This window comes from Apodemus sylvaticus, chromosome 21 (assembly GCF_947179515.1).
Source record: "Apodemus sylvaticus chromosome 21, mApoSyl1.1, whole genome shotgun sequence".
Taxonomy (NCBI): Eukaryota; Metazoa; Chordata; class Mammalia; order Rodentia; family Muridae; genus Apodemus; species Apodemus sylvaticus.
The window spans coordinates 25,028,227-25,090,777 of record NC_067492.1 but is presented as its reverse complement, the minus strand read 5'-3'; the positions used below and the strand labels follow the sequence as shown (position 1 = coordinate 25,090,777).

Genomic DNA, 62,551 nt, shown 5'->3' with positions numbered 1-62,551 from the left:
GGCCTTTGGGTCTAGGAGAGCAAGTGCAAGCCAGGGAGTGTGTGCCTTGAGCAAGCAAGAGCAACCGGGAGACCTGGCTCTGCCTCTCTCTACTGATCCCATGGTCTTGCCCTGGTCTCTGACTCAGTCCCCTCATCTTGTGCGTGGGTCTGGCATCTCTGGCTTGGAGATGAGTCCAGAAGCCCTTAGGCACACAGTGGGGCTTGCTCTTCTGCCCAACACCTGTAAGAATCTATCTCAGAGGGAGAGAGGGAGGAAGGGTGGACCAGGCGAGGGATTTGAACAAAAATGGTCACGGCATTGGTGTTTGTAAGCAAGGAGCAGTGCTGACGTGACTTTACCCAGCACGGGACACAGACCCTGAAACAGCTGTTTCAGCAGGCTTTAAATGTGACCGTGAAAAGCAAACACGAAGACTGCTGAACTTCATGGAAGATATTATAAATAGGTAGCTCGGTGGGAGAACAACAGAATATTCAGTGGGACCCCAAGTTGAGATCCTCCAGTCCTTCCTGCTTTCTGCTTCTCCAGCTCCCTCGTGACTTACCCTATTGGCCAGGCTGGCAGTGGGGGAGGGGAGTGAGACTATCTTGGGAAGGGGATGAGATCATTCCAAGGCTGGCTGATTTAGAGCCTGGTCACTTTTTCCACCCATATGGCTCTCAGAGACTTCTGCACTGGCTCATAAACCTTGGCGCCAGCCTCAGGGATTGGCCATGAGGGCCCTCCTCACTGTGGAGATGGCGGCCAAAGATGGAAGGGGCTGGGGGGGGGCGGCTAAGTTAAAACGGAGTGGCAGAGGCAGGTGGAGGCCTGGTGCAGTGGGGAACCAGCAAGAACTTTACAGCTATTGGATCTAGATGTCTTGAAGCTCTCTAGGAGCCTATGCGGGTAGATAGTGCTTTTTGTGGGAGGAAAGTCACGTTGCAAGGAGCGAAGCTGTGGCCCTGGCAGCTCCTCTATCTCCTGTATTTGGGGATTCCACTTGACCAGCCTGGTTCTCCCCTAAAGGATCTCTGTTTCAACTCTAACCCTGCAAGGGGTAGATGTGGAGGGAAGAGGTCTGGGTTAGGGAAAGATCAAGGTTCAAGTCTGGGTCAGTCATAATTAGGTTCAGTTCACCCTCTCCTGAGCTTAGGCCTCTAGCCACACTATTAATCAGGCCTCCTAAGGCCCAAGTTCCAGCCTTGAGGAAATAGTAGTCTTAGTCCTTGAGCTTCTCTGAGACACCTCCTAACTTGCTTACCTACCTTCCCTCTCTAGTTACCTTTCTCAATACCCTAATCCTGAGCTAAGTCGAGTACCAGCTGTCCCCAACACCCAGCATGGTAAACCCAAGTTTATCCATGCTTATCTGAAGCCAGGGCTTGCGTCTAGGAACAATTCTAGTACGTGTTGAATGAAGGAAAAGGGGGAAGGCTGTGATGTTCTAGGGCTCAGGAGAAGACCAGCTGTGTGTGCTCAGTGCTGTTCTGAGTCATGCTTAGTACTAATCTGTGCTAGGTCCTCCAGGGGCTGCCAGCAGCTTTGAGCCTCTCAGGGCCCCATCGTGCAAAGCTAGAGAATATGGCATAAGGCATCTTAGCCTGGGTTTAGTAGTCAAGGAGCCGAAGCCGGGCAGAACCAGAATGGGCCGGAGGGTTTCCTTAGCCTGGGTTTTGGCCAGCAGGGTTGGGAACAGAATTCTCCGGTTGGATGGAGTTGTTCCTGGAAAATCCCCACAAGCATTTTTAGCAGGATGCTTTGTGCCTGGCTCCCACTCCTTCAGAAGTGAAGGGGGGGGAGCTTTCTGTTGCAGGGCCACTCAGGCAAGACCCTTGCCCTCCCTGTCTCTGAGCGCTGGACTCTGGACTGATACATCTATAGAGTGCTGTCTATTGGCTTCACCAGTTCTTCCAGCCATTCTAAAAGCAGGGGTAGGGGCTTCATATTGTTTGAGAAGGCAGTAGGGACTCTAAGATGCCATATGGCTTGGCTGAAGCCATGTAACTGCACCAGGGTTAGAGCCTCTGCCTACTGAGGGCGCATGGTGCCACTCTCACATTCCGACTTAGACGTCCCCAAAGGGCAGTGTGCCTACAAGCTGAGGATGCCACCTCCAGCCCAGTGCCTCTTGACCAAGGTCCAACCTGGCCTGGTGACAACCACCAAAATAACCCTGGTGGTTCTGGGCATGGACTGGAGGCCATCACCTGGGACCTATTTTTATCCTTCGGGTAACAAGGAAGTCTCACCTTGTGCAGTAGCCACTTGGGACATACTGGATCATGTGACCTTAGCCCCAAGTGATCTTGCTGCCCTACTGGGAAATGACCCCGACTGGAAGGGGAAGGCCTGGCTCAGCCACACTCCTTCTCTTTCCCTGCCCTAGCCCCTTCCCAAAATCCTTACAACTTATTATCCCAACATATTCTATACTTCTTTGTCCATGCACACCGTGGCCAGAGATACCAGGGCATCATTACTTGTCCTTGATGTCCAATGTCTTATGTACTCAAACAGTTGGAAATTCCTCTGTGTAGCTTTCCTCCCCTTTAATCTAGTTAGAAGACTCTAATCCAGAGGCCATTTGGATATTGAGCACCTAGAACTTGACTTTCAGAGTTTAGGGTGTTGTGATGCTTTGGGGAGTGTCTGATGGTATTAGAGGAGATGACAGAGGTTGTGAGCACATTCAAATGAACCCCAAAAGGTCAAGTGCTTCATAACCAATGAGTTATGGATCCCAAAAGTATTTATAGAGGATGGACAGTTCATAGACATGAAGGGCACCTCACGGACCTCCTTACTACTAATAGATGTGGACAAGTCTACAGAGAAGGAAGTATGTCCTAAGCCCATCAAGGAAAGATGCTCAGACAGAAAGACCAGAAGGAAATTGGGCATGATGGTCAATGGCTGGAATGCTGGAATCACATTGCTCGGAGACTAAGGTAGACCAGTTAAGAGTTCAAAACCCCAGAGAAAGCAAGCCTCTCCGATCTCAAAAACAAAAGCAAACAAAATACTGGAAGAAAACTTGACTATTAGAAAGTTACCATAATAACAAAAACTAGAATGGTGGTAGCTATAGCAACAGTAGTACTAGTAGCTGCCCACCAACACCTCATTTAGAGCCAACGAGGTGTCTACCCCTTTGTACTATCTCAGCGAGCCTCACAGGTTTTCTCCTCTGGATAGAGGAGAATGGGCAATGCTCCTTAGGATAAACTTTGTGAACGTGCTTGGGTTCTGCAGTATCTGCAGCTCTCTGGAGAGGGATGCTGAACCCTCTGCCCTCAAACATCTTGTTGCAGGGCAGGGCATCAGCAGCAGGGCTGGCCCCTTGGGGATACTGTCAGAGAGCCAGGCTCACTGAGTGAGCCTCAGTCCACTTGGCCCCACTCCCCTAGGCGTTGGGGCTGGAAATAGCAGCTGCTCAAAAGCTGACAACCAAAGGGCGGCTAAAAAAAGACCCCTCAGTCTGGGCACTGTCGCCCTCAGCTTGCAGGGCCTATTTTTGGGGGAGAGGGTGCCGACGTGCCAATGGAAAATCCATGGGTGGGAGTCTCCAAAGGTGGGGGCCCATATGACTTCCCCTCTCTGTCCCAGTCCACACACATGAGCACACATGCATGTGCGCACGCTCACGTGCGTGCGCGCGCGCACACCCACACCCACCCACACACACACACCTATACAAGTTACACATTTAACTTTCCTTTCCAACTGTTTGATCCTGCCATCCATATAGCAACCTAGGAAAGGAAAGAGAAAGCTGAAACTCAGACTCAAAGAGATGTATCTCTGTTGGTGAGTGTTTGCCTACCATACAGGCAGTCCTGGGCTCCATCCCCAGCACTGAATAAATTGGGTGTGGTAACACAGACCTGTAATCCCAACTGTTAGAAGACAGAAAAGCAGGGAAATTAGAAATTCAAGGTCATCATTCTCTGCTTCATTGAGAATTCAAGCCTGGAATAAATGAGACCCTGTCTCAACAAATAAACAATGCCTGCCCTCACCCCAAACTCAAATGTCTTTCCTAAGGAAGGTCTCACAGCTAGGAAGCAGGCTGGACCATGGCACCCAGGCCAGAGCTGTTCTCTGGAGTAAATCCCCTCACTGAGCTAGCGAACCTGTCCTCTGAAGAGGCGAAGGCTCTGTGGTGGGGACGAAGGAGGCCTGCTCTGGAGTGGATGGGTGTGGGACAAAGATTACACAGAAATAAATCCCCTTGGAAAGTCCCAGGCAATTCTGAGGGGACGTCGCCTCGCTGTAGGAGAGGCAGCTCCTGCAGAGTATACAACCCCCACCCATCCTGTGACCACCTGCTCCCCCTCTGCTGGGCCTCCAGAGCCTAGCTGCCCCTGCCAAGTTTCCAGGGAATGTGTCAGATAAGGGGCTCATGACTGTCTCCCACTAGTCACTATCTCTGTCCCTACTGCCATCACCAAGTGCATGAGAATAGCATAGCTCGGTGAGGTACCCACGGGGCATCTCCTCAGTCCCCTGTGGGTGCCCCTCACCAGGCTATGCTGTTAACAGAAGTCTTCAGTCCCTTCATCACTAGCGCCAACCCCACCCAGCTGCCAGTTGCCCTGTGCCCAATGTTTCCACACGTGGCAAAGTGCCACTAGCTTCAGTCCCAGCTCCTGCGGCTCTAGAGGAGGATCAGACAGCTGAAGTAACCTTGCAGGCCGTGCCTCAGCCTCCACAGGGAGCTGTGTGCCCCAGAGCTGGATGCTGTCTCTCTCAGGACAAAGTGGCACAGCATTCTCTAAGGTCTGAGTGACCGATTGGGGCTGGGTCATCTCCTTGGGCTAGGGGTCTCTTTTAATGAAAGCCTTGCCTAGCTTCTGAATGTGTTTGACAATGCTGACTCTAGCCAGTGGGGATCCAGTCTAGCATCCCTGTGTCCCACATGGAGGAATTCCTCATTTGTGATCCCTGGGTAAAGATGTATGTCATGTTATCACCTCTGCAGGAGTCTCCTGGGACACTCCTGCAAGAACATAAGGACCATGTGACTCAGGAAAGAGTCTGCTGTAGTCATGGAACCCAAGGTCACTATAGCTGGGACATGGAAATGGGGGAGATCCAGGAAGCCTTGTTCCCCCATTTCTGAGTCACTGTGACACCTGATCGTAATTAAGACATCCGAGTCCCCAAGTCTTCTCATCAGAAGTCTCTGTAACTCTCTCAGTCTGACTCACCACACAGACCAGCAACCTGTTCCACTGCACATCTCTTCCCCAGTCTCTTGCTGACTTCATCACCTCATCCTCAGATAACCTTTCCCCTCTGCTCCTCCAGCCTGCCTTCTGTCCTTCGAGTTGTCCACCAACCCCCAGGGTTCCAGGGAGGCACCTGGGGATGCTAAGGAAAGAGAAGGGTCAAGATATGGGTTCCTTGTATACTTATACACGTTCTCCGACCACACATAGAAGACCATGCCCACACTTACACACTCACAGGTTCACACGTGCCATCTGCCTGATAGAGTTGCAGGGCCACCAAAGGGTCCCAAGCTCAGTCTCCTAACACTAGCCCTGCAAGTGGCTCTCTACCACTCCTGTAGTCTTGGGGTCCCGCCACTCCTCTGAGGTTCCCACAGTACAAACTAGAAACACCATCCCACAGCAGCAGGATGGTTTAGAAGTGAGACTATGTAAAGAACCTTCTTCCCTGAGGCCCAAGCTAAGGCCCTGGGGTAAGTGCAGATGTGTATGGGTCTCTGGGGTCCCAAGATTGTTTCATTCTTTGGGGGTGAGGTCTGGATTGACCTTGGGGCCTCTAGCTTCAAGAGCTCTATCGCTGAGGCTGGAAAAAGTTTAAAAATATCTCCGTGTTTACATTCTTTTCAAGACCGCCTCCTGGGCCTCAGTGCTGGCTCCCTTTGATCTGGCCCTACACTTCTGAAAGGGGCCTGGGAGAGCTGGGAGTTTAGCCCCCTGCTGCATAGACCCTCCCCTCCCCAGGCCAGTCAGAACTCTGTGACACCCCTTACATCACAGAACCAGTGATAGCTCATTCCAGTGACCCCACAACACCAAAGGATGCGGGATCTGGTCCTCTCGCCATACTTCTCCAAAAGTTTGGGCCTCAAGTGCCTCTAGGGACATTGACTGTGGGGCTGCAAGACATTTGTGTTAATCTGGGGAAAGCCATAATTACTCCTACAGCATGCCTGGCTCTGCAAAATATATAATTTCAAATATAAAATATTTGAAATTATATAATATAGTTCTTTCTGAAAGTTCATTTTATAAACCGGTAAACTGAGGCTCAGAGAGAGGAAGTGATCTGTCTGGAGACAACAATAAGCCAGGCATGGTTGTGTGTCCTTTTATTCATACTGATCACACAGCACTCCCCCCCCCCCCCCACGCATGCACACCTTGTCTTACCAGGGTGCATTGTGGACTCTTTCTGCTGTGTGATGTCATTAGTGACATCCTTTCGGGCATTCACTGGCAGTCTCCCTATGTGTTTTTCTCACATGAGTCAGGCACGCAGTGACCCTACAGGATCCTCCCTTCCTGTCTAGAGTGAAGCTATGCATAAAAGTTTTGTGTCTACTGATGCTCGGAGAGTCTGAATCTTTTGAGACTATCATGGTCACCCTCTACCTGATCCTGGAAGTTCAATGAAGATGTCCAGCTGGGACAGACGCCTCCATTGGCTCTGAGTTCCCGTCATGTCATTCATCCTTTCCTTTGCTGGTTTCCCATCTATCTTCTCTCACACCCACCATCTATGTATCCACCAATCCATTCAACCACTCAGTCCCTGTCTGCCCATCTCTATGCTCGCCCACCCAGCTGCTCAGATCCATCCATAACAAGGAGCCGGTGAACAGGAAGAGTCCAGCCTGCAGACTGCATAAACCCTCCTTTTTTCAGTCAACCTTCCCAGTTATACCTGAAGGAGCTGGCTGGGTGATCGCTAAGGTATTGTGGGGGATCTTGAGGAAGCAGAGACCAGCTGAGGTATGAGCACACTTCCGTAGGGGTCACAGAGACCTCAGCCACAAAGGTGTGTCTGGTACTCTGGTTCTACCAGATGCTGGGTTTCTTCACCTCTCCGACCTTTGAGATCGTTTACCTGAATCGTTGGCCAAAAATCCAGAGGTAAGAGGAGGTGTTACCTCCGAAAGGGCCTTTTACATGCTGAAGACTTCTGAGTGGTGTAAATTAAGCAAAGATCAGAGTGGGCGAATAGGTGGGTGGGGAACTCCAGTGTCGGTGTGTGCGGTGTTGGTTCCTGAGTCCAGACTGACCTTAGAGTTCATCTGCAGGTTCCCCTCCGGGCTAGCCAGCATGCTCACCCTGTCTTCTTGGCCTGGGCTTGGCTCCTATCTCATGGCAACTGCCAACACCAGAGAAATTATCATCTAAAAATAGGGCTGGGACCCACTGGTGTTGTTTTCTCTCCTCTCCATGATTTATCACCACCAATCCTTGGTACCTGGGACAGCAAGTCTCTCCCAAGCTCCCCAGGGGATCGTGAGGAAGGGAGCATGTGGACTACCTTAGGTCAGTCTAGAAACAGGGATCATAGATCAGTCTGGAGGTGTTGGTCAGGCCACGGGGCACAGCTCTTAATCCTGGACAAGAAGCAGGGTTCACTTGGGGCTGGGGCAGCCTTGGGGTAAACCACTGCAGCCTCCTGCTTCACCCCAAAAAGTGTCTGTGTGAGTGACACCCTCCCTCAGACTTCCATACATGTGCCTATGTGCTCCTGTGGGTGAGACCCAGAGTGGTGTGGAGCCTGCACTAGGACAGAGGGAACCGTTCCCAGGTCTTCTGTCCCTACTCAAGGGGCCCTCAGCATTCTTCCTGAGAGACCTCTGCCCATCCTGAATGTTGGTGGCTCAAGCACAGAGATCTGAGTGCGCACGCACATGAATGGAGGTCTGAGCATGCGCACACATGAATGGAGGTCTGAGCATGCGCACACATGAATGGAGGTCTGAGCATGCGCACACATGAATGAAGGTCTGAGCATGCGCACACATGAATGGAGGTCTGACCGTGTGCACATATAAATGGAAGCTACACATTCACAAGACAGTGTGCTCCCGTAGCACAGAAATGTCCTGATCACATGGAATGCCTCCTGAAAAGACATTCCCTTGTCTTACCTTTATAGTTACCTTAGGGTTTGTGGCTGCTAGCCTCAGAGACCCACATTACATTGACCTCAAGTTCTTACCAGCACCCCAGATGATGTCCTGTGTCCTTCCTCACAAGGGAAGCCTACCCATCCCGCGGACCTAATTTGTATGGCAGGAGACGGGCCATGCGTGGAGCGGCAGATGTGCTCACATATGCGCACATGGATGTGCAGACACAGTACAGACATACTTTACAGGGTCCAGTCTAGCTCTCTGAGCCTTTATTATTGGACAAAGAGCTGCCATTTGGACCATTTCCCATGACCATCCCGTAAAGTGGGTGCTCAGGGTTTGGGGACATGCCTGGTCACTCCAACAAGGCGAAGGGCATTTACTCTCTCTCAGTCCCCTGTGTATCTTGGGTACTGGCCCCTCAGTGAGTTCAGATGGAGCCGGGGCCAACCTTCCAGCAGGGACTGCTGTGTAACTCACACCGCTGCCTTCAGGGGCACGCTGTCTGCTGGCTGATCCAGGTCCTTCCTTGCCAGGGCCAGGTGTGTGAAGACCAGGGTGAGAATAAAGCCTGCGGTGTGAGAAGAACAGGCAAGCCCTTAGAAAGGGTGATCTGAAGGGCACCTCGCTAAACCTCTCGACAGACAGTGTTGTTGGTTTTATATGACATTTTCTAGACAGTGTCCCCAAGCTGTGCTGAGTATGTATTTTAGTGTCTGATGGAATCTGTTCTGCTCTTACCTCAACAAGATCAAAGCTTATCCCAGCCTCCCAAGCCCTGTTAAGCCTCCTTTCTCAGGAGGCTGAGGCAGAAAGAGGCTAAATTCAAGGCCTGCCTAGGCTACAGTGAGTTCCAGACCAGCTGGGGGCAACTTAGTGATACACTGTTTAATATATATATATATATACACACACACACACATATATATATATACACACACACACACACATATACATATATATATACACATATATAATATACATATATATGTATATTATATATTTAAAGGTCTGGTCAAATAGGTAAAGGCCCAGTAGTCTCTCTCCTCCCTCTCACACACATTTTCTCTAGGGTCAGATCTGGGAGTTCATAGGAGAGCCAGTGAGCTGTTCACATGGATCTCCAAGAGAAAGATACTTCACAGCCTTGTACTAGAACCAGCAAAGAAAATAATCATCAAAGAGCAAATTCCTCAGGATGAAGACATAAAAGCTCATTACCTATCGCTGCCAGGGTACCCAAGAGGACACCCACCGCTGAGAGCTTCGTGGGCATTCCCTCCATGCGACCCACCTTGCGCATGCACTGACCCTCTACATTGCAGCGACACACGATGACTAGGTAGAGAAAGAAAACAAGGGTATTAGGGAAGGTTCGCAGCAGCTCGGAGCCTCCCGTCTGGAAAACTGACTGATATGTATTGTCCTGGCTGGGTTTGTGTCAACTTGACACAAGCTGGAGTTATCACAGAGAGAGGAGCCTTCCTTGAGGAAATGCCTCCATGAGATCCAGCTGTGGAGCATTTTCTCAATTAGGGATCAAAGGGGAGGGCCTAACCTAATGTGGGAAGGGCCACTCCTGGGCTGGCAGTCTTAGGTAGAAAGTAAGCTGAGCAAGCCAGGGGAAACAAGCCAGTAAGTAACATCCCTCCATGACCTCTGCAGCAGCTCCTGCTTCCTGACCTGTTTGAGTTCCAGTCCTGACTTCCTTTGGTGATGAACAGCAGTGTGGAAATGTAAGCTGAGTAAACCCTTTCCTCCCCAGCTTGCTTCTTGGTCATGGTGTTTGTGCAGGGATAGAAACCCTGACTAAGACTATGTAGGTGTGTGTGTGTGTGTGTGTGTGTGAAGGTGATCATTCCTCTGTGTGTGTGTCAGGATAGTTGTTCAGCCCAGGTCAGCAGGTCAGATGAGCATACATGCATAGGAGTGTGCTGGCTATTCGAGAGGACATTGTCTATACCCAGGCTCTGTCCCCCGTATCCTGATGGCTCCCGCATAAATTAAAGATGCCAACTTTGGCTGTACCCAAGCCCCAACCTTACCTTCGACCTGGAGTTGCCACATATGGGTATCATGGTGGACAACCACAGGTACCAGGTATTCACCAGGCTCTACCCAATGCAATGCCAAGGTGAGGTAGGCGTGGGAATCTGTTGGGTTGCAGAAAATGATTCGGGTCATTAGCCTGGATAGGCATCACCCAAGCTGCTCCCCTATTTCTAACCCTTCTCCATCTCACATCCAAGTGAACTCACCCTTTCACAGCCTCATTTCCATCCCCTGCCACGTACCATTGAGAGGCTGGAGGCGCCAATCTCGCTGCACAGTGGGATTGGGACCAAGAGCAAAGCTGTAGGGACCATTCCTGTTGGCCAGGTCAGGGTCTTCACTGACCCCACTCACAACCACACCATAGTCTTGGCGGGGTGTACAGAGGTGTCGGCTGGGTCCAGAGGCCAGAGTCAATGCTGGGACAGGAGAGGCCTTCAGGAAGTGGACCACAACGGTGGCAGAAGTGCTCAGCCCTGGCTCAGCTGCATTATGGGAGGTGAGGGTAAGCTCCTGAGATCCTGGGCTGGTCTCCACACACCCCACACAGCCCATCCGTCTCACTCTGCTTCCCCTCATACTCCGGCACCCCAACTCTCCTTTCCACCCAGTCTCTTCTGCATCAGTTCTTTCATCCCTGAATCATTTGAACAACTACCAGAGTCACCTGTATCTTTCTGGATGTGAAATCTGTCTCATTGTTTATGCTACCACCCAGACACTCCCTGGCTACTGACTTCCATGAATCTCCTGAAGTACCCTTTCCCACTTGCCTTCCCAAGGCCAGCTGTTGATCTTATTAAGGTGCCATCTGAGGTCTCCCTCACCTGATTACCAGTGTTCCACTTGGCCCATCTCTTAGCGTTCCTGCCTCAGACACAGCTCCTGGCCCTCCTTCTACCTTCCTAATCTAGTGTTCATTGCCACGTCTGTCCCCGCAGTTGGTAGCCGAGAAACCCAGGGGACAGTGTTGGGGAATTATAAGTGTCAACTTGAAGGATGGTTTTCATGTAAAGGTTTCCAGTGGAGTTGCAGTCCCCTGAGAAGACTCCATTGCTGCATGATCATACCTGTGTCTTGGGCCTTCACAAGCACTGTGTATGTGTCTCCAGGCTGGGCACCCTGCAGGGACTGGGCTGTGTGTACCTCCCCAGATACCTCCTTAATGCAGAGCCAGCCCTCTGAGTCATTGACCAGGGAGAACCTGAGGCCCAAAGAAGAAGGTGTGTTTGGGGAAACACTGAACATTATACAGGGTGCTGCCCAGAAACCCCCAGGATGTTGCGCTGCATACTCAACTCCTGCATTGTTTCTGTGATTCAGAGACAACACCAGTGCTGATGAGCCCAGCTGCCCAGATTTAGAATTTGTTGGTGATAGGGTGTTTGAACTGACTATAGGTGGGGGGAGGGATTATCAGAACATGTGGTTGGGGGTGGGGCGGGACAGCATCTGGACCAACTTCACTAGTTCCAGAGCATCCTGCCAAGAAGTCTGGAGGGCAAAGACCCAGATATGGTTTCAGTCTGGGTGGTGGTGCTCCTGTAAGAAGGACTAAGTGGAGCTCCCCTGGGCTCTAAACATACCTCCTCCATGCCTGCCTACTCCATCCAGCGCTGACCCTCCAGGAGTCAGAGCCTTGGCACTGGCTCTGTTGAGGAATGCTTTAGGCTGTATACAAAATGAGTTTCTCTGGGAGTGTTGAAGTCATCCTTGGGAAGCATGGAAAGCCCAGGCTAGGCAAGTGGCAGGGTGTTTGGCTCACCTGAGAGTTCTGCTCATAGTGTCTGAGGGTTGGATGGTCAGCAGGAGGGAGCCAGCTGGAGTGCTGACTGGGATGCTGGTCTCATAGCTCTCTTGGTCCAATGTGAGGGGGGGTATCACCCTCTCCACCAGTATAGTCACCGTGGCTGTGGCTGCAGGGCCTGGGCCTGGGCCCACCAGTTCCTCTACGCTCCGCACCACCACCACCACCTTGTGATCAGGAGCTGCTTCGTAGCTGAGGCTCTGAAACCAGCAAGTTCTGGGTCACTGTGTGTGTCGGGGTGGCACACTTGTGACCCTTCCCCACCTGTCCACATCCTAACCTTCTGGAGTCTGAGCTGGACACGGTCAGAGTCCGGCTCCCAGGACAGGTCAAAGATTCCTTCTGGGTCTCCTTCTTCGATGGCAAAGTCCATAAGGCAGAAGGCAGGCTCCAGGTCAGCATCAGTGGCCATGAGTGTGGCCACCAGAGCCCCAGGCTCTGTGTCCTCCGGAAGACTCACAGGCCCAATCTGGAAAGACAGAGATGCTTGAGAAACACTACCAGTCCCCTTCCAGCGATCTCCATACCTCAGAGGGTATCATCTTACCTGGGTACTGATGAACTCAGGGGCGTGGTTGTTGATGTCTGTGACCATGACTGCCACCTCGCAGGTGCTGCTGAGGCCTGTTGGAGGGGAGGGATTGTTGGTGAGGTCCCAGTAGGCAGAGGGGCAGGGGCCAAGGTCACCTGCCATCAGGGTACTTACCACCCTCTGATCCTGCTAAGTCAACAGCCAGCACCTGAAGCAGGATATTCTGGCCAGCGTGCAGTGGGGCCGTTCCCAGTGTGACACTGCCTGAGGTGGAATCTAACTCGAAGGCTTTGTTTTCAGCCCCCTCTTCGGGCTCAGGGCTCAACAACTGATACACAATGTGGGAATTGGGTGTTCCGGGGGCATCCAAATCCTCTGCCGAGAGCCTGGCCACTTCAGTTCCTGGAAGACAACATTCCCACCCACTTCCTGGTGTGTGTGTGTGTGTTTCTGTGTGTTTGGTGTGTGGTATGTCTGTATGTATGTGTATGTGCCTGTGTTTATGTGTGTGTTTGTGTGTGGTGTGTGTACATGTTGTCTGTGTGGTGTGTGTGCATGCATGTGCATATGTGTGTGGTGTTTGTGTGTATGTGGTATGTGTGCACATATGGTATGTATATGGTGTGTTTGTGTGTGTTTGGTGTGGTGTGTGTGTGTGGTGTTTTTGTGTATGTGGTGTATATGTGTATGCACATATGGTGTGTGTGTGGTGTGTTTGTGTGTGTTTGGTGTGTGGTATATATTTATGTCTATGTTTGTATGTGTTTGGTGTGTGGTGTGTGTGTATGTGTGTGTGTGTGGTGTGTGGTATGTGTGTGGTGTGTACATGTTGTGATGTGCATGTGCATATGTGTATGTGGTGTGTGTACATGTGTGTGTGGTGTGTGTGCATGCATGTGTGTGCATATGCATATGTGTGTGGTGTGTACATGTTGTATGTGTGTGCATGTACATGCATGTACGCATGAGTGAGTGTGTGTGTGTGGTATTTGGCTTTGATATAGAATTATGAAGCTAGACCTATCCCAAAGAATCCAGGTGGATGGTTTCTAGGAGTTCCACCTAGATTCTGAGCTCGGACTCGGAGCTGGTACTGCAGTGGGCAGTGGGGAGATTCAGATTGACTGCAGCCTGGCGTGGATTCAAGTCCCTTCTGGTGGCCAGCTCCATTCTTCTGGGGGTGTCTTCACTGTTTCTAGGAGTTCCACCCTTCCCGGCTCCTGACAAGGCCCATAACCCACCTGGGGGGCTGAGCTCAGGGATGCTGACTGTGGGGTCATGTGGGGAGCAGACAGGTGCGTTGTCATTTTCATCCGTCACCACCACCTGGACCTCCAGGGGTTCTGCGTAGTCCTCACCGCGGGAATTCTGAGCTCGGACTCGGAGCTGGTACTGCAGTGGGCAGTGGGGAGCTTCAGATTGGGCCAAGGCTGACTGCAGCCTGGTGTGGATTCAAGTCCCTTCTGGTGGCCAGCCCCATTCTTCTGGGGGTGTCTTCACTGTTTCTGCATGTGTGTGGGATGTGTCAGAGCACCCTGAAATCTGCCCTGGGCCTCACCTCACCTCAGCCTGGGCCTCGCGGTCCAGCTCCATGGTCACGTGAATGCTCCCCTCCGTATCCACATCGAAGGGTCCTGGAGGCTGGCTCTCCAGCTGATAATGCACATCCGTGCCACTCCAGTGCACCTGTGGAGGATGCAGGTTGAAAGTGCTCTAGGCTGAGAGGCAGGAAGGCTGTATGTCAGTCCTTATTACTGCTTCCCAGGCAAGAAGCCTGGACCCTAAGAGTGCGTGGTTTGCTCCTTATGACAGCCTTGCTCTGGTCCAAGCCTGGACCTTGCCAAAGTGCCTAAGTGACCAAGTTATTTTCTTTCCTGCTTTCTGGGCCTGACCTCAAGGCATTGCTAGAAAAGGCCAGGGACATTTCTGGCCTTGGGTGACAATCCCCACGGCAGTGAATATTGGCAGCTGTTTTCCCCGAGGAAGCCCTAGGCAAGCTGGGGATGTCAGAACAGACCCACGCTGCCAGAAGACAGCAGGTGATGGACTGCATGTTTGCTCCCCAGGGCCTGACTGCCCACTTGATAGTGGGACATGGATGAAGGAGTGGGGGGGGGTCACGTTGAGTCCTGGACATTTCTCCGAAAGGTCTGTTGTGCCTCAGGCCCAGCTGTGCTGGCCACGGGGTAACTTTAGTCATTTCTCACCTGGGCAATGCGGTGTGGGTATGCAACTCTGAGATTCTCTGCCAGGTGAACAGGCTCTAGGGGTGCCCAGCTGTTCTCTACGATGGAGATCTCCACAGTCGCGATAGCCTGGTGGCCTGAAGGCTGGTCACCCATGTCCTTGACCTGCACCAGTAGCTGATACGTCTCTTCACGGGCCTGGTCTAGGCTGGTGCTTCCTAGAAGTGATAGAAAGCAATCTGAGTGTGGACCCAGGGGGCAGGGCCCAAAGCATCTTCAGTCAGTGCCAGACAGAAAGCCAAGCGTATTACAGTGCTTAAAAGACTTTGAGGGGAGGGAACTGGAGAGATGGTTCAGAGGCTATGAGCATTGACTGCTTTTCCAGGGAACCCGTGCTATATTCCCAGCACCACATGGCAGCTGACAATTGTCGGTAACTAAAGTTCCAAGGGACCTGATGCCCTCTTCTGGCCTCTACTGGCATCAGGCATGCATATGACACACACACACACACACACACACACACACACATATACAGGCAAAATACCCACACATATAATATCTATCTATCTATCTATCTACCTATCTACTATCTATCTCTAACTATCCCTATCTATCTATCTATCTATCTAATCTAATCTAATCTAATCTATCGATCTACCTATCTTCCCCTTCTCTCTATCTCTCTCTATAGATATATACACAATATTTTTTAAAGACTCACCCACAAAATACCTAAAGAAAAAAAAAAGACTCAAAAAGAAAACAGGCAGTGGTGGCGTATGCCTTTGATTCCAGCACTTGGGAGGCAGTGGCCTCTATGAGTTTGAGGCCAGCCAGTCTGGTCTACAGAGCTAGTTCCAGGAAAGCCAGGATTACTCAAAGAAAACTTGTCTGGAAGAACAACAATAACAAAAAAAGAACCCTCAAAAAGATAAAAAGAAAGAAAATACTAAGGGATGAGATACAGTTGTTTTTTTTTTAAAGATATATTTTATTATTTATTTATGTGTATGTGTGTCTGCATAAGTCCAAGGACCAGCAAAGGCCAGCAGAGGGCATTCAATTCCCAGGAACTGGAGTTGCAGATGGATTATGAAATGGCACCTGGGTGTTGAGAACCAAACTCAGAGCCCCTGTAAGAGCAACCAGAGCTCTTAACCACAGAGCCGTCTCTCTCACCGCCATTCGAGCACCCAGCTAGTACTTGACTGCCATTTCCCTTCCATAGCAAAAGGCTGATGGACTGGTGAGGTGGCTGGATGACCAGGGTCGGGAGGAGGGCAGATAGGTAGGTGTTAGGCAGAGGGACTTGCTGATGGACCGGGTGGAGTGTCTGTAGGATAGGAGACCATATAGATGAGCAAGTGCTGGACACATGGGCTGTGCAGGTCGTTTAGGGGCTAGAGGAGTGCAAAGGGGGCTGGCTGGGTTGAGGTATAAGTTACTTTTTCTTTTATCCCTAGCTTGTACCTCTGACCAAACTCCCAGAAGAAGATCTAACTTGATACGGTGCCGGGGGCATCCTAACCCCAGCTCCCTTATGCATTCGCATCTGGTCCCTGTTGATCCCATCTTTAACCTTGCCGTGCATAACCCAGCCTTGGGTAACTCTGCCTACAATGCCCTTTTCTCTTTCATCTCGGCTCCAACCCGCCCATCCCTTATAGCTCAGAGGCCCCTTCTGCAGCATCCCATGACCCACCCTCCCTCCACCAAACCGAGTTCGTGCTTACCGCTGGGACTAAGGGTCAGCGTCCCTAGTTGAGGGTCCAGCTGGAACATATCTGGTAAAGGCTGAGCTGGGGACTGGCTCAGAATGTGGAAGCGAAGGTCCGAGTTAGCTGTGCCTGGTGCATCCCCATCAGAAGCCTCAAGCAAGAGAAAGGGGACACCTGGGGGTGGGGACACACTGTAAGGGACGGTAGGGACAGAGGGGTCTTCTGTATCTCCCTTTCTCTTCTCAGAGCTGCTTCTGTGTTCATTTCTGTATCAGAGTTCTGGAGGCGAGCCTGTTTTTCATCCCAGTGCACAAATGAGCAAATCGAGACCCAAACCAGATGGAACCATTAATGGAGTTGGAGGGTACAGAATGGGACAAACTTGGGGGACAGCTAGAATCCTGCAGATTTGTCACCGGCACCTTGTCTCTCTATTGCCTGATGTCTCATTGATGTTTACCTGTCTTCACCACATATCGGTAACCCATGTCACTCACCAGGCCTGGTGCCCTGGCTCAGCTGAGCTCTGTAGATGGCCTGAGAGAATTGGGGTACCTGGTCATTCTCATCTTTCACATGCACAATCACAAGCTGTGGACCCCACAAGACATGTCCATCCTCAGACTCCAAGGTGACCTGGAAGGAAAGGGAAGTTGGCCCCCTAGCTCTGTCTTGCCTGCTGGCCCCCACTCCTCACTCTGTCATACCTGTAGTTGGTACTCTGCCTTTTCCTCCCGGTCCAGGGCCCTCATTGTCATCAGAAAGCCTGAATCTGGATCCACAACAAAGGTGTTTTGAGCTCCTGTGCCTGAGTCTCCTGATAGGACAATCTGGCCTCCATCCTTCTCCACAGGTAGTGGCAACTGGTGGAAGAAAACCCATTGAGCAGGGTTAGACTCAATGGTTTCTCAGGGCTTATATGAACATCCTGCATGTCATGTATTTACCTTATGATCTGTAACAGTGGCAAAATTACAGTTATGAAGTAGCAAAATCATTTTTATGGCTGGGGGTCACCACAACATGAGGAACTGTATTAAATAGGGTTGCAGCACTAGGAACCACTGGACTAGGGGATGCTACAGGTTCCATATTAAATGTGGGGAAACTGAGTCTCAGAAGGAACTGGCACTTGCATGCAATCTCAAATCTGGCAAGTAACTCTTCAAAGGGGGAACTTTCCCCCCTAGTTCCTGACCCTCCCCCATGCTCCCTGACATCCTCTGTCCAAAACCAGAACCTCCCCAACAACATTACTTGTGCTTTTTAGGCAAGGTCTCACGATGCGGCCCAGGCTGGCGCCAAACTCTTCGTCCTCTCCAGTGCTAGGATCACAGGCACCTGCTGCCACACCAGGCGCCACCCTTTCTGTTCTTGAACTCAAAGCTCAGCTCTTCTCTGTGTCTAAAGGCTTGTTAGCTGCTTACACTAACCCATGCACGGTCTAGGAAGCAAGACTCAAAGGAGATCCAAAGCAGGAAAGAGAACTGGACAGAGAAGCCGGAGAAGCGTGATATTGGGGTAAAGGTGTGCTACCCCACACTCACCTTGAGTATGTAAAAAGGGAAATTTCCACGATAGTTTTCAGGGACTTCTGTATGCAGGCTTTCTGCAGGCTGGGTCTCAGTGGCAAAAGCCTGTGGGGGGAATTCTCATCTTGTTCCTCAGACACTGGCAGGAAGAGGGAGTTACTGCTCCTTCCCCCTGATCTTGGTCCATCCTGCCCCTGGTCTTAGGCTCCCCGCTTCCACAGCAGGCCCATAGCTATGACTTTGAACTCACAACTCCCATACTACTTTTGCGGCGTTGTCATGAGTCTAGTGTGATTGGGGACAAGGGTGCTAACCCCCAGGTTTGAGATCTGAGGGGAGAGACAGGGCCCAGCTTACCTGAATAACAGAGAGGCAAAGTAGCCACAGCCAGGCAGAAATCATGGTCAAGGCAGGCCTGAGGGACATGGGAATGAGAATCTAGCCAGAGGGCAGGAAGGAGGGTTCGATCCTGTATATACAGCCAGAGGGACCGCACCATGGACTAGTCGCCTCTTCTCCCTGCAATGGCCTGTGGTTCTCTGCTGCAAATGTTCAGCATCTCAGTCAGACCAAGTGAGGCCCCACTATCCTGCTTCTTCCATCTTGCTCTTATAAACAGCGCCATAGAAGTTTTCACTTCCAAACCCCTTTCTTCTTTCTACCATATCCCCCCACCCCACCCCCAATGAGCTCCCAGACTCGCAAAGTCCATCAGTCACAGGAATTAGAAGCTGGACAGACAGCTATCACTTCCTGCAGTTGTTCCGGGCTTCAGGTAAGGCCTGAATGGTGGGGCCTGACCAAGGTCACAGAGGACTTAAACACAAGAGGATTGCTTCAGCAACAGAGGACTTGTGGCTCAGGCCTTGGGGCCTATCCTGTTTCCCAGTGCCACCCTCCAGATACCAGACTGCCCCAAGGCAGGTGGAACTCTCTCCTTGGTTTATGCTTTGAGGACCTTGCAGGGAGTTAAAAATGTGTAATGTTAACACAAACACACATACACACACACACACATACACACACACACACACACACACACACACACACACACACACACACAAACAAGATGGATCCCTAAATATTCTAATCTTACCCAGATATCTGAAGGATAGGGCAGAGCCCCAACTCCCAACCTCAGCCCTACCCACCCAAGAGTTCTCAGGCACTCACCTACTGAAGCCCAAAGCCTCTCCCTTGGTCCAGTTTCCAAGAGAAAGGGATCCTTCCTTCAGGGAGCTCTGGCAAACTGCAAATTGGGCTTTGGTGGAGCAAGGCAAGGTGGACACTGGAGCAGGGAGAAGGTCTGGCCCTGCTCGCTCAGGAGTGGAAAATGCCACCGCTCCCAGCAGCGGGCCTAGTCCCCCCAAGTTACTTATTGACTTTGGAAAGCTAGGACTGCTCAGCGTCCGTGACTGCCAGCCCTAGGAGGTGGGCAGATCTTAATTTTTTTTTTCTTTCTTTCTTTCTTTTTTTTTTTTTTTTGTGGCTTCAGACTTGACCCCCACTTCTCCTCTGTGCAATGGCATCTGTAGCCAACTCTCTCCAGAAATTGTTCCTTGTGCCTGGAATGCTCTTCCCACCCTTCAACGGGTCAGTAAGTACATGCTTATGCTTTTTTTTTTTTTAAAGATCTATTTTTTTTTTTTTTTTTTTACTTGTATGAGTACACTGAAGCTGTCTCCATACACACACTAGAAGAGGGCATCAGATCCCATTACAGATGATTGTGAGCCACTGTGTGGGAACTGAACTCAGGACCTCTGGCAGAGCAGTCAGTGCTCTTAACCACTGAGCCATCTCTCTGGGCCCCACCTGTTTACGCTTTAGCCACAAGCACTAATAACCCCTTCTTCAGGAAAGCCCTTACACTCACAGGCTGGATTAGACTCCCGCATTCCATACCATAAACTGCCTCTACTGGTGCCCAGAAGACACCAGCTTGTCTCCCATTTATTAGCTTCAGAGTCCCTCTGGGTAGGACATGAACTTGTCCTGCCCCAAGTGTTCCCAAGCGGTTCATGGAGCTAAGGGAAGGACTGCGAGTGTAACCCAAAGGGCAAATGACCCCGAGTGTGTGTTAGGAGCTCTAGAACACTCACCAGTGAGATCAGTGGGTGGGAACAGAAGCCCAGAGGTACCTCGAAGCTCCCCTAGCCTCGCACTGTCTCCTGAACACAGACAAGGGTGAGGCTCTGACCTGTCTCATGTCTCTAAGCAGAAAAGAGAAGACAGAGCCTGTTCCCGTGACTTTGAGGGAGTCATAGGGCTGACCAGGGCCTCCTCCCCTCCCCCCATAAGGCCCGAAAAGCAAACCCAGCAGAAGGCTTGTTTGCTGGGAATCTCAGAGGAGGGTAGAGAGCATGAAGAGCCTGGTCTTCCTCCTCTCACTTTCCTCCCATGGTTTGGGGTCTCCCCTGACGACCTTGAGGACTTCTTGTGGTGTAACTGGTCAGCATTCAGATGGAAGCAGGCCAGGACAAGCTGAGTGCCTGTTTTAGGATCACTGAGGCACAACGTCTCCATTAGTGTTATATGGGGGCTGTTGAAGGAGGTCTCACACATACTGAGCGCCCACTAACCAGCTCCCAGAACTTCTCTGAGCAGGTACCGTTGTTATCCCACTCACACATTCTGAAAGGGGAACTGTCCCTTGTCCCACCCTGGAGTACAGAGAGGCTAAGCCGTTTGCCTAAGGCCTGGGTTCCTCTTCAGGTTTGGGGACCTTCCCATGCAGAGCAAGCTTTCCACATGCCTCAGTGTGTGTGTGTGTGTGTGTGTGTGTGTGTGTGTGTGTGTGTGCGTGCGCGCGCACGCGCGCGCACACACGCACACACACACATTAACACTGGCCAGGGAAGGCTGTGGGGGAGCATCAGAGGTTCCCTTTAACACACACACTGAGGAGCCTTCTTCTAACATCTTTTTGATATTGAATGAGGTGCACCAGGGTTCTAACTAGGTCTCAAGGGCTCTGAAGAGTTTGTGGAATGAAGAAACACCTGGGCTCTTGCCCCGGGCTACCTCTTGGCTTTGAAAACGAACCCACCTAAAGATGAGTCCCCACTCAGACACTTTCTACCCATCAGCAAGCAGCTATGCTGGCTTCTGAAAACATGTTCAGGAGCCTTCCTTATCCATGGAGAATACACTCTAAGACCCTCCAGTGGAGGCCTGGACCAGGGATAATACTAAACCTTCAGTGTATGCTATTTCTTCCAATACATGCCTTTCCACTTAAGTGAAGCTCTTCCTAGCCTCTCTTTGGCATATATAAATTGCCAGGGTCACTACCCTGTAAAGGTTGTCAGATGACTAGCACTGCGATACTGCAGAGCTGATCTGATGACCAAGATGTCTCCTAGGGGACTAACATGTGGGTAGCATATACGTAGGGGACACTCTTGACAGGGGCTGATTCATATGCTGGGTGAGGCAGAACTGGATGGCTCAGGATTTAATCACGTCACTCAGATCATCATTCAGTTTAAAAGTTATGAGTTCTTGATTCCTGGCATTTTCCTTTTCATACTTTCAGACTGTGGTCAACCAAGGGTAACTAAAACTACACACACAACAGGTAAACTCCTCTGCTGTCACCTCCTGTCACCGGTGCCAAGAAGGATGAAGGGGAGCTAAGGAGACTTCTCAGTAAAGAACAAGGACCCGAGTTCAGATTCCCAGCACCTATTGTAAATACCAAGTAAAGTTCTTGTGATCCCAGCACTGGGGAAGTGGAGACAGGAGGGCCCAAGGGGAAGGCTGGTTGGCCAGTCTATTCAACTGCTAAGCTGCAGGCTCAATGAGAGGCCCTGTTTCAAAGGATAAGGTGGAAAGTGATTGGGAAAGACCCCTGGCATCTACATTTACGAATACATACCAGTCTGCGCACATGCAAATACAGCCAAAGCACGCATAGAGAAACAGACACAGAGGGAGGGAAGGAAGGAGGGAGAGAGAAAGAGTCTCAAAGGAGAGCCAGCCTGGTGGGAAGGCCTATAGTCTCAGCTATTCAGGAGGCCAAGACATGAGGATCGCAAGTTCTAGGCCAGCCTGGGCAGTTTAGAGAGACCCTATCTTAAAACAAATTGGCTGAGGATGTAGCTGAGTGTTAATTAACTTGTTTACAATGGGTGAGACTCCTGGTTCTGTTGTTCTTTTCTTTTCTTTCTTTCTTTTTTTTTTAAAGCAATATAGGGCGAGTCATATACTCAATTTCTAAGAAGGCCTGGATGGGTGGGGAGGCAGCAGTGGCTCACAGGGACACATTCTTACACGCATGTGAAATATCCATTCGGGACAGGGAAAGCTGTAGAGAGTTGTCCTTGCCAAAGACAAACTAATCGCTGTGTTAGCACAGGTACTCAGAGGCTGTAGCAGATTAGCACAGGTACTCACAAAGGCTGTAGCATAGTATCAGCCAGGAAGTGGAGAAGCCACCGGTGGCAGAGTGTGTCTCCCCCAGCACCTACTCCTAAGCACCAGCCACCTTAGCTCCAGAGTCATCCCCTCCACGCCCCTACGTTGGCTGATTTCCACCTGTTAGGAAGGGCAGGGCAGAAATACATGCTGCAGAACTTGAGCCCACAATCTTGTCAGGCTGTGAGATCCAAAGCAAAGTGTGCTTCCTTGGGCAGCCTCAGTTTCCCTCTATGTGTGGAGAGGCAATAGAATCTTCAGTGAGCCAGAGAATGCCAGGCCCCAGTGCAGAAGGAGCTAGGTCACGGCCTGGGGGTGTATTTTGTCTCCTGCTTCTTGAATACTCCTTTTACCTATCATAGGCTTCCTGTCTGTTCTGTCCATTGCCCTGGCTATGTCCAGGGCAACTGCTAGGACCATAGAGACCACACGCTAGGTCACACGGGCAGGAGGACCTTATCTCTCAATTTCAGAATCTTTTTTTTTTTTCTATTCTTGAAGCCACCATGAAAGAAAGATGCTCAACAGTCCTGGCTTGTCAGGAAATAGTCTTTATTACAAAAATTTGCATGTAAACAAACAACAACCTATTGAACAGCCTCCCTCCAGGGCACAGACACCCACATGGAGAAAGGTGGAGTTCTGTCCACAGCTGGGTTCAGGCCGCTTTGTATGCACGTGGGCCTGCACGTGCATCTCCACCGGCTCAGGTCTCACTGGCCATTTGGAGTTGCCTCCCTGGTCAGCTCTGTCTGTCCATGACCATGAGACAGGGTGTGTGCTACGTAGTTGACAGTTCTGAGAAACACAGAGGGTGGGCCAACTCTGAGACATCTAGAGCAGTTGGCTGGGCCAGCCCCTCCACCCGTCTACTACCTTGGGCCGTTGGGCCTTAGAGAACAGAGAGATCATGGCAGGACTTGGACTTGGCCCGGAAGGCCATCTTGCGGCTGTTGCGAGCCACTATGCGGCCCAGAAAGCGTTTGGCCTTCTTGCCAAGGCTCTCCCGTCGCCGAGTGCCAGCTTGCCGCCGGGCATTATCCTCTTTGCTGTCCCTGCGCAGGCGTATCTGGCGCACGACACCCTCAAACAGTGCCTGGACGTTGTGATGCAGTGCTGCTGATGTCTCGATGAACTTGCAGTCGAAGACCACTGCGCAGGCCCGGCCCTCTATGTGGTGGGGACAGACATGCGTCAGTAAATAATAGGAGAACGCAAACTCAAACCCTGGCCATATCTGGCAGCAACAACTCAAGGGTAACAGAAGAAGGAACCCTGGGTCCTTCCTAGAGACATGGAGACCCCACTTGCTGTACTGAGAACCCCAAACCTTGCTGGGGGTCACTTGATAGGCAGACTATGCCCCCAAAGTTTATGAGGGCCCACAAAAAGGTATTCATTTATTTAAAGCCCAGACTTTAAAATGTAGTCTGCAATTGTGGACCAAGGCGAATGAAAACTGCTTGACAGCTATGTATTTTATGACTTGCTGCTATAACAAACAGCCCAGTGGACTGGAGTGGGAGCAAGATCACTGAGTTTGAAGTACTCAGTACTGCCTGCCGCAGAGGAGGATGCTAGCCTGATGACGAAGGACCAGGCTCACTCTGAGACTGATCGGACCTGGGATCGGGTCCTGACCTCCTGATTCTCTGCATGTTCATCCATCTCTTCAGCCTCACTCTTGTCTCCTGTCAAGCATGGACCCAACGAGCAGCTGAGGAGGTGCGTGCCTGTCTTATTTCCCCTAGCAGATCTGGTCCTTCCTTCCCCTTTGTTTAGCCTCTGGGAGCCTGATGGACCAGTGACACCTCCCCCACCCTCCAACACCAGGTTTTCTTCCTGAACATTTTTAGCCACTGATGATCCCCAGGGACTCGAGCTGAGCCAAGATGAACTGGCCCACAGCCCAGCCAGGATCTCCCTCCCTTTCCTGACCCAATGCCTGCTTACCATCCACAGAGACCTCACGAGAGCGCACCAGGTCACTCTTGTTGCCCACGAGGATGATGGGCACGTTGTCTGTCTGCCGGGCCCGCCGCAGCTGGACCCGGAGCTCTGAAGCTTTCTCAAAGCTTCCCTTGTCCGTTATTGAGTACACGATGACGTATGCATCTCCCATGGCCATGCAGTGGCCGGGCAGCCAGCAGCCCCCATCCTGGAGGAGACACAGACGCACATGCAACCCTGTCATTCCCAGCAAGAATTCCCAGAAGGCTTTGCTTCTCTTTGTTCCCTGTGACCCGGCCTGCATCTTACCTGTTCCCAAATGTCATAGACCATTAGCGATGCCTCCTCTCCATCCACAGTGATAGAACGGTCATATGTGTGCCCTAGGAAGAAAGCCAGAGCCAAGTTATCAGTTGGCTGTCAGAGTTCCCCCTCTTCCCCCCCCCCATCCACCTTCTTCTCCTGACCACGCCTCCTGCTACTTCTCAGAGTCCTCTGATAATTCTCCTCCGCTAGCTGATGGTTGCTATGCTCAAACAACATGACAATCCTGGGAGCCAGGGACTGGAGGACATGACCTCCATCTCTTTGTCCCCAAACTAGTGAAGTACTCGATGTCTAGGGATCCCTTGTTGCCTGGGTCCAGGGTGGGTATGATCATATTGTCTGGAGTCAGCTTAGCGGCTGTCACAAACCCCTGGAGACTTTGGCCACCTAACTTTCCTGTCCTAGAAACTTCCTCAGATTTTGTTTCTGCCAGACCCGGGCAGGCAAGAGAATGTACTGCTTGCTCCAAGCCACAGAGAAATCATATCTAGTACTCTTCTATTCTGGACACTTCTTCCCTATCAAGGACTGGCACATGGGTAGGGGAGAGGTGGGGGGCGGGGCAGGGGACCGGTAAGTAGGGAGTAAGTAAGTAGCTCGTCCCTCAGTTTCTCCATCTTGGACGCAGAAATAACATGATTTCAAAAACGCCTTGAAATTTCATAGTATTTGCCACTTTTACTCCAGCTCCACTGCCTCCCAAGTATCTTTATCTTTTTTTAATTTTTTTTATTCGATATATTCTTTATTTACATTTCAAGTGAGTTTCCCTTTCCTGGATCCCCCCTCCCCGAAAGTCCCATAACAACCCAATTATCTCACCTGCTGCTTCTGCTTCAGGTCCGTCTTCTATACCACCAAAGATGCGCGCCAGAGCGCTCTTGCCCACACCAGGCGCCCCGAGCAGCAGCACCTTGTAAACGCTCTCCTCCGAGCCGCTGCCACCAGAACTGAGCGAGTCGGAGGAGCCTTCGGGCCAATCCAGCCTCTGTCCCTGTGTTCGAGTTCCAGTGGCAGTTGCTGCCAGGGAGCCCGGGGCTAGCGCCGCCTGAAGGTCTCGCTCGTCCACTGGCATGCTCCTGCGGTGCAGCGGGGGTGCCGGGCCCCATGGGGTGCTGCCTCGACGGCGGTCGCGCTCCCGGCCCGCGCCACGGCTCCCGCCCGCTCCGCTGCCGCCATTCAGAGTCATTGTGTCCGACGCCGTCCGGGAACTAAGAATTGGATGGCAGCTCTATCGCCGGAGCAGGCAGGATTCTGGAGTCAAGAAAGATGCTCAGGATGAAAGACCTGTTAGAATCTACTGCCAGCCAAGAGGTCTACACCTTAACCAGTAACCCAGATGGACCTGGGTCCCCATTCATCCCGTAACCCAGATGGTGTTGTCCACCCCGCTTCGTCAGGACACTCACCAACTCTCAAACAGATGCTATCAGGACTTGGTCAGCGCTGCAGCACTGGGGGGATCAGACAGAACCCACTCGCAGACCCCTGTTCAGGCTCGGACCCTTGTCGCTGTCACGACTGCAGCCTTTTTCTCCTCTGCCGCTTTCTCAGCTCCTCAGCTGGCGCTGGGTCGCGGTTCTAGGGCCTCCTATTTAAACCTCCACCAGCCAGGCTTCCGCCCTTACCCCTACTCCCCCCCCCCTCCCGCCCCCGCCCCCGCCCCCGCCCCCGCCTCCGCTCCCGCCTCCGCTCCCGCCCCTGTCCTCCCCGGCTGCTGCAGAGGCTGACGCATCCACTCGCCCCCGGGAATCCCCCACCTCCCTTCTAGGACCTCAAATCTGCCAGGGGCGGGGCAGGTAGCTGGGAAGAGGCTAGCAAGCTCGTGCGGGATGTGTGTGTGTGTGTGGGGGGGGGGGGGGGATGGGAATGGGGAGTGTGAGTTGTGGAGGGTGCACCCGGTGTGTGTATGCATGATGGAGAAGCTGCCAGTAGTGGGTAACTAGACCAGTGAAGTACAACTCCTCCATCTGGAGAAAAATTAGGTCTGTCTCTTTAAAGATGAATTTTCCCTTCTTCTTCCCAGTCCTGGCCTATTACCCAAGTCAGTAGACAGTATTCTGGACTGGACACACTCAGAACCTATGGAGCCCAGGCATGGACCTAACCGGAATTTAGAGGGTACTACACTGGCATTTCTAGCTTCAAAACTAAATCCTTCCTATTCCTGTCCTTGTTCTTGGACTTAGAGAGTCTCCCAATAAGACTTCCCTTCAGGTTGAAGATTGGCATCATCCACGAATTCTTGGGGTCCCTTAGGAAGTTCAGGGGGTGTAATGGACTCTTCTGATAGAGCCTACTAGGTGCTTGTCTCCTGGAGAGAAACTACAGGGCCAGAAAAAGGAAAACACGAACTCAAGTCCCCACCCTGACTCTAAGCACGCCAAGCAGCTGCCAGTAACTGCTAAAAATATCTAACCCTGGCCCTAGCCATTTTACTTCTGGGCATGAGGTTGCCCAGAGTCGGGGAGATCCAGGCTGACAGTGGGGGGCTCTAGAAAGAGCCAACCACTTTATAGTCCTCAAGTTCTTCCTGCTCCTGAGCCCCATGCTGGGCCTTTTGCTCACGAACATCCCACAGAGGGAGGAGGGGCCTAAATGCAGGGTATGGGTGAGGGGTAGCTTTCAGGAATGGGTCTCAGGGCCTCTGCTCTGTGTAAGACTCCCTTCTGATCCATACTCCTGTGCCAGACCCTTTAATTAATAGCAAAAATAGACGCAGTAGCACCAGTGCCTCGGAGCTCCCCTTTCTCAGACACTGGGTAAAAACAGGGATAGTCTTAGAGGGGAAGAGAGGTGATAGGGCAGACTGGGGACTAGATACCCAGTCTGCCTCTCGAGATCCCAGCATTCAGGTACCCAGTCCTGAATTGGATATCAAGACCTATTCCTTCCTTGCTCTGTAGGGTGAAGACTGGGCAAGTGCGTGTGTGTGTGTGTGTGTGTGTGTGTGTGTGTGCTGGCTGTGACGTACTTTGGGACAGGAACTTGCTCTTAGACGTTCGTTCGCAATGACTGTGGTGGGGGTGGAAGGGCACCCATTTGGGGCTCAGGTGACATCATACGTAGATGGACCTCAGTGGGCTGTAGCAGGTTGCCATGGAGACTTGAGCCAGACTTTCTGGTACTGCATTAGTCTCCTTGGCAACACCTAAAAAGGCCTTGAGTTGAGGAAACTGGCTAAGGGCTGAGGTTAGGAGGTTTATGATGCAGGGCTCGCTTATTCTTAGGCCCTCAAAGTAAGCAAAAGCGGAGCCAAGGTGCCTGCTTCTGTGTCCTTTCCATGAAGGAGGATCATGGAGGCCTGGGAAGACCCTGCTGGCTTTTGTTTCTTGGATAAGGCTCAGTGGGCAGAGGAAGTCAGGGGCTTCTGCCTCTCCTGGCCAGTTAGAAGCTTCTAGAGTCGGCACACCGCTTCCCAACAGGAACCCGAGTGAGCTGTTTATGACACATACACCCCCACGGCTACACATACAGTGTGGCTGGAAAGAACCTTGAGATGTCCAGGAGCGTGTCTGGCAGAGTACGGGTAGAGGATAGCTAGCTGTAGACCTTCCCAGAAGGGGCCATACAGGGAAACAGGGCAGACTTTCCCCTCTGGTAATTTGAGCGTTTGACTTCAACAGTGTATCGTCTTTGCCAAGGCAACGCCATCCACACAGAGCCACCCAGACCCCAGGCATTCCTTGGCTATGCCAACAGGCCAGAGACGATCATCACAAGCCTAGGTAGAGCCAGGCGCCTCATGAGCCAATATCAGGACACGACCTTAGGATCATTTCCTGCTATACTTCTGCTCCTCTCAGCTCTCCTAGCTGCCCAGAAGGAACAAACAGGCTGGAGCCAGCTCTGTACCTTGTTGCTTTGTCCCAGCTGAACCTCAGCTTCCTTCTCTGAAAGCCAAGGATAACATCTCCCTAGTTCTCTTTTATTTTCTATCTATCTATTTATCTATCCATCTATCTATTTATTTATTTATTTATCTATTTATTTTACATGCTGATCACAACCCCCTCCTTACCCTCCCACATCCTCTCTCCCCACCCCCTCCCCTTCTCTGAGTACCCCCTGCATACCAACCTACTCTGGCCCATCAAGTCACTTCAGGACTAGGTCCCTCCTCTTCCACTGAGGTCAGACAAGGCAGCCCATTTAGGGAAACAGGAGCCCAGGTAGGCAACAGAGCTGGGGACAAGCTCCCACTCCAGTTATTGGGGGACCCACATGAAGACCAAGCCGTACATCTGCTACATATGTGCAGATGTACATGGAGGGGGGGGCTAGGTCCAGCCCATGTATGATCTTTTGTGTGTGTGTGTGTTTGAGACAGGGTTTCTCTATATAGCCCTGGCTGTCCTGGAACTCACTCTGAAGACCAGGCTGGCCTTGAACTCAAAAATCTGTCTGCCTCTGCCTCCCAAATTCTGGGATTAAAGGCGTGCGCCACCACTGCCCGGCCCATGTATGATTTTTTGGTTGGTGGTTCAGTTTCCCGGAGCCCCCAAAGTTCCAGGTTAGTTGACTCTGTTGGTCTTCTTATGGAGTGCCTATCCCCTTGGGGGTCTCCCAATCCTCCCTGTCTCCCTAGTTCTGAGACACAAATAACATGTAACTCGGAGAGAAGGCCATTGGCTTAAGAGTGGTATGTATTGCTGTCTCAGCAGGCACATGTATTCTCGTCATCCTCGGTTGGATGGGGCAGGCTGAGAAAATCCCTGGACTCTCTCTTGCTTCCGCTTCAGTATCAGGATGAAGTTCTGTCACAAGGAAGGTCGAGAACCCAGGAACAATGCAGATAACTCTAATCCTACCTCTTCTCTGTGGGACCCTCCCCACTCCCTCAGGTGACTAAATGTTGAAGAGAGAACCTGGCATGCCTGAGGTTAATCTCCAGCCAATTTGACTGTATTTAGAATTGTCATAGAAACTTCTGGCTGTGTCTGCAGGCAGAAAGGTTTCACTGAAAAAGAAGACCTCCATCTTGAATGCGGGTAGAATCACTCATGGGCTCGGGTCTAAGATGATAAGAAGGAGAAAGTGAGGGGAGAACCAGCAGCTCTTTCCCTCTGCTTCCCAATCGTGGGTGCAATAGGATCAGCTGCCTCACTTGCCTGAGGCCACGCCTTTCTAACCATGACGTATCTCCTCAAACTGTACGCCAGAACACAGCCTTTCCCACAGTTGCTTCTTCTCATGTATTTTGTAACAGTAACAAGTAACGCATACAGCTGTTTTCAGCATCCTCCTACCCTCCTCACACCTCAGCCCTCTTCCTTCAGGGCCTCTGCCGTGCTGTGACTCAGTTCATTCATTTCCCTGAGCCGCACTAAGCACCCATGCGCCAGCCCACCCTTTTGTCGAGGGCAGGGATGATGGGGGAGCGTAACTGCAGCTGGGTGTGCTCCTGTGTGTCATCCAGTCTCTGAGGCGATCTCATTTAGCTGGGATTTGTTCTTCCCATTGTGGAGATACAGCAGCCGAGGCTTGAGGGACCACAGCCCAGAAATAGCAGAGCTGGGTCTATGAGGTGGAAGGTCTCAGGGATCTTAATCTTCATCCTTCCCCCACACTACTCTGCCTTTCCAGCACAGCTGTGGTTCCAGAAAGTTCTTTGGGGGCTGGTCCAGTATTCACAGATGGTGTCCTGCAGACAGCTGGTGGCCGGGCACCGATGAGCCAAGAATGCCAAAGGGACTGCAATGCCAGCAACTTGATGTCCCTCACCCCAGTGGCCCGGCTACCAGGAAGACCAGCAGTGTGACTCAAAAGCACCTGCCTACCCTGAACATGGCTGAATACAGATACCAGGGCCACCTCAGACAGATGGGGCTTGGCGAGCTGAGGTTCACATATGCGGAGGCCTACAGTTTGGGAAGGACTTGGGGCCGGATCACCCTGGCGGGTCACCCCATCTCTGAAAGAGTCAGCCCTTTCACTTGTGCACATGGAGGAGCAAGTGGCTGGAAGATCATTTGAGACAGACCAAGGGCATGTTTACACGTGCATAGAGCGGTCCCAAAGAGATTGCCATGACTATCCCCATGTTAACAGATGAGAAACTGAGTGACACGGGCCAATGGCTTCATTTCCTTGGTCTGATGTAGGCTCCTCCTCTTCTTAGTCACCAGACTGGCAAAACTATTTCTCTTAAGAATGAACTGAGACTAGGAGCTGGGGTCTGGGACCAGCTTAGGTCTCGGGAATAGACCCAGGCCTTTCTATGGAGGGACAGGCCCAGATCTTTCTATGGAGGGACAGGCCCAGGCCTTTCTATGGAGGGACAGGCCCAGGCCTTTCTATGGAGGGACAGGCCCAGGCCTTTCTATGGAGGGACAGGCCCAGGCCTCTCTATGGAGGCAACAGCAACCCCTGCCAAGGGAGAAGTATTTTCATCTGTAGCTGGAAGTCCTTAGGATCTTCTCCTAGATCACTTCTCACCTGCAAGGTGTAGATAAGGAAGAAAAGCAACCACCACCTGGAGCAAGGAAATTTGCTGAGCTGGACCTGGTGGCACACGTGCATAATCCCAGTACTCAAAAAGACAGGCTGAGGTAGACTGGGCGATAGTGTGAGTTCAAAGCCAGCCTGGGCTACACAATAGCCGTTACAGGACATTTGAACTTGTTTCTAGTTAGGGTGTGTGTGGCTCAGCCCATAGCACACAGCTGTAATCCCTGTGGCTGGACTACAGACACATCTTTAATATTCACCTTTAATCCCAAACTGAAGGTAAAGGTAGTTTGTAGAAGGATGCACTTATGTTTGACAGTGATATGTAACTGAGTGGCAGAAAAAGTGACAAATCAGAGAAAGACTTGACAGAAGAGGATCTGCCCATCTCTTATGAGGAGAAAACAGGGAAGCTACTTAAGGAGGCAGTTTTACTGGGAGAGTTTTCCACAGACAGACTGAAAGGAGAACAAGTTAGACAGAGGTAAAGGCAGAACGCGCCAGAGAATGAGAAGGAGCCAAAAGATTACAACATAATGCCAAAGTTAGTAGGAGGCCAAGCAGAGTAACAGTCGGAGGGCTGAGAGGAAAGCCAGATCGAATCAGTCAGCTGGGAGAGGAGTTTGATCCCGAACAGCTGAACCAGCCAGCCAGAGCTCAGAAACAAACAAGAAAGGGTTAGTCAGCGGCAAGCCCCAGCTGCTGAAAACATTCTAGGCCTGGGTAAGGTTGTACGGAGGCTAGAAGAGTCCAGGACTAGGCTTAGGTTAGCAGACAGGCAGGGAGCTTCTGAGAGGATCACCGAATCAGGAGAATAAAAGCTACTTTATTTTCAGAGTGAGATCCTGACTCAGTAAGCCAAAACAAATATATGAACAAGCAATTTGACACATCTTAAAGGGCTCGGGATACCTGATGAGGATCAGTTACGTCTGGGCTCCAATAGGGATGGGCATTCCCATCAGAGAAAGAGACCGAAGCAGGAAATCCCGAGTCCCCCAAAAGACCTTCCAATCGGCTAAGATCTAAGTTTCTTTGGATGACAAAGTGCATTCTGGGTAGAGGGTCAATAGGAGGCAGAGGTCCTGATACAACTGCATCATCTTACAGAGCAGAGCTTCTCTTATCCAGCGCCTAGGGTGACAATCGCCCCCGAAGGCTGATTGTGAGGGTTCCCCAGGATCCTTTTAGAGACAAAAGGAGTATCACTATCTTGATGTGGGGACTAAACATCATCATCATCATTAGGCAAACAGGTACCATACCTACAGGTTAAGTCACAGCAGACATACCATTCTCTGGTCAAGCTAACCCCTCAAACCTGAGCTCCTTTGAGCCTTTAGACTAACTTCCAGCAGACAAAGAAACACCTCAGATGGTGGGACTTCAGTAATAACTTGCTTGGCTTCTTTTTAGTGCTGGCTGGGGTCAGTATTAAGATGTACCAAGGTGGGTGCTGCAGCCTAGACCTAAGACATTTCCTGAGGTCCTAGTGTCCAAGGCTTATTCTTCTAAGTGGAGCCACAGGGAGGTTGGACCTCACGGGAGGGCTTCTGGAGCACACACTTGAAGCACAGACTGCAGCTCTGGCTCCGCCATCCTTTTTCTCTGCCGAGTACTCTGTGGCAATGTGCTACTTTACCACAGACCCAAAAGCAACAGTACCAACTACAAGTAGACTGTCTCCTCCAAAGCAGTGAGCCAAAGTATATTTTCAAAAGGATTTTGTTTTTTGTTTTATGAATTTTGCTGGCATGTGTGTCTGCAGAGGCCATGAGAGAGCACTGGATCCCCTGGAACTGGAGTTACGGATGGGTGTGAGCTACTGTTGTGGGTGTTAGTAATCAAACCCAGGGTTCTGGGCAAGAGGAACAAGTGCTTCCAATGGCTGAGTCATTAGTAAAACAACCCAAAACCCAACTTTTAAATTTCCATGTATGTGTATGTATATGCCATATACATCCAGCTCCTTGGAGCTGGAGTTACAGAGGTTCGGAGCTGTCTGATATGGGTGCTGGGACCCAAACTCAGGCAGGTCTGGAAGAGCAATGCACGTTCTTAGCTGCTTGCCATCTCCAGCCCCCAAACTTGCTTTCTTTGTAAATTACTTCATGTGTGTAGTTATGGAAAACAGGCTAGCAGTGGGAAGGGAAGAGAAAGTCTTAGAAGCTAAAGAGGGCCAAACACAATACACAAACGTTGGGGAAAATCTAAGTGCTGTTTCTGGAAGACCTATACACGGCTAGATAGTGGATGTTAGTTTTGTTTCGAGACAGAGTCCAAAGCCCAGGCTGACCTTAAATTCACTATGTAGCTAGGAGAGCTTTCAACTTCTGATCTCTCTGCCTCTACCCCCCAAGAACTGGAATTACAGGTATGCACTGCTGTTCTCAGATCAGAACGCCTCATGTGTTGGTCAGACACACACCATGGTTATGTAGTTGTGGTTTGAATGAGAATGGCCCCAAACGGGTCACACATTTGAATGCTTGTTTTCCAGCTGGTGGGACCAGGAAGAATTAGGAGGTATGGCTTTGATGGAGGAGGTGTGTCCCTGGGGATGGGACCTGAGGTTCCAGAAGACACTATTCCCAGTCCCCCACTCTCTCTGCCTCCAGCTTGTGAACTCTCCGATGTTCTTGCTAACACGTCGTTGCTCTGCCGTCATGGACACTAGCCCTCTGAAACAGTAAGCCTTAAACAAAACATTTTCTTTTATAAATTGCCTTTGTGGTGGTGTCTTACCATAGCAACATCAAAGAAACTAAGACAACAGACTTACATCAATTTAGGACTTGGTTCTTTAAAGTGAAGGGCCACATTTCTATAGATTCCTCTAGAAGCAGTTCTTTTTACTCTGCATAGCTCTGGCTGTCCTGGAACTCACTCTGTAGACCAGGATGGCCTCGAATTCAGAAATCCGCCTGCCTCTGCCTCCCAGAGTGTTGGGATTACAGGCGTGTGCCACCACTGCCTGGCTCAAATTTTTATTTTTAACATTTGCAACTTTTGGTAACTGAAACATTGGAAGGGCTAAAAATTATATTATTATTATTATAGACAGGGTCTCCGTATATTGACCTGGCTGTCCTGGAACTCTCTATGTAGTCCAGGCTGTTGTCGAAATCATGGATGGATGTGCTTGCCTCAGTCTCCTGAGTGCTGGGATTAAGTGTACCACTGTGCCCAGCTTGCCAGTTTAGTTGTGTATGAGTATTTGCCTCTATGCAGGTGTATTGTGTGTTCCTGAAGAGGATGTTAGATCCCCTGGAACTGGAGTTACAGATGGCTGTAAGCCTCCACATCGGTGCTCGGACTCTAATCCACATCTTTAAGAACAGCCAGTGCTTTTAACTGTTGAGCCATCTTCCCAGCCCCACTGCAAGGAATCAGAGCGATGAGGGCACCTCACGGACCCACTCTTCATGGGTGCCAACTACCTACTCTACAACCAAAAATGAGTCCACTATGAGACATACTAAGGCATTCTGGGAAACGAATATAAATTAAGGGTTTATTACAAAATAAAAAGTGTTAAGTTTCTCCTTGTCAGTGATTCAAGAAAACAAAGCCATGAGCCCTTCCTTGGTGGAGCTGAGGCCAGGCCACCCGTGCAGGCTGGTGGTCCAAAGCCAGGCTCACGAGCGGGCAGACAGACACTGATTGACAACCTCTAGCAGGTGCGTGTTCTCCAGGGCAGCTGCCACTCGCTCCTTATCTGCAAGCTGTTTGTTCACTAGGTAGGAAAGGAAGGGTGGAAAACGGGGTTAAAGCAACTCGGGCCAGGCTGCTAGCCTAAGTACACATTATATTTCTACCAATAAAGTTCTCTGTCTCAGGACTCCAAGCCTTGATCAGGCTATATTCCTCACCCGTGCCCATAACTAGCTATACCCGTCACCGCCAGGGACTGCTCAGGTCTGCCTCGGGTATTTCCTGAAGCCCGACACAAGGAAGTCCCTTGTGTACTTGAAGACCATGGGAGGGAGGGTCACAGGAAACAGGAGACTTTAGTCAGGCCAGCTTTGTTCTAGACTACAGCCTGGCTATTTTATTCACTTAGTCCCTTGATCCTAACCTTGCCCCATAAACTACTGTGGCAAAGGGGAAGCCTCACAGTTCGGGGCCCACCAGCCCACACTAACCTGCATGCTCCGAGGCATGGGTCCCCGGTGTAATGTGCACATCCATCTGCAGGGAAAGACAATGTGGGCCGGAGCACTTACTTACTCACCCGTCCTTTTCTTTTGGACACCACCTTCCTCCCATCCTTCCTCCCAATCCTCTTGATTCTGCCTCTTTCATCCCAAGCCCACCTGCAGTCAATCCACTTCTACCCCAGGACCTAGTCAGGACTATTGATTTAAAGGTCTTCCGGTGCCTCGACCACGCCTATTCACCGCTTCCCCGCTGCTCTTTCTGCCACACTATTTTCGGAAGTATTTCCAATATTCTTGTCACATCAACTTGGGAGTTTCCTCGAGGTTCAGATCCTTCCGGTCTCCACCCTGATGTTCCCTCTCCCCAATAGTTGTTTCTCCTTCAGGGCTCGAGACTCCAACTGACCTTGAACCGCTGGGGAAGGGACCGTAGAAGCTTGACTTTGATAGAAAGGCCAATAAGGGTGGCCATGCTGCAGTGTGGGATGGTGGGTGTGAAGGCCACTGCGACAGTGCTCTCCGGATCGCTAACCTGGGTTGATACGGGAGATCAGAATGCAATGACCACACGGTGGCCCCTAGCCCCAAAGACAACTCTCTTTAGTTTACTGATTTGGGCAAGCCACCCAACTTTTATGGGCACCATAAACATTAACAATCACGAATTGAAAAAACAACTACGCCCTCCCACAGATTCTCTCAGGTGCTTGTGAACGGAGAACACCAGCCTCTGATGTACAGTGGTACCTTTTTGACTACTTGAGCAATCTACTCACCTGAATCCGAACTTGCTCTACTACGTTCAATTCCTCCAGTGTCAGTGGATGCTCCGGGTCATTAATGGAGCGAATAAGATGTGCCAAGTGAAGGAAAAGGGACTCTCAAGTTTTGGCCCACTCAAAATCTCCGCAGGCACGCCTAACCGGGACACCCCTTCACCAGCGTGTTGCACCAGCACTTCCTGCCGATACCCCAAGCCCCCACCGTCCCGCCAGCGCCCAGCAGCGACGGATATCGAAGATCTCCCGGGCGTCGATGCTGTCGGGCACTTCCTCATCTTCCTCGCCTGCCGTCACTGGCCGCTCCCCCGAACGCTCATAGATGAGGGGGTTAGCGTTCTCTAGGAGCCCGCCGCCGCCACCGCCGCCGCCCACCATCCCGGAACCGCGGTTCCCACAACCCCCTAGTGGTGTGTACTTCCGCTCCTACGGCGCACTTCCTGGGAACGAGGAGAGGGCGTGGTGTGGCTACGGGGTCGCGCAAGGGACATGCCACACTCCCGGGATTCGGCGGAGAGTTTGCTGGAGGCGGTATATTTGTCGTGCGGTCTACTCCGAAGGCGGGAAAATGCTGATAGCTCTCGCCAGGGCATCCGAAGGGTCACCCGCGGTTCTTAGCCGCGTGATCGTTTTGGGAGCTGGAACGCAGGAAGCCAACACCGTTTGACAAGGGCGCTAAAGGCCCCTTGAGATTGAACCCACAGGACCTCTTTCAGGAGGCTAGGCTGAAAGAGCATTCGGACGCCCAAGCTCGCTGTCACGCTATCGTGGAATCTAAATCGAATGACACGCTGTTTTCCTCTAGTAGGGATCGGCAGCACTCGTTGCTTTCTTGTTAAGTAGATAAACGGTCCTAAACTCTACTGAAGAAGGAAGGCCTACAGGGCATGGGTGTCGTGAAAAAGCGTCATATTCTCGAGTCTGGGAGGACCGATGTTGCCTCTCAGGCCAGGAACTAAAATATAAGATAAGATGGTGCATACTTGAAGGTGGATCCTATAAACTATGAGTCTTGAAAGCAAAAGGGAGTTATAGGGATGAAGTGTCCCTGCCCCTCTCCCTTGCGTATGTGCATATACAGTTCCCCTCACCCAAATTCCTGGAAGGTGGCCTCTTCTTCATCTGGGTTCTGAGCTATAACTTAGTTATAGCTCTCTGCACTATTCTTTCCAGCCAACCCCCTACGATAGGAATGTGGTTACAGGGGTGGTTAACAAGGTGACTCGAGACTTAAGAAAAAAGACCCTGGTGTCTTAAAGGAGCTCCGTTGCCCCTTTGGAGGAGGCTGCCCCCAACTTGCTGGTCAGAGGCTCACTGCAGACATTCAGTACTGCTCTTCTGCTGGATAAACATTGCCAGCACACTCTGTGCCCAGCCTGCCCGTAGCCCAGACCGAACTTCTGGAGGAGGCCTTGATATGCTGTTGCCTGTCTGTGCAACACAGCATGCCTAGACACAAACCAAGATTCTGAGGCGAATGTGGCTGGACAGACTTTCTGGCTGTTTAAATGCTGTGGTGTGTGGGCTCTTGATTCTCCTCTTCCCACTGCAGGATGAGACTCTGGAAGGGGACAGGGACCTGGGTAAGAATTACACAACTGTGTAGAGTCAGAGGCTGAGACTGGGGGTGAGGAGACAGCAGGGAGAGGAGTTAGAGGGTCGTTGACTGTGTGGGAATAGTGCATCCACCCAATGAGCGTCTAACCACAGAGTCTCTTGGAGTATTAGGAGAGTCAGATATTTCTGAGGACACCCAACACGGGATCCAATTCAGCATAAGGAGCTCTGAAGGGTGCTGGTCTTGGGGATTAGAAGCCTCTGGGTAGGGGTGGGTGGATGGAGGTTTGGACATTTTCATTCTCCGTGAGTGGCTGTGGGTGTGGTTATGGTTGTAGTTGTTCCTCATCTTGGGATCACAATGGCAATAATACCTTCCCTCTGGCATTTGATTCTGAATGGTCGCCCAGGGAGACAGAGAAACTCCTAGTCCTCACATCCCCTCACATACGGTAGAAGTCTCCTGTGTTCTGTTCCCCATGCACTCCACCTGGACCTGGGGCAAAGGCTTGGCTTCCATGGTGAAGGGGATGTGTCAGGCAGTCTGTAGGCACTATTAATAGCTGAGCCATGCATCCCTTGAAGTTTCTCATCTCGGAGTATCCTAATGTGCACCGAGGTGACCTCCAGCTAGGCCACTTGAATCTGAACTGTCCTGAGGAGCAGCACTTACTTTATCCTATAGCCCCTCCCTACCAGACTGTCTCCTTTGCCCGCTGTCAGCCAGGCTATGGGAGGCCAAGAATGCCTTGGCAGGCAGAAACGTCATTCTTAGCATGTGTGATGTCATGTCCAGCTTGAGAGTCTAGAGAATGGGAAATTGCACATATGATTCCCACAGTCCTTTTCATAGCTCAGGAGAGTCAGGATTGGTGGAAGACAGACTTGTGCCATTGGGACCAGCACAGGTGGCCCGTTGCGGACTACTCCCAGGACTGAATGATGGCAGCAGGTTCAGAGGTCCCTCAGTGAGCCTGGCTGGACAAGCTGGGTCCTGGCCGTGGTTTAAAACAGTGTTTGCAAACAAGAGTACCTTGGAGGCTGACCTAAAGGTTACAAGGAGGTAGCCACACCCACCATGTGGCTGCAGTGTGATAGAAAAGACTCAACTTGGATGTCATATGTACACACACAGGTCAGGACTCAGTCTCATCACGGCCAGTCACGTGGGGGAGCCTCTTTCATTTGAGTGGTACTGATGTGGGTGTCCACACCTTCCTGCTAGTTCCCTTTGCCAAGCTACCTCTAGGGCTGCTCTGGCTTACACTCCTGGGCCACCCAAACTGTGGGGCGGGGTGAAGGATGGAACCTCCCACCTGGCAAGGGGCCCAGGGGACTTGAGGGGGCTCTGAGCTTTGGGTCAGCCTGCAGTGGTTCTTCCATGTCAACCCCACAGGGATTTCCAGCGCTGTTGGGAAGATTCTCACGCTCATTAAATTTTTAATTATATTTGAGCAGAGGGCACACATGCCACAGCGTGCTAAGTGGAGGTCAGAGGACACGTTTCAGAAGTAGTTCCCTCTTCCATCATGTGGTCTCTAGGGATGGAACGTAGATCATCTTCAGGCATGGCAGCGAAAGCCTTTATCCAACGAGTCATCTTGTGTTTTCTCCACGCTATATCCATGTGCCTGATCTTCATCGTCTGTTCCACTAACACTTATGGATTTTACTTGGTATCAAGTCTGCTGGTGTCCTGTCTTGCTTCACATGCTCATTAACTTCCCTCATGACACTATATATGTTTGAGTTCAGTGAACGGCAACTTTCATTCACACCCCGGTGACCTGGGTTCCTTTCTCTCTTCTCCACCTTCTCTCCATGTTCTTCTTCTCCAAGTCCCAGATGTCTTTAATGAATCTGAAGCTTTGGAGGAGACAGAGGTGAGTGGGTACCACAATCTTATGTCCACCTCTTAGCAAGTCTCAAGTTTTCTCAGTCTGTAAATAAATAATCCAAATAGTAACAGCTTTGGTGTCCTAGGAAGTCCAAGCAGCCATAACAAAATCATTGTAAGCCATAGAGTGCTGTGGTAAATATGTGTGTCCCAACTACTAGGAAGGTTGAGGCTGGGGGATTGATGAGCTCAGGAATTCAAAGATAATCTGTTTGATATGTGGACTCTATCTATCTATCTATCTATCTATCTATCTATCTATCTATCTCTTATCCATCTATCTATCTATCTATCTATCTATCTATCTATCTATCTATCTATCTTATGCATCCATCCATCCATCATCCATCTATCTATCTATCTATCTATCTATCATCTATCTATATAAAGATATAAATATGTTTCTTATGTATGTGTGTATATATCATGAGCTGTGTGGTTTCTAAATCAAAAGTAAGATACCAGCAGATTTGCTGTGTGATTTGGGTTAACTATCTGATTTAAAGATTTCCTTTTTGTCTTTCTGAGTAGAAGAGATAAAGTGCAGTACTCATACCTCAGACCTGACAGGCCTGAATCTTAATATCATCACGGTGAAAAACTTGCAGAACTTAGTATCCAAAGGCCTCCATTTCAGCCAGCAAGGTTGCCAAAAATTGAAAACACCTCCATCAGCTTCTGTAGGTTAAAGGTTACTTATGATGGATATTTTAAAAACAGTTTACCCATTCATCTATCCCTGTTTCAAAACAGTGAGGGCATTTTTAAAAAAAGAGCACCAGTTCACTATTCCTTCTAGCCTAGGACAGTGTGTATTTGGCCAGAAACCATTCTTGTTTCTTTTTTTTTTTTTTTAAAGATTTATTTATTTTTTATTTATATGAGTACACTGCAGCTGTCTTCAGACACACACTCGAAGAGTGCATCAGATCCCATTTCAGATGGTTGTGAGCCACCTTGTGGTTGCTGGGAATTGAACTTAGGACCTCCAGAAGAATAGTCAGTGCTCTTAACTGCTAAGCCATCTCTCCAGCCCCATTCTGGTTTTTTGATGCCCACTGATGTTTGTTCGTATTTTAAAGGTTCTGTAAGACATGGCGAGACTCATACTTGCATGATTATACTACACCATGAATATGTTTAACTGTGCATGTCTGAAAGGAGGATGGGCCAGACATAGCCATTACAAAGGATTACAAAGGATTGCTGTCCCCTGTCTCCCTGAGTACCTATTCCATGTATGGTGGCTCCTTCTGCCTCTTACAGTTCCTGCATACCCCTGGATCCTGTGACACCCCTATTCTCCTTGGTCCTCCATGTCATTAATTTCCATTCTTACCTTATTGTCATCCCTAAAAACAAAACAAAACAAAACAAAACAGAAACCCTTTAAGATGTCTTTATATAAAGGTGACAAATTGTGTTGTCTACATCTCTGTCATCAAGAAGCTAGATTCTTCTTCCTATAGACCTGAAATGATTGTAGCTTTCTTGCCTCTGAGAAACTGCCTTCTGGAGTTTTAGTTTTTTTTCAGGTTCTCCCATTCCTCTCTTTTTTCTTTTTTTCATGGTAATACTTTTATTAATTATCTTATTTATTTACATTTCAAATTTCTCCAAGGACAGCCAATATAGGCTTCTATCTGCAAGCACTTCTTGGCATCAGCAATAGTGTCGGGGTTTGGTGTCTGCAGATGGGATGGATCCCAAGCTGATGCAGTCTCTGGATGGCCTTTCCTTCAGTCTCTGCTCCATTTTTTTCCCCTGCATTTAGACAGATACAATTGTGGGTTAAAATTTTTGAGATGGGTGGGTGGCCCCATCCCTCAACTGGAGCGCCATGTCTATCTGCTGGAGGTGGTCTCTTCAGTTCTATCTCCCCACTATTGGGTATTTTGGCTAATGTCATCCCCATTGGGTCCTGGAAGCCTCACGCATCCCTGGAGTCTGAGACTTCCTAGTGGTTCCCCACCCCACCCCATTTCCCGCCCCACCCCCACCCTGCTGCTACATATTTCTGTTCATTGTCTTGGCCTCTCTGTGCTTCTCTCTCTGTGCTTCTCTCCTCTTTTCCCATACCTGATCCCGCTCCCCACTTTCCCTCACCCTTTGCCCTCTCACCCAGGTCCCTCCATTCTGCTTCCCATGATTGTTTTGTTTCCCCTTCTAAGTGGGATTGAAGCATCCACACTTGGGCCTAGCTTCTTGTTAAGCTTCACACAGTTCTGTGAGTTGTGTCATGCGTATTCCGAGCTTTTGGGTTAATATCCACTTGCCATTGAATACATACTATGTATGTCCTTTTGGGTCTGGGTTGCTTCACTCAGGATATTTTCTAGTTCCATCCATTTGCTTGTAAAACTTGTGAGGTCATCATTTCTAATAGCTGAGTAGTATTCAATTATGTAAATGTACCACATTTTCTGTATCCATTCTTCCATTGAGAGACATCTGGGTTGTTTCCAGCTTCTGGCTATTATAAATAAGGCTTCTTTGACCATAGTGCAGCACACATCCTTGTTATCTATTAGAGAATCTTTTGGGTATATGCCTAGTAAAGGTATAGTTAGGTCTTCAGGTAGGACTACTTCCAATTTTCTGAGGAACCCTTAGATTGATTTCCAAAGTGGTTGTACCAGCTTGCAATCCAACCAGCAAAGCAGGAGTGTTTCTCTTTCTCCACATCCTCTCCAGCATCTGCTGTTGCCAGAGTTTTTTATCTTCGCCATTCTGATTGGTGTAAGGTGGAATCTCAGGATTGTTTTGATTTGCATTTCCCTGATGACTAAGGATGTTGAACATTTCTTTAAATGCTTCTCTGTCGTTCGAGAATTCCTCACTTGAGAATTCTTTGTTTAGCTCTGTACCTCATTTTTAATTGAGTTATTCGGTTTTCTAGAGTGTAACTTCTTTTTTTTTTTTTCTTTCCCGAGACAGAGTTTCTCTGTGTAGCCCTGACAGTCCTGGAACTTATTTTGTAGACCAGGCTGGCCTTGAACTCAGAAATCTGCCTGCCTCTGCCTCCCAAGTGCTGGGATTTAAGGCGTGCACCACTACCACCTGGCCTAGAGTGTAACTTCTTAAACTCTTTGTATATTTTGGATATTTGCCCTCGATTGAATGTAGGATTGGTAAATATCTTTTCTCAATCTGTTAGTTGCCATTTTGTCCTATTGACTGTATCCTTTGTCTTATGAAAGCTTTTACATTTCATGAGGTCCCATTTGTCAATTGTTGATCATAGAGCATAAACCTTTGGTGTTCTGTTCAGGAAAATTTCTCCTGTGCTGATGTGTTCGAGGCTCTTTTACACTTTTTCCATCTATTAGATTCAGCATATTTGGTTTTATGTGGATGTCCTTGATCCACTTGGACTTGAGTTTTGTACAAGGAGATAAAAACATACAAGCAGACATCCAGTCAGACAAGCACCATTTATTGAAAATGCTTTCTTTTTTCCACTATATTGTTTTGGCTTCTTTGTAAAACATCAAGTGACCATAGATGTGTGGGTTTATTTCTGGGTCTTTAATTCTATTCCATTGTTGATTTACCTGCCTGTCACTGTACCAATACCTTGCAGTTTTTTTTTTTTTATCACTATTGCTCTGTAGTACAGCTTGAGGTCAGGGATGGTGATTCCCCTAGAAGTTCTTTTATTGTTGAGAATTGTTTTCACTATCCTGGGTTTTTTGTTACTCCAGATGAAGTTAATAGTAGCTCTTTCTATCCCTGTGAAGAATTGAGTTGGAATTTTGATGGGATATTGCATTGAATCTGTAGATTACTTTTGGAAAGATAGCCATTTTACTATGTTAATCCTACCTATCCATGAACCTGGGAGATCTTTCTATCTTCTGAAGTAGTTTTTGATTTCTTTCTTCAGAGACTTAAGGTTCTTATCATATAGATTTTTCAGTTGTTTGGTTAGAGTTACACCAAGATATTTTATATTATTTGTGACTATTGTGAAGGGTGTTGTTTCCTTAATTTTTTTCCTCAGTCCATTTATCCTTTGTATAGGGGAAGGCTACTGATTTGTTTGAGTTAATTTTATGTCCAGTCACTTTGCTGAAGTTGTTTATAATAAGTAGGAGTTCTCTGGTAGAATTTTTTGGGTTGTTTATGTATACTATCATATCACCCATAAATTGTGATACTTTGATGTCTTAGTCAGGTTTTTTTTTTCTCAGACAGGGTTTCTCTATGTATCCCTAGCTGTCCTGGAACTCACTTTGTAGACCAGGCTGGCCTCAAATTCAGAAATCCACCTGTCTCTGCCTCCCAAGTGCTGGGATTAAAGGCATGCGCCACCACTGCCTGGCTTTAGTCAGGGTTTGTATTCCTGCACAAAACATCATGATCAAGAAGCAAGTTGGAGAAAAGGGTTTATTCAGCTTACTCTTCCACATTTGTTCCACATTGAACATTTGTTCATCACCAATGGAAGTCTGGAGAGGAACTCAAGCAGGTCAGGAAGCAGCAGCTGATGCAGAGGTCATGGAGGGATGCTGCTTACTGGCTTGCTTCCCCTAGCTTGCTCAGCCTGCTCTCTTATAGAACCCAAGACTACCAGCCCAGGGATGGCACTACTCACAATGGACCCTTCTCCATCGATCACTAATTGAGATCTCATGGAGGTATTTCCTCAAGGGAGGCTCCTTTCTCTGTGATAACTCCAGCTATATCAAGTTGACACACAAAACCAGCTAGTACACTTGACTTCTTCCTTCCAATTTGTATCCCTTTGACCTCTTTTTGTTGTCTCTGTAGTACAATTGCTCTAGCTAGAGCTTCGAGCACTATATTAATAAATAGAGAGAGAGTGAACAGCCTTGTCTTCTCCTTGATTTTAGTGGGATTGCTTCAAGTTTCTCTCCATTTAATTTGATGTTGTCTATGTGTTCACTGTATATTGATTTTATTATGTTTAGGTATTTGCCTCGAATTCCTGATCTTTCCAAGACTTTTAACAAGAAAGGTTTTTCATTCACAGCTTGAAGACCAACCATAGGACATCATGAAGCAAGGACTCTTGCATTACTCACCTAAGACACCAGAGGGCAGACAAAGATAAACTTCCACAAGGGCCTAGGCGCTAGCCAGCCTTTAAGCACAGCTGATCACCTGATGCTCCTGCTGGAGCCTGATTGCAAGCTCATTTCAGCAGAAGAACAGGACGCCTCATTAAGAGTGTTCGCAGGCACTTTTTAGATCTCAGTAATTGTCTTATTTTTTTTTTTTTGGTAGATCTTTACTGTCAATAAGTATGTACTCCAATTCACCTGTTTACCTTCATAGCTTAGTAAATCAGAATAAAAATGATGTATGTAACCATGCCTACTTCAAATATAAAAAATATTTGTTATTGTCTGGCTAAAAAATGTTTCTCTGTGCTCATCTTCATTAAGCATTGACCTGATCCCTGTTACCAGGCAGCCAACTAACTACTATCTGGAGCTAAAGTTTAGAAATGGAGTATAGTTCAGAAACACCAGAACTTTGACTCCTCTATCACACAAAAGAATCATACAAGGAAAGGTCTGTCCCTGAGCACAATGCCACTGAGATTCAAATGTCATTGTCCTTTGAATGTGAGTGAACATACCACTCTGTTAGCCACTGGCATGATGGTACCCATCTGAGCGACTTCTGGTTTGGGCTATTTCAAACAAGACTTGGAGCTGGGAGTCTTCGTGCACACCTTTAATCCCAGCACTGAGGAGGCAGAGGCAGGTGGATCTGTGAGTTTGGGTCAGCCTGACCTTCATGGTGAGTTCCCAGGAAGCTATGTTAGAGAGATCCTGGCTCAAGACAAAGCATAAACAAGCAAACACGACCCAAACTGTGATCGCCTTCACTCATTTCTTCAGGCTCATGTCCAGAGACTAGAACTGTTGAGTCATAGGGCACACATGTTCACCGTTCAGAGAAAATGCCAGTTTGGCCTCCCCAAGCACCATGTATCATTTTGGTTCCCCTCTAGCCATTGTGTGGCTAGATCAGTTGCTCCATGTCTTTGCCAATACTTTTGGTTATGGGTCTTAAATCTGATTATATTGAATGGGAGTGTAGTGATATGTCATTTCTGATGCTTCCCTGAGCTGTACACACACACACACACACACACACACACATTCACACAGTCATACACACAACACACATATACACTCTCCCTAACACACACACAAAACACACAACATACTCACACACTTACATACTCACATACACATACATACACACTTCACCAATACTCATACACACACAACATACACACTCACACAATATACTCACACACACATATACCCACATATACATACAGTCTCGAACACACTCACATACATATACTCACACATACATACAGTACACTCATATACACATAGCACACACTCACATATACACAGCACACACATACATTCTCACACACAACACACATTCACATATACACAACATACAACACACACATATATACACTTACACTCCAACAACAAACACTCACACACATATACTCACACACATAACACACATTTCCTCCACTACACATACACACTCGCACACACTCATATACATGTACACATACATACACTCACAATTTCCTTGTATACAGAAAAATACCAGTGGGAATCTCTATTCTGCATTTTCTGTGGTCTTTGCCATCATCAATCAGAGCCTCTGAAGAGCAATGCAGTAAGTTAGGGAGTGCATGGGGACCCTCCTATAGCTGGTGCAGCAGCCCAGGGTTAGGACAATTACCAGGGAGTCCACTTAACTAAAGATGCTGGCTTTGTGACTCTGAGTTTGGAGCCGCTAAGGACCTCTGTACTGGCTGGTTTTGTGTGTCAACTTGACAAAATCTGGAGTTACAGAGAAAGGAGTCTCCCTTGAGGAAATGCCTCCATGAGATCCAGCTGTAATGCCTTTTCTCAATTAGTGATTGATGGGGGAGGGCTCATTGTGAATGGTGCCATCCCAAGGTTGGTAGTAATGGATTCTATAAGAAGGGCATGTAGAGCAAGCCAGGGGAAGCAATCTAGTAAGCAGCACACTCCATGACCTCTGCATCAGCTCCTGCCTCCAACTTCCTGCCCTGTGTGAGCGCCTCTCCTGACTTCCTTTGGTGATGAACAGCAATGTGGAAGCACAACCTGAACAAATCCTTTCCTCCATGTGAGAGGACATGTGAGTATGTAGTGGTAGGCCTTACATTATGTAGTCAAGATCCACTTGTCAGAACTCCATAGAGAAAAACACACAAAAAAATTGGTGGTATGCTGTAGCTTCTTGCTGCTTCTGAGTACACTTTGCTGACGGGCAGAGTGATGTTGGCTGGGACAGACATCTGGGCTGAGGTAAGACATGTGATGAGGCAAGGCCCACGGAGGACACGTGATATTTGGAGGGCCAATAAACAGGACTCAACAGACTGGGAGAGGAGTGTGAGGCTTGGCTGGGCTCGGTTTGCTTACAGAGCTAGCTGTGTAATGCTCAGTGGTCTTGCACTTTCGCTGGTCTTTGCTAGTTGAGAGAGGCACAACCCAGACCTGCTCCTGACACCCTGCTGGTCCAAATCCCTCCTGCCTGGCTGCTCCTGCTAGGTTGTGCCACGTGCTACTATCTTGACACTGCTGAGTTGGACTTCTGATATATCTGTGAAGTGTTTGCAAGTGGATCAAGCTGCTGCTACTGACCTGTGAACTGAACTGTTGATTCCCTGACAATGCAGATGGGATTTGCACCAAAGAGCCATTTCTAAATAGGTCCATGTCCCCCCAAATCCTGTCTTTCCCACTACCTCTAGTGGGTGGTGGGCTAGAAGGGAGGTTAAAGTATTTAAGAACCATCATTAAAAGTAGGCTTTGAAAAAGTTATAGTTTTCAAAGTTAAGCAGATAGTAAATATCTATAAACAAGCAGCATTTGCTTATTAGATAGACTTTAGACAGAAGGTCTTCAAACACTTCAGAGATCCATAGAGTATGGCTTTCAATATGTTTTTTTTTAAACCATTTCCAAACTACTTTATTAATGAGCTGATGTTTCCATTTTCCGCATACTCTTGCAAACTCCTTAGGAACCTTCTGCCTGACAGCTTGAGAAGTTAATGCACTTCAACTTGCTATTCAGCTAGGTGTAAACCTTTACAAGTCACCTGGTAGCCATAGTGATGACTTATATTATATTTCCAATAAACAGAACATGTAAGAGTATTAATAACATTACCTGTTCAATGAGCCTAGGAATCATGTCCCAGTGAACCCCTCCATGCTGCGTTTTCATAATTTTCTTCTACGGAAGAAAAAACGCCCCTACGAACGTCTAGGCTTGGTGTAAGTAACGCCTACAAAGCTAGGTCCAGAGACTCTTATTCACGCTTCTCCTGTGTCTCTAAAATTGTCAGACGATGATGTTGAATGAATCACTTTGTCTGATTTCTCGCTTTTCCTATCATGGAACTATTAGGGGTTGTTATAGATAGGACACTTTCCAAGGGCTGTTCAGCAGATAACAAGTCAGATATACTTTCACTTCTTCTTTTTTTTCATCCCAGAGTGTCCTCTATTGGTCAATGATCTAATATTCCTTTTCATTCCTTGTCAGGCTTGACTTTCTAATGATGCCTTATATTCTGTCAACCTACATTGTATACAATTATTAAAATTGCAGGGAAAGAATGTTCTAGAAACTTGGAAATGAGGACGAGATGAGTCATTACTCTTAGAGATGTTATGCCATTTAATATGCTTTAATAACAAAAGGCTCCCGTGACTGTGAGACGCGTCAGTTCCTGGCAGCACCCCCATACTTCAAAGAAGATGATGGGCATTGAAGAACCTCCATGTAGAGTTTGCTTCAAATGTGGCAAAGCTAGGCACTGGGCAAAAACTGCCCTGTTCTTGCCTGTTGACAGCATGCTGTCCAAGCTAGGGAAGAACAGGACTCTGGGAAGTTAATCGGCTAACTTTACATAGTCAAGGTAGGCCAGTGTTTCAATATTCCTGCTTCACAGATAAGTCTGTCAGATACTCTGGGCCTGTAGACCAAAGAGAGATGGATGCCCCAGTGTTGCAGAGGAACCTTGGGTGATGTCCAGGCAGCCAGTAGTCTTTGTCATTTCTGTAGTTTTGGAAGTGGCTTGCTCTGTACTTCCTGTTAAGGCAAGTAACATTTATCCTTCTCAAGTCTCTGATGAGGTGGAAGACTAGATAGTTATAGTCTCACATTAAGCTTAAGTTGTTTAGGATTTAAATGGTTTAAGGTATTTTTAGATTGGTACGGCAATTTGTAATAGACAGGGATTAGGTACAGAACGTTGAGCTCACCAAGATAAGATATATAGAGAGTACTTTCTCCAAGGTTGCCAAATACAAATGGAGTAGACATTGTAAACGAAATCTTTCCAGAGAGTTCTTATAATTTCTTTATTGTATATAGTTTATTTATGTTAGAAAAAGAGGTTTTATTGGACCAAAGGGGGGAGATGTTGGGATAATCTTTTGTGCACTGTGTAAAGATTACCTTTGTATTATTCAGAGAGCTGAGGACTAGGAGGACTTTGGTATTATTTTTATGAACTGACACCTTTTTCAGTGTTTTGTAAACACCTTCTCCATCATCTTCTGATTGGCTTAAGATAGAGCTGATGACTCATGCATGGCTTTCAAGGCAGCTAGACCAGACCAACTCTATAATTCCCCGAAGTTGTAGAACTGAGGATCACCAGCGCAGGCCTGACATCACCCACAATGGGCTGGGCTCCCCCCTGTGGGACCATGAAAGGCTGTCTGCGGTCTGGTTGATCCAGGCTTACTCTGGAGACCCAGTAGAATATTCTACAAGGGACGGAACCAGTGAGCTGTGCTCCCAGATACACAGGCTCATACTCGTGACTCCTCAGCTCCGTAATCCTGTGGCCATGGGTCACGTGGGGCCATTCTAGCAAGGCCCACCTGTGTACCTGTAGAGGAAGCCTGGCTGGGAAGAGTCTTGGTCCATTCCGGCTGCTGGAGATGCTGAGGCCTATTTCACTACTCCTACACGGCGGGTTTTGATAAGAGACAGCTCATAGTTTCAAAGCTTTATTATAGAAACGTGGGAAGAGAAAAGAGATAGAGAAGTAAAGAGAGAAAGGAGAGACAGAGAGATGAGAATTGGCCATGACCACATGGAAAGGGGGGAGAAAAATGGGGAGGGGGAGCAGGAAGACAAGAATGTAAGGACAAGAGAGCTAGGAGAGGCCTTGCAGCCCCCTTTATAGTGTGGGCTGGGTTACCACTTTGTCTTCTGGACAAAGACCTCTTCCCCACTAGCTGGGCAGCCTTCCCTCAGCAGATACACGAGTGCCAGCAGATACACGGGTGCCCGCTGTCTCTGCATGGGTACACACGGCCCCACCACAGCCCCTCTTGTTTTTCCCTACACTCTCCCATCCAATTACTAATTTTTTTTTTTTTTACTAATTTTTAAAAATGCCCTAAAGCTAGGTTTTAGAAAGGAAATTTCTTCAATTGAGATTCCCGTCTTTCAGATGTTTATAGCGTGTCAATTTGAAAAAAAAAAAACTAGGCAGAATGCTCAGGATATTTTATTTTATTATTAACATATTTGCTTAGTTGGAGTCAAGCTGTTGCTATGTAGCTCAGGCTGTCTTGCAACTAGATTCTGCTGTTTCTCGACCTTATGCAGAGTGCTGGATTACAGACATGTGCCACCACACAGCTTATACACACCCTCTTAAGTCATCACAGGCACTATGTGTAAGCAGCACCTAACACTAGGGTTAGGTGGATGAGCCAGGCTTGGGAGAGATAAAGGAGATCCCAGAGCCTGGGAAACAGCATGCAAGGGTCACAGGGTAAGGTAAAGTAAGGGTGGATTAGATTGGCAGTCCTGGTGGGAGGTCAGCAAATCTCGCACTGAACACCTGGAGTGATAGACCTCAGGGAAATATCAAGGTGGGGTGCTTAGGGTTAGAGAACCTGTGGATTCTCATTTCAGCAGTGGGATATGAGTCTAGGAACTGTGTGCCTTAGGGCCAGGAAGCTTGTTCAATGTCCTCCAGGAGGGCATAACGTTGTTTCTATAGCTAAGGAGGTGACACTCAGACCACTATGATGCTATGATCAGTTTCATTATTGAGGGTCAGTAGCAGTTACAGTCACAGGTTCAGCCACCACCCAACACAGAGGAGGGAAATGTCATATCTGTCCTGTTTTGAACTTTGTGCCCAGAACCTTTGACATGCAGGTCCAGCTCATGAAAGCCCCTCCCCTGAGCAGGCTCCTGAGTGACAACTCTCTTCAGTCATCGCTGACCCTCCGTGTGTCACAGAGGCCACTCCACGGGGTTGGTGTGGACACTGTCATCTGTCATATCTACTAGGTTACTCTTCTACTGCCCCTTGCCACCAGCCTTTTCAGCCTCTGACTCTCTGACCTCAGTGCCCATCTTCCCCACATGCGGGGTTAGCGTGCACACAGAGGAGGAGAAGCAGGATCCCAAAGGCCACAGCATTCAGGAAACTGTTCAAGCGGCATTATTACCTCCTGAATCTGTGTTACAATGGCTGCACCATTTCCCAACAGGAAGATCTGGTAGGCCTTGCCTGTGAGAGGTGTAGGTAGGTCACTTGGTGGAGCAGGGCAGAAACACAGCACTAGCTAGCTAAAGAGAGCCAGCAGTTAGCAGGTGGAGAAAGCCTTATCAGCTGAGTTTGTTCACTCTGTGGTCTCCTGGGAAGGCACAGCATGGCCTCTGAAGCCACTGTAGATACCAGCAACCCTTACCCACAATATGGAGTTTATAATCCTCATATTCACAGGCAAATGTTGATTTTGTGTTAGAGAGCTTTGAGCAGAGAGCTGTAAGGACAGATTCTGGTTTCTTTAAGTTGTGTGTTTTGAGCCCACAGATGGAGAAGGGGCAGGCATCTGACTTCTTAGTTTAAGCCTTAGAGTTTGATATGCTCTGAGTGTATTCTACAGGGCTTGGTTTGTTGTCTTTCCTTTTCAATTGACTCTACACATTTCTAAAATTCCTTCTTGATTTCCTCAATGATGCATGCATGATGTCCAAACCCCACAAGATTGCATGTGTTCTATAGTTTCTCTTACTATGGAATAAAAGTTTTAATTCTATTGTGATCAAATAGATATAATTACCTCAATTTTCCAGCATTCCTTAAAACTTGTTTTCAGCTGGGCGGTGGTGGTGCATGCCTGTAATCTCAGCACTCTGGGAGGCAGAGGCAGGCGGATTTCTGAGTTCGAGGCCAGCCTGGTCTACAGAGTGAGTTCCAGGACAGCCAGGGCTATACAGAGAAACCCTGTCTCGGAAAAAAAAAAATCCAAAAATTCAAAAAAGGCCCCCCAAAACCCAAAAAACCAAAAAAACTTGTTTTCAGTACTAACACAATCTTACAGAAAATTTTCACAGACTTCTAAGAAGAATGTGTATTTTGTAGCATTTAAATGGAATGGTCTGCAAGTGTCTGTCAACTCTGCTAGATCTATGATATCTTTTAATTTGGAAAATTGCATGTTTTTGTGTGACACTTCTTTTTTGTTAAGATTTTATTTATTTTATGTATATGAGTACACTGTAGCTGTCTTCAAAACCAGAAGAAGGCATCAGATCTCATTACAGATGGTTGTGAGCCACCATGTGGTTGCTGGGAATTGAACTCAGGACCTTTGGAAGAGTAGTCAATGCTCTTAACCATTGAGCCATCTCTTTAGCCCTGTGTGACACTTTTTTTTTTAAATTTTTTTATTCGATATAATTTATTTACATTTCAAATGGTTTCCCTTTTCTAGCCCCCCCCCCCCCACTCCCTGAAAGTCCCGTAAGCCCCCTTCTCTTCCCCTGTCCTCCCACCCACCCCTTCCCACTTCCCCGTTCTGGTTTTGCCGAATACTGTTTCACTGAGTCTTTCCAGGACCAGGGGCCACTCCTCCTTTCTTCTTGTACCTCATTTGATGTGTGGATTATGTTTTGGGTATTCCAGTTTTCTAGGTTAATATCCACTTATTAGTGAGTGCATACCATGATTCACCTTTTGAGTCTGGGTTACCTCACTTAGTATGATATTCTCTAGCTCCATCCATTTGCCTAAGAATTTCATGAATTCATTGTTTCTAATGGCTGAATAGTACTCCATTGTGTAGATATACCACATTTTTTGCATCCACTCTTCTGTTGAGGGATACCTGGGTTCTTTCCAGCATCTGGCAATTATAAATAGGGCTGCTATGAACATAGTAGAGCATGTATCCTTATTACATGGTGGGGAGTCTTCTGGGTATATGCCCAGGAGTGGTATAGCAGGATCTTCTGGAAGTGAGGTGCCCAGCTTTCGGAGGAACCGCCAGACTGCTTTCCAGAGTGGTTGTACCAATTTGCAACCCCACCAGCAGTGGAGGAGTGTTCCTCTTTCTCCACACCCTCTCCAACACCTGCTGTCTCCTGAATTTTTAATCTTAGCCATTCTGACTGGTGTAAGATGAAATCTTAAGGTTGTTTTGATTTGCATTTCCCTAATGACTAATGAAGTTGAGCATTTTTTAAGATGCTTCTCTGCCATCCGAAGTTCTTCAGGTGAGAATTCTTTGTTTAACTCTGTACCCCATTTTTTAATAGGGTTGTTCAGTTTTCTGGAGTCTAACTTCTTGAGTTCTTTATATATATTGGATATTAGCCCTCTATCTGATGTAGGATTGGTGAAGATCTTTTCCCAATTTGTTGGTTGCCGATTTGTCCTCTTGATGGTGTCCTTTGCCTTACAGAAACTTTGTAATTTTATGAGGTCCCATTTGTCAATTCTTGCTCTTAGAGCATATGCTATTGGTGTTCTGTTCAGAAACTTTCTCCCTGTACCGATGTCCTCAAGGGTCTTCCCCAGTTTCTTTTCTATTAGCTTCAGAGTGTCTGGCTTTATGTGGAGGTCCTTGATCCATTTGGATTTGAGCTTAGTACAAGGAGACAAGGATGGATCAATTCACATTCTTCTGCATGCTGACCTCCAGTTGAACCAGCACCATTTGTTGAAAAGGCTATCTTTTTTCCATTGGATGTTTTCAGCCTCTTTGTCAAGGATCAAGTGGCCATAGGTGTGTGGGTTCATTTCTGGATCTTCAATCCTGTTCCATTGATCCTCCTGCCTGTGTGTGACACTTCTTAAGTACCCTTTCCATCTTCATTTATCCTCTATGCTGTGACTAGCATGGTGGCAAACTCTTACTCAGAACAAGTTAAGAGCCATTTATCCACCTGACAAACATTTTTCCATGTTTCTAGCACAAGGATTCATTGAACACTCAGAAGCTATGGTAAAGCTGGACTACCTGGCTGTGAACAGGAGTGTCACAATCACAGAAAACCCATCAGGATTCACTAAGGAGTACAGGGGTTCATGGAGGAAACTATGGATATCTACTTCAGAAAGCCACGAGAAGCAGTCTCCTCTCCAGCCCTCAGTAATCTAGAGTACCCACAGCCTGGCACAGCACGACGTCCTTCATGGTGCTTTTCCCTCACCTGGACAGAGAGATGTAATGGGAGAAGCCAGGTGGTTTCTATGAGAAGGTCACAGTAAGACATCACAGGAGAGATGGGAAAATGCAGGAGGTCTGAGTGTGAACTGCATCCTCAAGACACCTGTGCGCTGAAGACTCAGTTTACTGAGCCTGATTCCAGGGTCCCTGGGCCCTATAATCATCTTAGGATCTGCATGGACCCTCTACCCATTAGGTCATATTTGTTTCAATAAAACACACTGACATTCTGATGCTTTTAGAGTTCACAGTCACTGTTCGCTCCACCGTTTGGATGTGTCTCCTCCTGCCAAGATCAGCTCCACAGTCACACATCCGATTAACAAATAATTGTGTTTTCCTTTATTTTTCTCATTGACATGTGCATGTGTGGATGCTCCCAGGCCATCTATGGATCATATATATCGGTGAAAGGAGAGTTTGTGTTAAGTCCTTCCACCGCGTCAATCTCAAGGCAGAACTCAAGTCACCATAATTTAAGGAACATTCTCTCACCACACCCTGATCAATCTCATTCTTATCCATATGACAGTATTTAATGAGGCCTTAATAGCCCCATCACTGGGCCAATCTACAATAAAGCTGATCTACAAATCTAAAAATAGAAGTTTCAGAATTGCAAAGAACCCTGACAGGATATAGCAATGAATGAAGGATCAGGAACCCATACCCAGTCCAGCCTGACTCCATGGAGGAAGTATTGTGGCCATCAGTGTCAGACAGCCTTTAGTACCACTGCAAATAGATCTTGCCTCCTATTTATAATTGCTATTATAATTATCCAAATAAAACTCCAGAACCTACAGTATGGCACTACAGAACTTCTTCCTTGTGTCTCTCTGGCTGCTTCCCTGGCATAACCCAGCATGTTTTTTCCTGGTTTCTCTTGTCAACAGGGGCTCCTTTGATTGAATTTCACCCCTCCAATGGACTCTTGCCCTATTTGTAGTCCAAGCCTTTCTTGGTAGCTGTTCTCTCTACACCAAGTTCTCTGACCAAAGAATTGCTAGACACGAGAGCTGGGAAGTTCCCAGATTCTCCAATCTGGGGATGAAGTAACCAGATCCCAGTGGGTGCTGGGCATGCCTGAGCTTCTTCATCCCAGACACTTCTGTACTTAGCTGGAAAAATCCCCATGTGCTCTGCTACTCCCCTCACCATCACACAGAGGCCCCGTGTTGATGACGGCCATGACCACAGTGAAAATGTAAATGAAAAAGACACCCAGGTTCTGTTCTGTGGAAGGAGGGAGAGAGTAGGGAGAGCCTGAGAGACCAAATGTCAGAGAGACAGACAGATAGAGAGAGACAGAGACAGAGAGGGACAGGAGAGAGAGTGAGAGAGAGAGAGAGAGAGAGAGAGAGAGAGAGAGAGGAAGGTAGAGGTTCAGCTCCATGAGAATACATTTAATGACATACTGCTATATGCCTGTTCAGTATAACCAGATTTAAGACCCATAGGGCCAAGTGTTGGCAAAGACATGGAGCTCCTGGCACTAGATGTAGCTAGTTCACATCTTTAGTTCAAGGAATTGAAGACACCAATCAGAAACTCATCAATCATACAGAGACACCAATCATACAAAGTTCATAAGAGCTCAATTAAAAGCAGTCCAAAGCAGATTGTCTAGATGTGCATCAGCTGGGGAGTAGCTAAAATGTGTTGTGTGCATGTGTGGAATGATACTGTTAACAAATGACATACTTGCTTCTCAAGGAGCTTTTATTTAGTAACAGGACCAGTCACAAAGAATTCCTTTACCATGATAAGACAGATGGGGCTCTGAGGTTTTCAGATTATATGCAGTTTTCAAACTCTAGCATCTGAAAGTGGTTGCTCTGGAACAGATGGAGCAGTGACTGACATAGAGAACAGTAGTGAATGAAGTAGTCTCATAGTTAAATGTAGGTAGTGGTTGGATATTTCATATTTTTATACAAAATTTACCCATCTATGCTGGTAAGTGAGCAAATTTGGTTACGTAGAAATCATTAGGCAACATAGTTTTTTAAATATAATACAGATACAAAAATTCTTAAGGCCATTTGGTGAAGGGTCTGTGTGTCAGCAGAAATGGGGACCTCACAAATGCATGTGTCCAGCAGGAGCTCAATACTACATTGAGGCCCCAGTACAAGTATCAGCATTAACTCTCTTGCACTCAAAGGAAGAGCTCTTCTCTGAACCAAGGCTAAAGAATAGTTCCATCTCTCCCTGGTATTTGGAAAGTGCAACATAAGAATCATCCCATCCATAAGATATGCTATAAATTTAGTGTCTCCCCTCACACTCTCTTGCTTCCAGGCCCTGTCTAGGCAGATGTTTTATCTCTTCCTAGCTCTCTCCCTGCAATAGCTGGCCATGGAGCTGAAACTTTCCCTCCCCCAGCTTTTCCAAGCTCAACGACATAGACGTAGCTTCTTTATGTGATCTGGACAGCCTGGTGTGTCCTGTTAATCTTAGGCTGCTGTGTAACATGACTTGGGGGAAGGTTCCAAGTACTCTGTCACCCATTGCACCATCATTCAAAGGCCCTTCACTGAGGATGGTGGAGATCTTAGTAAACATGTAGGATGGAAAAGACTCAAATTCTGTGTGTATCACGGAGTGGGTGAATCTGAAATCTTTCATTTGCAAGCAAGAAGGGAGAGAGAGACTAAAGACTATAGAATCATCTTCATGGAAATGCCACTAATACAGGAGCACAGAATCAGTGTTGGCAAAGACGTGGAGCCACTGGTGTGCTCACACATGATGACTGGAGGAGTTGCCCAGTGGTGTAGTCACTTTGAAAGGTGGATTGACATTTTCTTCAAAAGTTAAACACATACTTGTGCTGGGACTCAACAAATCTATTATTATTGATGTTGCCTACTTGAATCATCAAGTGTCTGTTCATACCTTTTCCTTTCTTCCCTTTTGCCTCTATCACATCTGTTATTAGATCAACTCAAGTCTTCACTCTACAATGCGGATATTAAGAGTAGCGTCCAGAGTCTTGTGCACCTAGACACAGCTATGAGAGGTGAGTTGCACACACATGGTCCCCTGATCTCCATTGTCTGTCTCTGGTCTTGCTCTGCCATCTAGAGGAGACCTTAGGGACCCCAAGAGTGTCTTGTTCCTTCTGGAGGCCTGTGAGACCCCAAGAACAGCCAGCTTAGAATCCTGCCCCACCAATCCTTCACATTCTGGTTCTCTTGGGGCAAATCAACTGAGCTGAGTTTGCTCACAGGTGGTCATCTGACCTCTATTGTCTGGTACTGGGTTTGACATTCTATTCTGAGGAGACTTAGGGGCCGCCAAGAGTTTCCTGCTTCCCAATGAAAGTGTGTGAGGACCCTGTAGAGAGCCATATTGGGGTGACATGCCACCTGGCAGGAATTTGACATTGACCAAGGTGAAGTTCCTCTCCAGCCTTTGAGTGAGAATTCCTGTGCTAGCCACTAGCCCTCCACCTAGGGTGGAGCACTCAGACAAAGGCGAAGGCCATTGTTCTCCAAGGACCTGCAGGTTCCTGAGAGGCACTAGCCACCTCACACTAGCCACCTGCAGAGCAAGCGAACCACTTCTGCGAGAGTCTCCAGACTTTGGGGGGAAGGGTTCCCCCCTATACATATTTGGAGACCCCCATTAAACTTTGAGCCTTGATCAGGAAATTTGTCTTGGCTTCATATTTCTCTCACCACTCTGTTCTATCCCCAGCTTTCCTTCCAGGTAACCTGGTTAACCATTCGATGTAACTTCGGGCAGTTACAGGGCCCTATGAACAGCTAGCTTGACACTGCTCCACCAATTTCTTGCCAGTCAGTGCACTTGAGGGACACTTTGCAGAGTTGGGCCTCCTGGCCTCCACTGCCTGGTTAATTCCACCCCACCCCCATATACATATACTTATTAATTAAGGGTCAAGACAGAATTTAGAAAAAATTACAGACTTTTTTGTATAATTGAATGAAAATAAATATACAATATATCCAAACCTAAGGGATATATTGAAGGCAAATTCAAAGTCCTAGGGACCCACATAAAAATTTTGAAAGATTTTACACTAGTAACTTAGCAGCATACCTGGAAAGCTCTAGAACAAAAAGATGGAATTACATTCAAAACAAGTAGATAGCAGACGTAATCAAATCCAGGGATAACATAAATAATACAGAAACAAACAAAAAATACCAACAATTTAATAAAACAAAGAGATGGTTATTTAAAAAATAATCAGTAATTTCTACAAACCCTTATCAAAAAAAATTAAAAGGTGAAGAGAGAAGATTCAAATTAACAGAACTAGAAATGAAAAAAAAAGGGACATAACAGCAGACCCTGAGTAATTCCAGAGAATCATAAGAATGTACTTTAAAAACCTGTACTTCTCCAATTTTGAAAGCTAAAAGAAAAAGATAATTTTCCCAGGACCACTTACCAAAGTTAAATAAGATAAGCAATTCAAACAGATCTATAACCCCTAGTGAAATAGAAGTGGGCTCATTAAAACACTCCCAACCAAAAGAAGCACAAGGTCAAATATTTTTAGTGGATAATTCTATAAGAATTTCAAATAAGAGCTAGTGCCACTAATCCTCAAAGTATTCCACAAAATAGAAACAGAAGGAACCTTGTCCAATTCATTTTATGAAATGATAGTTACTCTGATACCCAAACCATAACTTCCCTCATGAACATAGTTACGAAAATAACCAAATACTTGCAATCTGAATCCAAGAACACATCAAAAGATCATCCTCCATGATCAAGTAGATTCTATCCATGAGATGCAGGGATAGCTCAACACAGATAAATTGGTAACAGTAATGTATCAAACAAACAAACTGAAAAAAAAAACCCACATGGTCATCTCTTTAGATGCAGAAAAGATCTTTGGTATAGCCCAATATGTGTACATGATAAAATTTCTGAAGAGATGACAGATGCACCTCAATGTAATAAAGGCCGTTTAGAGCAAGCCCATAGGCAACACAAAATTAAATGGAGAGAAACTGAAAACAATTGCACCAAAATTAGGGACAAGACAAATTTGTCCACTCTTTTCATGCCTATTCATTACAGCACTTGAATTCTAAGCTAGAGCATTAAGACAACTGAAAGATATCAAGGGGATACAGATTGGAAAGGAAGAAGACAAAGCACCTGTATTTTCAGATGACATGAGAGTAGGCATAAGTGACCTGAAAAACTCCACCAGAAAATGTCTAGAGTTGGCAAACACTTTCAGCAAAGTAGCTAGATACAAAATTAGTTCACAAAATCAGCCACCCTCCTGTATACAAAGACAAGTGACTGATAAATCAAGGAAATATCTTTCACAATAGCTGGAAATACTATACAATATCCGAGGTAACTCAAGATAAAAACTTCAAGTCTCTGAAGAAAGAATTTGAAGAACATATTTAGAAGATGCAAAAGTCTCCCATGCTCATGGGAATTGCTATGATCAACATAGCAAAAAATCCTATGAAAAGAAATCTATTGATTCAATGCACTACCCACAAGAATTCCAGTGCAATTCTTCTCAGAACTAGAAAGGACAATTTCCACCTTCATATGGAATCACACACACACACACACACACACACACACACCAAATTAGATAAAGCAACCTGGAATAATAAAAGAACTCCTTGAAGTATTAGCATTCCAGATTTCAAGTTGTACTACAAAACTATCAATAATGATGATGATAACAATAATTTACAATGACAGCATACTATTGGCACCCAAAACAGACATGTTGACCAATGGAATTCAATTGGAATCCCAGACATAAGTCCACACAGCTATGGAGACATGTTTTTTGATGAAAAGGACAAAAGTACACACTTGGAAAAAAGACATCTTCAACAAATAGAGCTGGTCAAGTTGATGGCTGTTTGTAGACATTTCCAATTCAATCCATATTTATCACCCTGCACAAAAATCAACTCCAAGTGGATCAAAGCCATCATCATCATTATCATTATCATCATGATCATGATCATCATCAACAACAACAACAAAACAGATACACTGAATCTGATAGAAAACAAAGTGGGGAATAGCCTTGAACTAATTGGCAAAGGAAAGGAGCTTTTGAACAGAACTCCATTAGCACAGGCACTAAGATCAACAATTAATAAGTGAAACCTCATGAAACTGAGAAACTGTACATGGCAGAGGACACTGTTATTCAGACAGACAACCAACAGAATGGGATAAAATGTTTACCAATTACACGTCTGGCAGACAGTATCCAAAATACATAAAGAGCTCAAGAAACAAGATATCAAAGAAGCAAATAACCCAATTAAAAATGGGATACAGATCTTAATAGAGAATTCACAATAGAGGAAATTCAAATGACTGAGAAACACTTAAGCAATCTTCAACATCCTTAGCTATCAGGGAAATGCAAATCAGAAGTACTTTGAGATTTCACCTTACACCTGTGGCAATGGCTAAGATTAACAAAACAAGTGACAGCTCATGTTTGTGAAGATGTGGAGTAAGAGGTGCACTCCTCCATTGCTGGTGGGAGTGAAACCCTGTACAGGCCTTATTAAATCAGTGTGGTGGTTCCTAGGGAAGATGGGAATCTATCTACACCAAATTCCAGGGCATATACGCAAAGATGATTCATTCTGCCAGAGACACTCACTCAACCATATTTATTGCTGCTCTATCCATAATAGCATGAAATTGGAATCAACCCAGATGCCCTTCAATAGATGAATGGATAAAGAAAACTGGTACATTTGCACAATGGAGCATTACATAGCTGTTAAAAAATATGAAATCCTGAAAATTTCAGGCAACCAGATGGAACTAGAATAAATCATCCTGGGTAAAGTATCCAACCCAGATCCAGAAATCAAGTATTGTATGTGTTTGCTTATATGTAGAAATTAGCTGTATGGTCAATGATAAGTAAACCATGATCCATAGAGTCACAGAGGGTAGGAATAGAGCAAAAGACTAGAGGGAACAGAGTGATCTCGTTAGGAAAGGGCAATGTAATAGATAATTGTGGATGGAAGCAGAGAAAGAATTGGAGGTTAAAGCGATGAAGGTAAGCAGGGGTGTTGAAGGAGGGAATACAGGGAGAGACAGACAAAACTAAAGGGTATTTTAAGGGTACTATGGAAACCTAATACAGTAAATACTTTCTAAAATATGTATGTATATGATGGTGACTAATGAAATTGTCAAATAATGGGGGAGGCAGAGTGTCAACTGGCCATCTTTTGTCAGCAAATGAAGCTTCAATATCAAGATTAAGTTACATCTAATTCAGTTGTAATTGGGTTGTTAGCCTAAAATATCCCAAACAACTCCTAACACTATATGTTTCTCTCTACAAACTGACAGCAAGGTTTCACTGCTAAGGACACCTAAACAAGTCATTGAACAGAGAAGGGTGCCTGCATAGTGTCCTTGCCCATCATTCTAGTGTCTTCATTACAGAAAGGTACTCTTGTGTGGTACCAAAAGAGCCACAAACACCAAACCAGCCACAAACTGTGATCTACAATGGTTTCCTTCTTGGAAGTTCTCTTGGAGCAATGGTGGCACCTAGCTGTAGAAGTGATCAACCAATATCTGATCAACCAAGGTCTATTCCCTGAGATAGAACTCATATTTAACACTGGCTGGTGCCCAAGAACCAGAGACTAGATATCCCAAGGACCTAGGGTAAAACAAAAATATTCATAGTCGAAAGAAAGGAGTGATTGACTCCTAATATCTCTTCTGCTGTACTCATAGACCCAGGCCTAGCTCAACTATCATCAGGGAAACGTCCTTCTGCTGCAAATGGGAAAAAACAGAGAGACCCACTGTGCAGAGACACTACACAGACAGTGAGAGATCTTGGAACATTCAGCCCTAAATGGGATGTGTTCCTCAGTTTCCAGGGAACCCTGCAGGAGAGGAGGCAGAAAGACTGTGAGGCCTGAGGGGACAGAGGACACCAAGAAAACAAGGCCCTCAAAATCAACATGAGCAAAGCACAGAGAACTCCAGGGACTGGGACACTAGGCCCAGCTCAGCACCAGAGTTTCCAGTAAATATTATGGATTAATTTTTTTGTTTGCTTTATTTTATTTTGTTTTGATTTTTTTTTTTATTCCTGAATGTGTGGATGAGAGTGTCTCTAATTCTACTGCCATCTCTTGGGTTTTATTCTTTTGTTGGTTTCCCCTGTCCAACTTTGATGTGATATCTGTTACAGACCATGGGTTTGCTGTGGGATAACCAGGGTCCTCTTGGTCCAGGAAGGCACAGGTCCGGCTGAGATGACAGACAGAACAAACCACACACACACACACAGAGGCAGTTTGAACTGAATGTATTTTGGAGCTCTAAGGCAAGGATTTTTATACACGAAGAATTGGTATTACCATTTCAAAAGATGTAGCCAGTGAGGCAGGCACAATTATCATAGCCATTTGGTACAAGGAAATGTAAAATCAATCAGGTACAAAGTTTCTCAAGTAACAGATACAGAAGATCAATTTACAGATGCCAT

The 62,551-nt window shown here is 47.7% G+C and overlaps 3 protein-coding genes across 7 annotated transcripts; all 3 read right to left on the bottom strand.

Moving 5' to 3' along the window:
- Nucleotides 1–8,586: 8,586 nt before the first annotated feature.
- Cdh16 (cadherin 16) lies at nt 8,587–18,342 on the bottom strand. 5 transcript variants are annotated; one of them, XM_052166871.1, is made up of 17 exons: nt 18,298–18,342; nt 17,956–18,045; nt 17,116–17,271; nt 16,906–17,044; nt 16,424–16,582; nt 14,709–14,905; nt 14,065–14,187; nt 13,743–13,893; nt 12,676–12,903; nt 12,517–12,593; nt 12,250–12,438; nt 11,928–12,169; nt 11,233–11,366; nt 10,405–10,647; nt 10,156–10,263; nt 9,332–9,448; nt 8,587–8,681 (listed from the first exon to the last, which is right to left on the bottom strand). In XM_052166871.1, the coding sequence occupies exons 1-17, from the start codon at nt 18,340–18,342 to the stop codon at nt 8,587–8,589; spliced, it is 2,493 nt and encodes an 830-aa protein (XP_052022831.1). The 5 variants fall into 5 exon arrangements, with proteins under 5 accessions (XP_052022831.1, XP_052022832.1, XP_052022834.1 ...); XM_052166872.1 differs by having other exon boundaries at nt 10,405–10,581; XM_052166874.1 differs by having other exon boundaries at nt 10,405–10,530.
- Nucleotides 18,343–22,902: 4,560 nt separating this feature from the next.
- Nucleotides 22,903–26,243, bottom strand: Rrad (RRAD, Ras related glycolysis inhibitor and calcium channel regulator). The gene is made up of 5 exons (XM_052166485.1): nt 26,046–26,243; nt 25,459–25,890; nt 24,619–24,692; nt 24,313–24,517; nt 22,903–23,529 (listed from the first exon to the last, which is right to left on the bottom strand). The coding sequence occupies exons 2-5, from the start codon at nt 25,823–25,825 to the stop codon at nt 23,252–23,254; spliced, it is 924 nt and encodes a 307-aa protein (XP_052022445.1). The 5' UTR covers nt 25,826–25,890; nt 26,046–26,243; the 3' UTR covers nt 22,903–23,251.
- Nucleotides 26,244–34,583: 8,340 nt separating this feature from the next.
- Nucleotides 34,584–36,448, bottom strand: Ciao2b (cytosolic iron-sulfur assembly component 2B). The gene is made up of 5 exons (XM_052167054.1): nt 36,262–36,448; nt 36,023–36,102; nt 35,653–35,778; nt 35,232–35,277; nt 34,584–34,822 (listed from the first exon to the last, which is right to left on the bottom strand). Exons 1-5 carry the CDS (start codon nt 36,401–36,403, stop codon nt 34,725–34,727), a joined length of 492 nt encoding a protein of 163 aa, XP_052023014.1. The 5' UTR covers nt 36,404–36,448; the 3' UTR covers nt 34,584–34,724.
- Between the last annotated feature and the right edge of the window lie 26,103 nt (nt 36,449–62,551).

Coding starts and splice junctions, on each gene's coding strand:
- Cdh16 (XM_052166871.1), bottom strand. CDS start 18,342: ATGATTTCTGCCTGGCTGTGGCTACTTTGCCTCTCTGTTATTCAG. Junction 11,367..11,927: donor ACTATGAGCAGAACTCTCAG/GTGAGCCAAACA, acceptor TTTGGGCCTCAG/GTTCTCCCTGGTCAATGACT. Junction 10,264..10,404: donor GCGCCTCCAGCCTCTCAATG/GTACGTGGCAGG, acceptor GCAACCCAACAG/ATTCCCACGCCTACCTCACC.
- Rrad (XM_052166485.1), bottom strand. CDS start 25,825: ATGACTCTGAATGGCGGCAGCGGAGCGGGCGGGAGCCGTGGCGCGGGC. Junction 24,693..25,458: donor ACCTGAAGCAGAAGCAGCAG/GTGAGATAATTG, acceptor CTTTCTTCCTAG/GGCACACATATGACCGTTCT. Junction 24,518..24,618: donor TCTATGACATTTGGGAACAG/GTAAGATGCAGG, acceptor TGTCTCCTCCAG/GATGGGGGCTGCTGGCTGCC.
- Ciao2b (XM_052167054.1), bottom strand. CDS start 36,403: ATGGTGGGCGGCGGCGGTGGCGGCGGCGGGCTCCTAGAGAACGCTAAC. Junction 36,103..36,261: donor CGACGCCCGGGAGATCTTCG/ATATCCGTCGCT, acceptor TTCACTTGGCAC/ATCTTATTCGCTCCATTAAT. Junction 35,779..36,022: donor TAGAGCAAGTTCGGATTCAG/GTGAGTAGATTG, acceptor GTATCAACCCAG/GTTAGCGATCCGGAGAGCAC.